At 36.8% G+C, this 57205-nt stretch overlaps 2 protein-coding genes across 2 annotated transcripts; both read right to left on the bottom strand.

Moving 5' to 3' along the window:
• Window positions 1–18300: 18300 nt before the first annotated feature.
• Window positions 18301–27936, bottom strand: LOC115513057 (eukaryotic translation initiation factor 4H-like). Its single transcript, XM_032593078.1, is given in 4 exon segments — window positions 18301–18480; window positions 23609–23703; window positions 27451–27885; window positions 27888–27936. Coding segments are annotated over 4 exon segments (759 nt in total).
• A 3939-nt stretch (window positions 27937–31875) lies between these two features.
• On the bottom strand, window positions 31876–55634 carry SULT1B1 (sulfotransferase family 1B member 1). The gene is made up of 8 exons (XM_030313745.1): window positions 55409–55634; window positions 48427–48629; window positions 47796–47924; window positions 44515–44612; window positions 42216–42342; window positions 41500–41594; window positions 37700–37880; window positions 31876–33600 (listed from the first exon to the last, which is right to left on the bottom strand). The coding sequence occupies exons 2-8, from the start codon at window positions 48572–48574 to the stop codon at window positions 33488–33490; spliced, it is 891 nt and encodes a 296-aa protein (XP_030169605.1). The 5' UTR covers window positions 48575–48629; window positions 55409–55634; the 3' UTR covers window positions 31876–33487.
• Between the last annotated feature and the right edge of the window lie 1571 nt (window positions 55635–57205).

The raw sequence follows: 57205 nt of genomic DNA, 5'->3' as shown, positions 1-57205 counted from the left end.
AATTGAAAGATATAAAAGAGAAAGAAAGAAAATATTTCATTCCAATAGCATGTAAGTCATGAGGGATAAATAGAGCTAAAGAGATGTAGGATAATTTATTACGAGAAAAATGAAAATACTGATTAATGTTATGAATTAATACATTTAATAAGAAAGTTAAATAAAAAATGAAGAAATAGGGGCGCCTGGGTGGCTTGTTGGTTAAGCGTCCGACTTCGGCTCAGGTCATGATCTCACAGTCTGTGGGTTCGAGCCCCGCATCGGGCTCGGTGCTGACAGCTCAGAGCCTGGAGCCTGCTTCCGATTCTGTGTCTCCCTCTCTCTCTGGCCCTCCCCTGCCCATGTTCTGTCTCTCTCTGTTGCAAAAATAAATAAAAACATTTAAAAAAAAAATGAAGAAATAAGTTAACCAAACTGATGCAAGAAGAAGGGGTAAATCTATTTGTCCCAAGAACCATATAAGAAATTCAATCAGTAGTTAAATAAATTCCTACAAAAACACTCCAGGTCCAGACCAGATTTCTGAGCAACTTTTGCGAAGTACTCAAAGAACAGGTAACGTTAAATTTTCCCAACCAAAACTTGATACGTACTGTACAAAAGAGAGAAATTACAGGAAAATCACACTGATAAGTATAGAGGCAAGTAATGACACAAATTTAGCAAACCTTTTCCAATTATGTATAATAAGCTTCAAGTACAAGTCAGGATTATTCCAGGAACTCAAGTTTAACTTTCAAAAATCAATTAACATAATCCACAACATTAAACAGATTAAAGGAAGGGAAATAATATGGTGATTTTTACAAATGTAGAAAAAGCCATCAGTAAAATTCAATATTTATTCATGATTTGAAAAAAAAATAGAATACTAGGATTAAAGGGAACTTCTTTAACATGATAAAGGGAATCTACAAAAACAAACTCTTTTGAATAGCTTCTTAAAATGTAAAAACAAGCAACATTAAACTACATTGTTCAGTAATGAATTCCCATCTGAAAAGATAGCAAAAAGATTTATTATCAAAAAGTGAGGATAGGGGTAACCTTTGAAAGAAAAGAAGGAAGAAACAATAGTGATGAAGGGGTCTTCTAAGTCACCAGACACATTCTAATTCTAAAATGGGGGTGGTTACATTGGTGAACACTTTATAATTACTGTTTAAAATGTTGGAGAAAATTTCAATCTTTATTAGTCTCTTCTCTTCCCTTTACAGAGGAAACTTCCACCAGATTCATTAATTTGACTTCCTGAATTTCTGGCTTTCCTGATTTTCCTGCCCCAAAAATATTTTCAAGAGAACTATAACCACTCCAGTCAAATTCAATGCCTATCTCCCATTCCTCCAAACAAACACACAAACACTGTGCTGCAGACCCATTTCTCTAGCTGTTCAATATGAAAAGAACCTTGCATTTAATTCTGGCTGTACCACAATGTCATAGAAAGAACAATATATGTAGCCAGTCACTAATTTCAACTTTACTATTACTACTACTACACACACACACACACACACACACACACATTCTTGGACAATTTCTCAACACGAGGGCTTTGGTTTCCTTGCATGTGAAATAATATCTTTCTCATAGAATTGTAGAGAATATATAAGATGTATATGAAATCTATTTATTAAAATATCCAAACCAACTTTTCCACAATTTGAATTTCTTTAGACTCCTAATTGAACAGTTCTGAAATAACTAATTCCTAAGGCCTAGAAAATTTTCTCTTTTATCAAATTGCAAATGTGAATAATTTCCAAAAACTATGTTAAAATAGAATAATAGGATAATGACACCTTGTTTTTCATTGTTTTGCTGTTATTATTGTTACTGTCTTTAGATTTCCCATGGAACTAAGGAGTGAACTTCTATTGATGAAAAAAACTATTCTCCAGCTGTATTTTGAAACCCAGTTATATTTTACTTCAATAGTCTTGAGAATTACATTAGACAATCTTACATATTTCTTAAATTGTAAGGAATATATTTTTAGAAATTTTAACATCTAATAATGAGAAATAATTTATATCATTTTAATAATTTTATGTAACATGCCATTGAGTCCTATATGTTGCTAATGAAATCGGCTTAAACTTTTAATACACTTGTTATTTTATAAATAGCAGTGGCCCTAATGTAAAAAGACTTTCCTGGCTAGATATCAAGGGAGTTATTGATTAGAGAATAGCCATGAAATTTCCTATTATAGATGTTGTGTATATTCATGTTGGTTTTGTATATCTATGTACATACACAGACATACACATGTAATTGGTGTGATATCATGTATTCGTTTTATACATAAACATACCTTCATATTACATATTTATATAAACACACAAAAAAGGGGCGCCTGGGTGGCTCAGTTAAGCGTCCGACTTCTGCTCGGGTCATATCTCCCAGTCCGTGAGTTGGAGCCCCGCCTCAGGCTATGTGCTGACAGCTCTGAGTTCAGAGTCTGGAGCCTGCTTCAGAGTCTGTGTCTTCATCTCTCTTTGCTCCTCTCCAATCGCACACTGTCTCTAAAAAATAAACATTTAAAAAATTTAAACACAACAAATATATACACAAATATATACACAACTACATTTCGATAAACCTTATATTTATTCCGTGAACAAAATTAGGAAAATCCTAAGAATTCAGACTCATGATACCTGGTCAGCATTATCCACTACCATCCACGTGGGGGCGGCATATCCCAAAGTTGGACGAACTAGGATCCGGAAAAGAAGTCCTGAGTGAGATCCAGGTCTAACCTAAGGCCCGGTGATACACATTTGTAATATTATAACTTCAAAGGTGCTTTACAAACAGTTTCTTGTTGAATGGTCACAAATGTCTGTGATATTAACTTTATTTTATAGATGAAGAAATCAAGGTCAGAGAAGTTAAGAATTTCCTGACAATTGAAAGCTTTGGAATCAGAACTCATTTCCACCAATTACATACTTCTCATTTAGAGGCTAAATTGTTCTTTTCTTTTGTCTTCAAATTTTATTAGCTTTCCCATTCAGATTGACAACTATCACACATACATGATCATGGCAATCCATCAAGGATTTCAGTTATTTAATGAAAAATTTGATAATTTTTTCTTATCTTCTTCTCAAGCTTTTCTGACTCCCCCATCCTTGTGGCTAATGTTAATCATTTGTTGTATATTTTTCCTGACTATTTACACACTCCTACACATATGTACCCACATATACCCTAATATGTATGTGTATGGGGACATGCATATGCATATATATATATGCACACAGATGTATACAATATGTTTATTTATTTATAAATACTATGTTTTTTTATTTATAAAAGCTGATGTTGTTGCTGCCTATGACATGTTTTTATCAAAATAATATCACATCCTGCGCGTTAATCTTGAGAAAGACAAAAGTAGCCTTGAGAGCTGTCAGCTGGTCTGTCCTACCATGAATATCACCTTGACCATGTTTCCTATTTAACATAAAAGATTTTGCAGAACGCCAAAATCCAACAGGCTCTGTCTGTGACTGGATAAATGAGACAAAAACAGGATCACTCTGTAATCATGACTAAGCCCAGACAAAAACAAGAATAATACCATGGAACAACAAAAATAGTATATATCATTCTCTTTTAGCTAACATGGGTGACTAATAGTTCTCTAACCATGACAGCTTTAGCTTCACTCCATCCCTCCCACTACCTAGATAAAATATAAAGATTTTCATCACAGAGTTGCTCCCATTTTCTGACTGGCCCACCGTAGGACAAACCCCACCGTCATGACCCCTTTCCCAAATCACTTAAAACAAACCCAAAGTTTCTTGATGCAGTATGTAACAAGTCTCACTTTTTAAAAATGTCATCTCTTTCCAATGTGGGCTTGAACTCATGACCTTGAGATCAAGAACTGTATACTCTACCAACTGAACCAGCCAGGCACCCCATACAAATCTCACTTGTATGACAGGTGGCCTTTAGCACTCTACAATTTGCTTCTTAAATTTGCTATAGACCATGAGCCTTCTCAAGGTCAATATAATTGACTTATTTGGTAGTTTAGGTTTACCACAGTTTGTTGTACCAGATCCATACCGGTGTACAAAAAAAAAAATGCAATTTTTGTTACCACTGCAAACAATGCTACAATAAATACATACTGTTGCTTCTGTTTCTTTCGAAGATATTTTCCAATAATGACATGGCATTTAAAAAATATTTTAAATTTTTTTAATGTTTGCTTGTTTTTGAAAGAGAGAGAGACAGAGTTAATGGGGAGGGGGAGAGAGAGAGAGAGAGGGAGACACAGAATCTGAAGCAGGCTCCACGCTCTGAGCTGTCAGCACAGAGCCTGATGCAGGGCTCAAACTCACCAACTGCGAGATCATGACCTGAGCCCAGGTCAGACGCTTAACTGACTGAGCCACCCAGGTGCCTCTATGGTATTTTTAATTATAGTAAACTTCATTTTTTAAAAGCCTCTTACATAGCACCTGGGTGGCTCAGTCATTAAGCATCTGACTTAGGCCATGATCTCAGGGTTCATGAGCTCGAGTTCCACATCTGGTAAGCTTGATCCCTGCTTCAGGTAAAAAAAACACAAGTCCTGCTTCAGGTGAGCCCTGATTTTCTCTCTCTCTCCTCCCCCATTCCCTCTGCCCCTACTGGGATCCTCTCTCTCTCTGCCTTTTGCTCACTTGAGCCCCTGCCCCCCTCTCTCTCTCTGAAACAAAAAACAAAAACAAAAACAAAAACACCCTGTTAAAGGAGCGCCTGGGTGGCTCAGTTGGTTAAGCACATGACTCTTGATGTCTGCTTCTGTCATGATCTCACAGTCAGGGGATGGAACCCTGTATGGTCTCTACCCTGAGCATGAAGTCTGCTTGGGATGCTCTGTCTTCCTCTCTCTTTGCTCCTCCCTGCTTGTGTGTGCTTTCACTCTATCAGTTTTATTCTTATCTGCAGCAGTAGATGTCACAAGAATTTTCTTTGTCATTACAGAAGCTGAAATGATCTTTTACCATCTTTTTTTTTTTTAATTTTTTTTTCAATGTTTTTATTTATTTTTGGGACAGAGAGAGACAGAGCATGAACGGGGGAGGTGCAGAGAGAGAGGGAGACACAGAATTGGAAACAGGCTCCAGGCTCCGAGCCATCAGCCCCGAGCCTGACGCGGGGCTCGAACTCACGGACCGCGTGACCTGGCTGAAGTCGGACGCTTAACCGACTGCGCCACCCAGGCGCCCCAATTACCATCTTAATAAACAGTCTTCTATTAGTGTGCTTGGGAATCTTCTTCTGTGTCCATTCATTCATTTAGTGAATATTATTTAGCACCTGCCACTTATTATTCTGCATGCTGAGCATACAGTAGCATACATGCAGATCAAGTTCCTACACTCTCGGAGTTTGTATTTTTTGAGAAAAGACAAACTCTAAACAAGTAATGAAATTAATATATGTTAGATGATGATAAGTGGTGTGGAGAAAAATTAAAGTTGGTCAAGAGAAAATGGATTGGAGAGTGAGCTATTAGGTTTATAGAGTCTTCAGAGAAGTTCTCTGGTAAAATGACCTTTGAAACAACTGAGGGAGTGAGTCATCTGGATGTTTAAGGAAGCATGTTTCAAATACAGAGAAGAGCTGTAGTCTGAGGCAGGATCATGCCTAAAAAGCTCACAGAGCACTAAGAGGTCAGACAAGACTGGAGAGGGGAAATAAAGAGGTCCAAGAGATAAAAGGAAAGATACATTGAAACTTGAAGGCCATTATAAGAACATCGGTTTCTACTCTGGTGAGAAATGCAGTGTCGTGGTAGGGTCCCCTACCTAAAGAATGAAAAAACAAAACAAAACAAAACAAACCCTCAAGGCAACCCAGCTACACACATATGTAGCAACATCCCTCACGACCTTGTAACATGAGACCACTTAATCAGACTGCATGTTTGTGTGCTACCATATATGGGAGACAAAGAATTAGAAAATGTATTTAAAAAAAAACTATGCCACGTGGCGTTCAGGGCTCAGTTCTGCATGTAGGAACCCAACTGAGCCGTGCTGACAAAATTGCTTCCTGAAAAAAAAAAAGGGCCTCAGTGTCACTGGCGACTCTCCGTGCGAGAATCTTGCCACAGTGTTAACAGGAGGGTTTTAGGCTGAGGAGTGGCATTATTTGATTCCTGCCTTTATGGAAGCTTTCTGTCCTGGGTTGATGGTTGACGGTAAAGGCCAAGGGCTGAACCACAGAGACCAGTTAGGAAGTTGTTGCTATAATCAAAGCTATTAGTACCAGAAGTTTGGGGAAAGGTATTAGTGAGAGATGTGGTGAGAAGAGATCAGATTTGGGATATACTTTGAAGGTAGTGCTGCAAGTCTTAGGAAAAAAGGAGTAGGGAATGATTCTAAGGTTAATTTACTTGCACAATTGAGAGAGTTGACATTTACTGACATGAGGTTGTGCTGGAAGCAGGTTTGGAGTTTGGAATCAAAATTTCAGTTTGGAACACATATATTACACTGGACACACTCATTTAACATTCAGGTAGTCATACTGAGTACACTTTGGGAGGCAGAAGTTTTAAACTCAAAGCAAAAGTCCAGAATGAAATATAAACTTGGAAGTCATCAGCTTGCAGATGATTTTTAAAACAATGACAACAGATGAGCTCATCTATGGAGTAAGTATAGGTAGAGAAGGGATCCAAGAACTGAGTTCTGGATGACTCCAGTATTTGGAGGTTGGCAAGATGAGGGGAAAGCAGGAAAGGAGACTGAGGGAGAGCAGCCAGGGAGGTAAGAGAAGAACCAACTGGGAAAACAGGCATACCTCCTTGTATTACACTTTTCTTTACTGTGCTTTGCAGATACAGCCTTTTTTTTTTTTTTTTTTTTTTTTTTTTTTTTTTTTACAAATTAAAGGTCTGTGTCAACCCTGTCTTGAGCACCATTTTATAGCTGATGGCAGCAAGTCTCTTAACAGCATTTTCCCAATAGTATTTGTTCTGTCACATGATGATCATTCTTGAAATATTCCAAACTTTTCCATTATTGTTGTATTTGTTACAGAGATCTGCGATCGGTGATCTATGATGTTACTATTCTCATTGTTTTGGGGTGCCACAAACCACGCCCATACAAGACAGTGAGCTTAATTGATAAATCCTGTATGAGTTCTGACTACTCCATCAACCGGCCGTCCCCCCATGATTATCCCTCTCCTCCCTCCCCGTTCCCTGAGACACAACAATATCGAAACTAGGCCAGCTAATAATCCTGCAATGGCCTCTAAGTGTTCAAATGAAAAGGGGTCAATCAATAAGGCAAACTTCATTGTCATCTTATTTTAATAAATCACCGCAGCCACCTCAGCCTTCATCAACCACCACCCTGATCAGTCGGCAGTCATCAACATTGAGGCAAGACCCTCCACCAGCAAAAAAAATGACCACTCACTGAAAGGTCAGATGATGGCCAGCATTTTTTTAGCAATAAAGTATTTTTTAAATTAAGATATGTACATTTTTTTAGACATAATGCTCACATTTAACAGACATGATATAATGTATATATAGTGTATATGTAATATGTACTAGGAAACCAAAATATTCATTTGACTAGTTTTTTTTGGGGGGGATATTTGCTTTATTGTAGTGGTCTGAAAATGCACCTGCAATATCTCTGATGTGTAACCGTAGTGTTCCAAAAGCCAAATGGCAGTTTTCAAGAAGAAAATAAGAACTATCTGTGTCCATTGCTGATTGTAAGCCAATTGAGATTTGCCATATAATTTAGCAATATGAAGGCTTTTGGTGAACTTGGCAAGGGCAGTGTGATAAAGTGTTGGGGGTGGGAAAGCCTCACTGGAGTGGATTCAAAGAGATTGTGATGATAGTCAACACCTAAGAGTTTGCTGTAAAGGGAGCAGAGAAATGAAGTGATTGCTGGAGGCCAATGCAGGGTAAAGAGATTTTTGTATATATATTTTTCTAACATAGAAGGAATAACATTCATGGGATGAGGGAATGACTGTGCAAGAAAGAAGGAAATATTGGTGGAGTGAAATTCTTGAAGAGGTAAGAGGGTGAGGAGAACTTATTTTTGCAATCCTTAGTTAAATACCAAGCCCCATGACCTTGAATAAACTCCAGACTACTGAAGAGTACTGAATATAATTAGTTAAAAAAATCATTATAAAGGTGAACATTTACATCATACACCCTGTAACAACGATGGAAGTGCCTAATTCTCCTCACGGCTTTCAATGTCCATAAGGAGAAAGCACTTACTTTTTCAAGTGAACGTTGTTCTGAAAAGTAACTAACCCCAAGATTGACAAACTTCCCCAGCATGAATATACCATCCTTCTTTCTTTATCTTTAATCAAGGGGGCTCCACATATTATCACTAAACTTTTATTTCTCTAATTTAGCTGTAGCATTTTGTAAGAAGTATATGATTTAGGATGAGGCGAAGATAAGTCTTTCAATAATTTCATAAAAACAAATAAGCCATGGAAAGAAAAATTTTGAAAGCCTCAAGTATTCAGCCTTTAGGATTCTGACTCAGATAGAGGACACTCGCTGAGCTCAGAGCCATCTGGAACCAGACCTAAACTGTCTGGCTTAACCTGAATATCACTGTTTCTCCACTTTTGCACTGTAGTCTTCTGAAAAGTTTCTGTACCTAGATGAATTCAAGATAAATGGTACTATTTTCATCAGAAGAATTTTAAGTGGTAAACTTGTTTTGACGTCTGCTTCAGTGTAATCAACCATTACCCTGAATCAACTGTAGTCATGAAATTCATTTGTAAATCACGTGTTTTAGAACACATTTTCTGTTCTGTAGTTCTCAACCGGCCTAAACAAAACTCTTTCCCTAGGACTGATTAACTTCATGAAATATTGCACATAACAAACTATTCTATATGTCTTAATCGCTGTGTAACAATAACTCTCTGGAATGTGTGCTCAGAGCTCCAATTTGGAAGTGTCAGGAGTGGTGGGTGTCCCTATTGGTGACTGTACACCCTGTACCTTTTGTTCAGACAAATAATAACACAGGGTGAAATGTATTACATTCCCATATCTATGGACTCATGTATCAGGAAAATAAATTAATATGCCAGTGTGAAGAGAGATTAGGAAAGAAGAGCAATTTTATAAGTTACTATTTCTTATTTTTTTTTTTTTTTACCAAACAGAAACAGCCCGGAACTGGCCCACTGCTGACATTTGTCAGCACAAATGGAAGCCCTGGACCACAGCCCCAGTTAGCTCCATTTGCCACCCAAAGGGCCTCATATAAATGTATTTGGACCAACTAAGCCACAAGCTTACGCTCTGTCCACACCTCTCCCTCCTGGCTAAAAGCTCCCACTTGACCATGCTGGGCACATGCCTGCTGCAGAGGTCAGCCTGGGGAGGACTGACCTGAGAAGAACTTTTATAGATCTGAGAGCAAGCTAGGGCTATATGTGCAGGGAATTCCAGGGTTCGAGACTCCTAAAACGTGGTCCAGAGGGAGGAGCAGACTCCCTGGCTTCCAGAGAGGTGCAGCCAGAGAAGGGCCAGAGTGTGGCTCTCTAAAGTTTATGAGCAGGTAACGGCCAAGAATATATTTCTTCCAACTAAAGTATGATTGACCAAAAGGACAACAATTCCAGAGGACTAAACATGTGAGAAGAGGAGAGGAAAAGCACTGTAGCTCCATGAAATCCCACTCAGGTAGGGAGGGAGGAGGGCGGGACTGAGCAGTAAGGGTTAGTTTTTACTTTGTGGTATCATCTAGCTGTTAAGTTTTTACCTCTTTTACAAGAGGTTGGTCCTCTTGCTCCTATTTCTACGCTAGGCACCTAATATTTTTAACCAGGACTTTGCTCTCCCTTTACTCAAGCAAAAATCTGCTGTCTTACAGTCTACGTGTAAATTTTTATCCCTAAGGAGAGCCCACAGAACTGCTTAGTATTATTTCAATGCTGGGGAGAAAATCTAGGAGGAGAACGGATTCATTCCCCCTCCTGAAGATTTCACTGCTCTTCTTTTACTTAGAATCAACAGGAAAAACAGTCATAATTAAAATCTAGGGTTATTTATTCCAATGAACGAAATAGTGAGAAATCCAGATTTCAGCTATAATAGGAAATTTTGTTTTAATATTTATCTCCAACACTATTGCAGTGGTTTTTAAAAACATGAATGTAAATTTTTAATACTCCTCTCCGTAAGAGTGGTACTCTTTACCTCCCCTTGAGAAGGGGAGTGACTGCTTTAACCGAAAGAAGACATTGAAAATGCCACCATTTAACTTTTGATGCTGAACCATACAACGCTACGTAATTACTAACGTGTTTACCAGAACACTTGCTCTTGGAGCCTTGCACTGTCATGTAAGAAGTCAAGCTACAGTGAAGCCACCATTCTGGAGGAAGCCCAAGCCACGAGAAACAAACATGTGGCTCTCTGGTCTCCCTTACCAGCTGAGAGTAGTCTTCGAGTCAACACAACCTAGACTCCCTACGTGGGATTAAAAATGCCCCAAGGAAATTTCAGCACCCAGCCACTTGAGATTTGAGTCTTCCCAGTTGAATGTCCTAACATTACAGAGCAGAAACAAGCCACACTGTCTTCGTCTTGTCTAGATCCCTGATCCACAGCAACTTTGAGGATAATGTTTTGCTTTCCACCACTAACGTTTTTTTTTTTTTAATTTTTTTTAACGTTTATTTATTTTTGAGACAGAGAGAGACAGAGCATGAACGGAGGAGGGGCAGAGAGAGAGGGAGACACAGAATCGGAAGCAGGCTCCAGGCTCTGAGCCATCAACCCAGAGCCCGACGTGGGGCTCGAACTCATGGCCCGCGAGATCGTGACTTGAGCTGAAGTCGGACGCTTAACCGACTGAGCCACCCAGGCGCCCCCCACCACTAACGTTTTTGAATAGTTTGTTACATAAAAGTAGACAATCTCAATGCTGACAATGGCCTTTGTGTGTCCGTGTGTTCTGCATATGCATGAATATAGGTCACCTAACGCAATAAGTAATTCAGCTATTTATAACTTGATCGCATAGTCAAATGTACGTGGAGTGGGATGGAAGGGACAAGAACACGTTAACACTAATATTGTGGGAGAAAGGAAATTTGAAAAGAAAGAAGAAAAAAAAGAAACTTTTCCATTTTAGAATCATTACAAGCAGCCCTTATTCGTCTATCAGGACTTCGTAAATCATCTTGTCTTAGAATATCAAGACAAAAAGAGAAAATATGCATGAATCCAGTTTGAAAATCCTGTCTCTATAGTGACATTGTACTGTATATTCACTTCGGAAATTTGTCATATTGGCCTTCAGAACCCAGGGGTTCTTTTGTCTCTAATAAATGAGTCATGAAACATAAAATTCAACACTTGCTTATATTTGGGGTTTCACTGACTCTTCAGAGGACTCATGCAAGAGCATTAAAACTTGGCTGCTATACCAATGCATTTTGGCAATCACATCATAGTATCTCATTATTACTCACATCAGAATGTTCTCACTATCTGGGAAATTTCACTGGAGAAATGGTTTCAACCAAACAGACCTGTGGTGGTTGAATGGGGCCAACTTAACACAGCTCCAAAACAAGCTTTGCCTAAGGCAGTTTATAAATGTCTCCCAGTCCCAGGCATGCCTGTGTTTGTCCTCTTTTTCTTTTCTTTTTCTGATTTCTTCCTCTTCTTTTTTGTTTTTGTTTTTTTAAATTTTTTTTTAATGTTTATTTATTTTTGAGACAGAGAGAGACAGAGCATGAACAGGGGAGGAGCAGAGAGAGAGGGAGACACAGAATCTGAAATGGGCACCAGGCTCTGAGCTGTCAGCACAGAGCCCGACGTGGGGCTTGAACTCACAGACCGTGAGATCATGACCTGAGCCGAAGTCGGATGCTTAACCGACTGAGCCACCCAGGCGCCCCTCTTTTTTGTTTTTGAACGTGTTCTTAAGCATGTGTTTACTCAAGATTAGTCATATTTAATTTTGTTTTCCATGGTACACATGAGACAGATTGCTTTGATAAGACGATTATGAGGCAGTACTCTCTGTGTGTTTCTTTAAGAGTCATTTTTGTTTCCTAACTTTTTTTTCTGAATGAATCATCTGAACACAATTGTCTGTTAAGGATTTTGGAATCCACCCTTATATATTAAATTCAAAAGTTGAAAACACATTATAATCCAGTAAGAATTTACTGATGCAAGACACTATACCAAAGCTTCGATAATATATTGTTTTCAAGTGTGGTTCTTCCTTCACAGTGTAGATTAGTAGCGTGGAGATTAATACTTCTAATCTTTTTTCTCCACAAGAATCTTCTGGCTCTGTGTGTGTAAGTGTGTGTGTGTGTGTGTGTGTGTGTGTGTGTTTCCCATTCTGCCATGTTTGTTTTAGGCATATTATCTTATGTTTGCTTTTAGAAAAGTTACATTGCTTTCAAAAGTAAATGTGTCTTTGCCAGGCCAGTGTCTAAAGATGGCAATACATTCACTCTCTGAAATGAAATTCCTTCTGAGAAGAATATCTAACATTTATTGAGTCCTACTATGTGTGAATCACAGTTCTAAGAGCTTGACATATGTTACAAACTTTACCCTCATTACACCATGAGTAGGAACTATATTTATGCTCATTTTTACAGAGGAGAAAACTGAAGCAGAGGGATTAAGTCACCTGACAAACATCACATTGCCAATAAGCGGCATGGCCAGGATTTGAATACAGGCACTCCAACTCCAAAGCTTACAATCTTAACAACTCTAAGACACTCTGTCATTGAATACTTTCAGTAACAGTACTACTAATATCAGCAATGACCATTTCTGACATGCCTTTTAGGTACTGCGCACACATTATGAAAACATTCTTCTTCCTTTTTTCACTTCATGTACTTTGCAAGAACTTCAGTTGCTCTTAAATTCTTCCAGGATTTTTCTGGAAGTTGTTAGGGGATGTGTCTGGTCTAGTTCCAGGCTCCTGTGGTGGTTTCTGATTTCCTCTCTTTCATCCCAGTTCATGGAGGCATATATCCTTTGATGCCAGTGTCCATATTGCAACCATTTACAGTACCCATCTAAAGACCATGATTTCTGAAATTCTCAATACTTCCCAGTCTCCATATTCAGTGTGCTGATGGGTGAAACCAAGAAGGAGTTTTCTTAGTTGTGTCTGCCCTTGTGTTGTGAAGCTCTGAATGACAGGGATAGAGGGAAATCTGAATGACGGTAGTTCCTGTGCAGCACAAAGAATTACTCTACCCCTCATACTCTGGCCCACTGTCTATGAACCAAAGTTTGGGCTTCGACTCCCTTCTCCTCCTGAGTAAGCTGTATGGATCCACATGTGAAAAAGCGTATTTAGATCTTTAATGCCATCATAGACATAACTAGACAATCTGTAGGTAAGTCCAAACTATCTATAAAACCATCTATTAGAGGTCCCTTATAGTAGAATGATTTTGGAGGGGGGTGCTATTCGTCAGTATCATCTTTTCTTAAAACCTCTACCAATAAAACTCAGGAGATAAAGCTTCCAACCCGTAAGTTATAAGTCAACCTATTTATAACCCTCATCAACTAAAGTTTAAAAACATATTTATCCCAAGATATAGCAAAAGAAGACAATTGTCTTATATTCTAGAAACAACAAAATATCTCAATAATACCCATAATCACTTCTTCAATTTATATTTGTAAACAGATTTACAGTTTATATAAATATATTCAACAACCCTTTAGTGAATGTTTAGCTTGTGACTTTACTATGCTAGGAATTGGGAAAAAAACAGAGGTAGGATACACTGTCATTTATGGACAATTAAAACAAATTATTTATGTATCAATGCATAATCCATAGTGGTAAGAAATACAAAAGGTTAAAAAATGTGCTTTGGTTTTCAACAGAAGAGGACAACATAATGAATACAATAAACACATAAATACATGAACTTTCATGACTTAAGACTGTGACTTTCCTCTATATTTCCTTCTGTCTATCCAGAAATGTGAATATATATATAATATGTGACATAAAAAAGAAGGGGTTGTTAAATCAGTGGGAAAAGGTAATCTGATCTATGAAATGGTATTGAGAGAACTAGTTAGCTAGTTCATTACTCCTTCAAATTATATGCCTTAGAAATGTGGCTGTAAGTTCTACGTAGGAAAAAGGCAGTAGAAGATGTGGGGATGGTTGTTTAATAGTTGTACCTGGAATAACTGGGAAAATAATATATTTATGGAAACCAGATATTAAGCTCTCTAAATAGATCCCAATATAGAGAATCCCTGCTCTCCATTGAAGTTCTGAGAAAGGACATATAAGGAAAAGATAGAAGCTAAAATAACTTTATTATTGATTGAAATTGATTTAATTTTATGTTTGTCAGTCAAATAGGCTTGTTAATACTGGTCTCAAAACTAGGCAGACATAGTTGTGAGTAATTCTGAACTGGGTCTATAGGTCTATATGGTCTACAGGTCCAATAGGGGGGTGGCCTATACCTGGAGAAGCAGAGCAGAATACCTTAGTGGCCAGAATAACAGTCAGAAGGTGAAGAGTGCAGCAGAACAGTGCTTGCTTAGTTATTTTCCCCAAATTTACTAGTTTCATGACTTAACCTCAGCTTTAGAATCAGTAGAAGAGAGAGGCCTTGAGTTAAATATCAGAACTCTTTTCACAGAAAGAAAACACAAAGAGGAGGAGATGCTTCCTACTAATACTCTTTCAATATTTGTTCTCTTTATTCCTTTGGCTTAATCAATCAACTATGATCAACTAGGGATAATGTCATTTCTCTTGAATGATATTAGCAGTTTAAATTTTTTTAAGGTTCATTTATTTATGAGAGAGAGACAGAGTGTGAACGACGTAGGGGCAGAGACAGAGGGAGACACAGAATCTGAAACAGGCTCTAGGCTCTGAGCTGTCAGCACAGAGTCCAACAAGGAGCTTGCACTCATAAACCACGAGATCATGACCTGAGCTGAAGCTGGATGCTTAACCAACTGAGCCACCCAGGCACCCCGAGATTAGCAGTTTAATCAGGACTGTCCTGGTGACACCTTTCCAAAGCCACTCCTCCAATACCAGTCTATCCTTTGGGACTGCTGGTCAGTAGTTAGATTTTGCCCGTAGAAACCTGTGAAATTATCCAAACAGCACATTAAGTCAACAGAAAGGCCATTCTATAATTTACTCCATATTCTATTTCTCAACCCAATTATGTCCAGCCCTATTGATCATCATCAGATTATTAGAGATTCTGCAATGAAATTAAATGATACACTTAGGATAAAGCCCCCCCAAAATTCTAAAAACTGCTAACAGCATAAAAATATCCCAAATTGGACTATATTCTCACTTCTTTTGTCAGATTCCTAAGAGAAGTTAAAGGTTAAACATTAAATCCCATTGCAACTCCAACTCCAAAGAAACAGAATTACCAAAATAAAATTTTCTTTCTTTTCTGAAATAGAAGTACATAATCCAGGGGCAACTGGGTGGCTCAAGACGGTTGAGTGTTAAACTTTGGTTCAGGTCATGATCTCACAGTCTGTGAGTTCGAGCCTCGCATTGGGCTCTGTGCTGACAGCTTGGAGCCTGGAGCCTACTTTGGATTCTGTGTCTCTCTTTCTCTCAGCCTCTCCCCCACTCGTGCTTGTTCTCTCTCTCTCTTTCTCTCTCTCTCTCTCTCAAAAATAAATATTTAAAAAAATTCTTTTAATGTTTTTTTTAAAATTTTTTAATGTTTTTATTTATTTTTGAGACAGAGAGAGACAGAGCATGAGCAGGGGAGGGGCAGAGAGAGAGGGAGACACAGAATCTGAAGCAGGCTCAAGGCTCTGAGCTGTCAGCACAGAGCCCAATGTGGGGCTCGAACTCACAGACCGTGAGATCATAACCTCATGAGCTGAAGTCAGACACTTAGCCTACTGAGCCACCCAGGCACCCCTTAATGTTTATTTTTGAGAGAGAGACAGAGCATGAGTGGGGGAGAGGCAGAGAGAGAAGGAGACACAGAATCTGAAGCAGGCTGCAGGCTCTGAGCTGTCAGCACAGAGCTCCACGTGGGGCTCGAACCCACAAACTATTAAAAAGAATAATAAAAAAAAGAAGTTCATAATCCAAAGCCCAATTTCTCTCAACTTGGAATTCTCCTGAGTCACAGACAGATGGATTCTTAATAATTTAGTAGATTCTGGGGTTCTATTAGCAGTTGCAGCCTAAATTTTGTCATTAGAATGAACCTAATTCCTTCAGGGTCTCAGAAAATCTAAAAAAAGTTTCTGATATGCAGCAGATTAAAAAGTTTGAAGACTTAGTAACATATAAAATAATATCATGACCCTGCCACCATCTATACCACATTTAGAAAAAAAACTATTCAGCTCATCTGGTTAAGTGTCTGACTTCAGGTCAGGTCATGATCTCAGAGTTCGTGGGTTCAAGCCCCCCATCAAGCCCTGTGCTGACAGCTTGGAGCCTGGAGCCTGCTTGAGATTGTGTCTCTCTCTCTCTCTCTCTGCCCCTCCCTCACTCATGCTCTGTCTGTCTCTCTTTAAAAAAAAAAATAAATAAATAAACATTACATAATATTTAAAGTAAAAAAAAAGATAACATTAAAAAAAAGAGGGCACCTGGGTGGCTCAGTCGGTTGGGCGTCCAATTTTGGCTTAGGTCATGACCTCACAGCTTGTGGATTCGAGCCCCACATCAGGCTCTGTGCTGACGGCTCTGTGCTTACAGCTCAGAGCCTGGAGCCTGCTTCATATTCTGTGTCCCTCTCTCCCTCTGCCCCTTACCCGCTCATGCTCTATCTCTCTCTCTTAAGAATAAATAAAACATTAAAAAAAAAAAAAGAAAAAAAAAAACTATTCCCTAAGGCAATTATTCCAGGCAATGTTGAGCTACTGAACCTCAATATTGAGTATTCATCAAGACCACAGCAGGAACTCAATGGTATTCAAGGAAAAGAGAAACTATTCCTCGTTTTAACCTTTCCAGGGTGCCAATTACTTTATGCCTGTTGCCCAGATACCATGTGAGGTTTTCAGGATTCTTCAGAGCAACAAAACCAATATATGTATGTATATATGTCTTTATATTCATACATACACATCCAACCATATATATATATATATATATATATATATATACACATTTATGTGGGAGGAAGTTTGGGTGATTGTAGGTATGTGGGTGTGTAAAGAGATTTTTTTTAAATTTATTATTGTTTTTTAGTAATATCTGCACCCAAAGGGGGCTCAAACCCATGACCTTGCGATCAAGAGTTGCATGCTCTTCCAAATGAGCCAAGCAGGCGCCCCTGAAGAGATTTATTTCAAGAAATATGCTCACATGATTTTGGGGGCTGACTAGTCCAAAATCCATAGAGTGGGTTGGCAGACTGAAACTTAGGCAAGAGTTGATGTTGCAGTCCTGAGTCTGAAATCTGTAGGTGGCCTGTAGGGTAAGGTTTCTATGTATAGTCTTGAGGGCAGAATTTTTATTTTGGGGGGGGGGGTGGGGAATCTAGCTTTTTGTTCTTAATGCTTTCAACTGATTGAATAAGGCCCACCTACATTGTGAAGATAATCTCCTTTACTTCAAGTCAACTGATTAGAAACATTAATCACATTCCAGAATACCTTCACTGTACCATCTAGACTAGTGTTTGATCAAACAACTGGGCAACATAGCCTAGCTATGTTGACACATAAAATTAACTATCACATCATGCCCTGTATACTTAAATTAAGCTGTGAACAAACTCCCAGAAAGATGTTGGTTTTGACACAAGATTTGGTATATTAGAGAGAGTTGAGTACATGAAGGAATCCTAAGCTTCCTCTTATTAAATAAGTCAATAGCCAACATAAAATCATGCCATGGGAGGAGGGCAGCCCTCAGTTTGTGTTCAGTACCAGATGGGTCCAAAGTTAGCTTTTCTACAGCTCCTCTGTGGCCCTAAGCACGGAATAAAATTTGGGTTAGTGATTCTGTTGTCTAGATCCTGCTAGAACCTGAGTTTTAGAATATCTGCTTTCTAGAAGCTGATTTCTATAATAACAAGGAATATAACTTCTTTGCAGTTTAGAAGCAACCAATACTCTTCTGCCAACCATTGACCAAAAAACTTTAAAGGATCTTTTCTCTGTATGGAATGTTTGTCTCAGCTGCTCCAATTGAGGAAAAGCAGGGCCTGCTAAGAGGTCACAGAGCCATACTTTATTAAGGCGCTATTGTTGGTGTTCTTGTGTATTTGTGCCTATAACTGAGTCTTGGAGTCTACTGAGACAAAGCAGAAAGTTCTGCTGTCATCTGCGAACTCTGTCTCGCAGACCTCCATCCATTCTCTGAGGCTATCCATTTGGCTGCCTTTGGCTTGGATCCTCTTCTGGCTCTCACTGAGGCTGCTCTCAAGGAATATACCACCTTTGCCCAAGACCTGCTTGAAGAAAAAACAAAAAAACAAAAAAACACTCCTTTAAGGTGAAATCCTACATAAGCTGCAGTTATCTATAAGGCCACTATACCATATGATTGACACCAAGGTTACAGGGGTCAAAACTGGCCCAGTATAACCCTTATTAAAACACCAACTTCAAAAATCTTTCCCTTTATACCAGAGATTAAGGACAGAAACAAATGCCCTTTTCATTCCAAAAACCTCTCCTCATGAGTGTTTTATCTAATATTTTGTTATTTCATTTTTAATGTTCTCAATCCAAGCACAATTGGGTCCTTTACAGACCATCGAAGGCTACTCTTCTTGGCTCAGCTTCTGTACAATATTAAGAAACAAAATAAATGATTAAAGATGATGCAAGAATATTGCCATTATTATTGACAGAGGACAAGCTGGAAAATATGACATTAGGTCTTAGCCAAAGAGAATTACTAAACCACAGATTTAGGCAGAATTTATCTTTAAAGAAAGAGTACATGCCCACTCCCAGAAGAGAGTAGCAATGAGCAAAACATGCCAGCCCTTCTCTCCAAATTACTAGTTAGATAAGACACTTCACCTCTTCGGGAGCAGAATGAATAAGGGAGTAAATAGCAATTCAAAATTAAAACAACGAATCTCCTTTTGCTTTGAGCAAATCTCAGAAGTACCCTCATTATCATGGAGCAATCAATGATCATCTGTTCACATCCCCCCCTCCCACACCTGCCCCAGTCGTTCATTTTTTATCATTTTGGGATTTTGGCCAGACCGGCCTGAGAAGGGGCTTCCTGGTGCTTAGCTACAAAGCCTGAGAATCATTATTGTTAGTGGGAATCATGCAGTTGGGAGGAGTTCGGCAATTAAGATATATCTTGGTTCCTAGCACTGCTAAATCCTTGGAAGGGTGCTATTTGAACCTAATTCTAACTGCATAGTTAAAGAAAAATGGATTTTGTGAAGAAAATATCTGCAGAAAAGGATATGGTTAATGAGCTCTATTGGAATAAAATAAAGGGTCAAATAGGTCTTCAGGGACCACCTGCCAAAAAGAACTCACAAAGACCTGAGGCATAAACTGTAAGCACTGTATGACATTCCTCAAATTGTTTGTTTTTGTTGTTATTCTTGTGTGCCCATTGTATTATCAATAAAAAAGGGCACAGACAAATTGGGTTTCAGGTATCGATTTGAGAAATTGCAGGTAAGTAGTAACAAAAACAATAAAGTGAGAATGTTTGGTACACTCTGCAGGCAGTTACTAGAGACAGATGACAAGGTATATAACAGATGGTGGCAATTTAAAAAATCTGTTATTAGATTTCTTTGATGAAGAATTACTTTGAAGATGATATTTCTCTATCTTCAGACTAATTCTAAGCCTAAGACTAATTATGAACTATTATTATAAAAGAAAGAAGTAGTGAGAAAGGAGGGTCATGAATTTACTGTGGGTGAGGTAGGTAGAGATTTGTTTAGTAAATAGTTGTTTTCCTCTTCTATATGCAGTCTCCAAATTTTCTTTGGAATAGAAGTCATGTTTTCATTGTGGAAGTGTTAGTTAAGAAAATAACTTCAGGCCTCAAGTGCTTTCAGGACATTTGTTCTATGACAGATTAGTTAAGGAAATAATTATTTCCACATATCTTTGGCAAATAAGAACAAATTCATAAATTGTCATGTGCATGATCATGTGAATCCGAGTTTCCATATCTTAGTTATTTTCTTTCATAGTAGTTCAGAGCTGAAATTTATTCATTTGAACATCTTAATTCTTAGCAGTGGTTGGCCTACCTTCTGTCTGAATGAAATTATTTTACAAATAAGAAAATAGATAAGCCTATGAATTAGAACAAGGCATACTCTTATTATACTAATCATTAGACTTTATTATTACCTGCCAAAACATAATGTGACTATGTATATTTAAAGCTGAAAATATTTTCTTGAATATCTTAGTTTTCTCAGAATTATTTGAATGGGTAGAGGTGGGGGTGTGGTATTATGGAGAGCCAGAAAAAATATTCTCAAACATTCTATTCTGGATATGTCTATGGAGGGAAAACATTTCTTGAGTTCTACCATAAAAGTATTCATTACAGAATGATTAGACTTGTTAAATTAAGCAATAAACCTTTTAGAGGAAGAGTAGAACATCTTAATGACCTGATATTAAGCAAATATTCTTACATAGGACATAACTATAAGGGAAAAAATGACAAATTAGATTATATCAAGATAATAATACCAAAAGATACCACTAAGAGACCAAAAGTTAAGTCACAGAATCAGGGAAGATATTTGAAGTACATATAATAAAGGAAATATAACCAGTATGTGTATATGTATATATATATATATATATATATATATATGTACATATACACACACCTATATACATCTATGTGTAAACATACTCAACACACATACACACACTCATAAATATAATAGACACACAGTATCTTTCAAATCAATTTTATTTATTTATTTAGTTTCAAGTTTTTATTTAAATGGTAGTTAGTTAACATAGAGTGTAATATTAATTTCAGGGGTAGAATTTAGTGATTCATCACTTATATGCAACACTCAAGTGCTCATCACAAGTGCCCTCCTTAATACCTATGGCCAATGAGCACATCCCCTGCCCAACTTCCCTCCAGCAACCCTCAGTTTATTCTCTATATTAAAGGTCTGTTTCTTGGTTTGTCCCTCTCTCTCTCTTCTCTTTTTCCTTCCCCTAGTTTCATCTGTTTTTTTTTTTCTTAAATTCCACCTATGAGTGAAATCATATGATATTTGTCTTTCTCTGATTGACTTATTTTGATTAGCATAATACACTCTGTCTTTAGACAGTCAAGACATTGAAAATAAGTAAAAGATTTGAGCATGCATTTCATAAAAAAAAGTATATTAAAATGACCAGTTAACATAAAAAGTTACTCAACTTCACTAGTCAATAAGGAAGTGTAAATTATAACCACGGTGTGATACAAACTCACCAAAATGACTAAAATGAAAATTACATAAAATAAGTCATGGGGAGAATGTGGGACTGAACACCAGTAATGTAATTGAAAATTAGTATAACTACTTTAGAAAAATCTATGTGGTATTTTTTAAACCTGTGAATATCATATTTAACTCTTAGGTTAAATTCAAGGAAAAAACACCAAAAATATGTCTGCCAAAAATATGAACAAGAATGTTCATAGCAGTAGTATTTGTAAAACCAAACAGGAAACTCTTTCAATGCCATCAAGGGCAAATAAATATTGGTATATTTCCACAATGAAATGTTATATAGTAATGAAAATGAAAAAAAAAACTACTAGTACAAGCAACATGGATAAATCCTCCAATTATAATATTGAATGAAAATAATCAGAAAGCCAAAGAATCTATATGTATCATTCCAGTAGTATAAATTTCAAAAAAAGCAAACCTAACCCGTGGTGTTGGAACTCAGGATTGCAGTGTCATTGTGGGGAATACTGACCGGAAAGGGGTCCAATGGAGGGGAAGGTCGGTATGCTGTTCTTCTGTTTCTTGAGTTGTGGATCTAGTTACCCAGATGTGTTTACTTGGGCATATTTATCTGGATACTTAAGATTTGTACATTCTTCTGAATGCATGTTATGCTTCACAAAATGTAAAACTGTATTGACAGCTGAAAATTCACATATTGCCATAGAACTTCTGTAACACTAAACACTATGCCTTCCCTAGTAGGCTGCATTGAGCTTTATTTTATATCTATTTACTTTATGTCTATTTGTTATGTATTCCTGCCTTTTTCTGATTTACTTTCCTTGGGTATTGGCTTTGTTGTAGAAATCCAGTGTACTTTAAGTATAAGACCTCAAAATATGTCCATAAGGACAATTCAGGCAAAACAATGTAAGAACGGAGTTTTCACACATACCAATCTGTTTAGAAATTTAGCTTTTAACCAATGGAAGGAATAACATTCATGAAATAAGCAAAAATGTTAATGAAATGGAATTTGCACCAATTATTTAAGCTAGTGAATAGGTCACACATTGAGCAAACTGTCCTGGAAAAGTTACTAATTTCTTTTATTTTGAAACAGTGCACATTTGGCTAAAGGTCCAAGGTAGAGCTGTCTAATTCACTAAAATTCCTTCCTCCTTTCCAATTATTTTAAACCACTGGTTTTAAGTTTTATTTGATGAATTTTTTGCATTTCCAAATAGGAATCCAGTCAGTACAAAAGAGTATCTTGATAGCTGTTATCTCTCTCTCTTTCTCTCTCTCTATCATCTATCATCTGTTTATCATCTATCACTACCTGTCTCTATCATCTAATCTATCCATTTATTATCTATTTTTATATTATCTATCTCTATCTATCTATCATCTATCATCTCTCTTCTATCTTTCATTTATCACTATATCTTTATGCATCATCTATCTATATCTCTCTATATCTATTATCTATATATCTATTTATCTATTATCTATCTATCTATCTATCTATCTATCTATCCATCTCCATATATACCTATAATCTTTCCATCTGGTATTTACTTGGAAAACACGAATAGCTCTTCATCACTTGGAAACAGCAATAGGTAATATGGCCATTGGTTTACCTTTGACGTTTACATAAAATGTATAATCTGAAACCACTATCCAGGCTATCTTAGAATCTCTAAGGAGAACCACAAGAATTTTACTTTCTTTACAAATGCTTGAATTTCAGTATGCTCAAGAATTTTGGTACTCCTGCTCAATAGCCTAGAAGAAAAGAAGAGATATAGAGGGTACAAGTTGCAAGGAAATATTTTGTCCTTTCTCCTCCTTCTCCTCCCCTATTCAAATTTGCACGAGAAGTTTCTCCACAAGATTTATGACAGCTTGTTTTCTTCCTCCCTGAATAGGAGAGAACAGGACAGGGTACGGTCAGTTCTCATCTTATGAATAGACTGCATTACAAAAACTATCGTATTAGTTATGTATTTGGACTCTTAGTGAGCTTTTAAATCAACACTCAAAGCACACAGTAATTTAGTTGAACTTGAGCTATGCTGATGCCATCTTTTTAAAAATGATAAACAAATGCCAATTATGCCATAATTTATCAGAGAAAAACATTCACAAATCTAACCTTGCACGGGTTTGCAGGCAGTGTCCCTGCAGCAGTAGGTCTCTGAAAGTGGACAGAGCTTGGAACATTTACATTGTAAGCTCGGACATCTTTACCTGAATACATTTATGTTAGTGCTTTGAGAGGTCATCTCATATCTAATACCTGAAGGAGATTATTTATATATAATTCTATGTAGTGTCACATAATTGTTAAGAATGACATTTTGGAGTAAACCAGACTTAGATCTATTCCTAATTTAAAGTTTCAGGTTTCTCACTTTATTTTCTTCCAGTTTTATTAAGAAATATTTGACATGCATCCTTGTATAAGTTTAAGGTATACAGCATGTTGGTTTGATTTACATACAGTGTGAAATGATTGCAGTGGGTTTAGCTAAGATCCATACTCTCATAAAAAGAAAAGAAGATAAGAAAGGGGAAAAAAAAGGAGGAAACATCTCCTTTGATGAGAATTCTTAGGGTATACTTATACTTTTTTTTTGACAACTTCCCTATTTATCACACAGCAGTTTTCATGCTGCACATTACATCTCTAGCACTTCATTATCTTATAACTAGAAGGTTGCACCTTTGACCACCTTCCTTTAATTCCCTTTTCCACTACTCTTTGTCTCTGGTAGCCACCAGTCTCATCTCTTCTGAGTCCCCCCCCCCCCACTTAGATTCTTTTTTCTTTTTTAATATGAAATTTATTGTCAAATTGGTTTCATACAATACCCAGTGCTCATCCCAACAGGTGCCCTCCTCAATGCCCATCACCCACTTTCCCCTCCTCCCACCCCCCATCAGCCCTCAGTTTATTCTCAGTTTTTAAGAGTCTCTTATGATTTGGCTCCCTCCCTCTCTTTTTTTTTTCCTTCCCTTCCCTCATGGTCTTCTGTTAAATTTCTCATGATCCACATAAGAGTGAAAACATATGGTATCTGTCTTTCTCTGTATGGCTTATTTCCCTTAGATTCTTCATATAAATGAGATCACACAGTATTTGTCTTCTCTGTCTGACTTATTTCACTTAGCACAATGCCTTCAAGGTCCATCCATATTGCTACAAGTGGTAGGATTTCCTTATATTTTCTTGTTGATAATATCCCATTATCTATATATATCTATATATATCTATCTCTATATCCATATCTCTATCTCTATCTATCATCTATCATCTATCTGTTGCATTTTTTAATTTGTTCATCTGTTGATGGACACTTAGCGTTTTTCCATGTATTGCCTATTGTAAATAATTCTCTCCTATGCTTTCTATGTTTTGGCTATTGTAAATATTGTAAAAAAATGTTTATTTTATATACATGTACTATCACCTCTTTATCCGTTCATCTATCAATGGACACTTAGGTCATTCCCACATTTTGGCTATTGTAAATAATGCTGCTTAGAATATGGGGTACAGATATTTTTTCAGGTGAGTTTTTCTTACCTTTGGATATACTCCCAGAAGTGGAATTCCTGGATCATATAGGAGTTCAATTTTAATTAAAAAAATTTTTAACTACTTTAATTTGTGAGAGAGATAAACAGGGAATGAGCAGGGGAGGACTAGAGAGAGAGGGAGAGAGAGAATATCAAACAAAGGCTCTGAATTGTCTATGCAGAGCCTGATGTGGGGTTTGATTTCATGAACCATGAGATCATGATCTGAGTCGAAATCAAGAGTTGAACACGTAACCAACTTAGCCACCCAGGCACCCCTCTATTTTTAAGTTTTTGAGGATTTTCCATACTGTTTTCTGTAATGTTTTTTTACCAATTTGCAATCTCACCAACAGTGCATAAAGTTTCCCTTTTCTCCACATCAACACCAGAGTTTGTTATCTCATGTCTTTTTGATAATAGCCATTCTAACAGATATGAGGTGATCCCTCATTCTTGTTTTAATTTCCATTTCCTTGATGACTAGTGATGTTAAGTAAATTTTCATGTACCTATTGACATTTTGCATATCTTCTTTGGATAAATGTCTATTCAGGTGCTTTACCCATTTGTTATTTGCATTATTTGGTCTTTGTCTTTGCTATTGAATTATATGAGGTCTATATATGTTTTGGATATTCATCCTTTATTAGAAAAGTGGTTTAGCAAATATTTTTCCCATTCTGTAGGTTGTCTGTTCACTTTATTATTTCTTTTGTTGTGCAGAAGTTTCTAGTGTGATGTATATCCATTTATTTATTTTTTTATTTTGTTGCTTGTGGTTTAGGTGTCATGGTCAAAAAATAATTACCAAGACCCAAGTCAAGGAGTTTTGTTCTTTTCTTCTAGGAGTTTCATGGTTTCAGTTCTTTTTTTTTTTTTTTTTTTTTTTTTTTTTTTTTTTTTTTTGGGGACAGAGAGAAACAGAGCATGAACGGGGGAGGGGCAGAGAGAGAGGGAGACACAGCATCGGAAACAGGCTCCAGGCTCCGAGCCATCAGCCCAGAGCCTGACGCGGGGCTCGAACTCACAGACCGCAAGATCGTGACCCGGCTGAAGTCGGACGCTTAACCGACTGCGCCACCCAGGCGCCCCTCATGGTTTCAGTTCTTAATGGAAGATTTAATTTATTTCAAGTTAATTTTGTGAGTGGTGTAAACGTGGGTCCAGTTTTATTCTTTTACATGTGAATATCTAATTATCTCAGCACCATTTATTGAAGAGACTGCCTTTTGTCCATTGACTATATTTGGCTCCTATGTCAAATATTAGTTGACCATATGTGCTTGGGCTTATTTCTGGGCTGACAATTCTGTTCCATTGGTCTCCTTGTCTGCTTCAATGCCAGTATCATATTGTTTTTGTTTGTTTGCTTTAAGTATTTTGTAAGATTTTCTTTTATTTAAAAGATTATTCACAAAATGCCATACCCATAGATTTACTTTCTGACATACAGCTGAACGTGGAATTCCATTCTCACATTTAAAAGTCAGCTGGGGGGCGCCTGGGTGGCGCAGTCGGTTAAGCGTCCGACTTCAGCCAGGTCACGATCTCGCGGTCCGTGAGTTCGAGCCCCGCGTCGGGCTCTGGGCTGATGGCTCAGAGCCTGGAGCCTGTTTCCGATTCTGTGTCTCCCTCTCTCTCTGCCCCTCCCCCGTTCATGCTCTGTCTCTCTCTGTCCCAAAAATAAATAAACGTTGAAAAAAAAATTAAAAAAAAAAAATAATAAAAAAAAAAATAAAAGTCAGCTGGATTGCACAGTTCAGATGAATTTGTTTTGTTCTTAAGCTTTCCACATTGAAGATGTAAGTAGTCATCTGAAAGCATCAGGTTTGATTACAACCACATAATGCATGTCTTTCTTAAGTATTGGTGTTACACAAATGGTTCTTATTTTGGAAGGAGAGGTGGCAGGTAAAGGAGGGAAAGGAGAGAGAGTTCATAGTTGCTGAGACCTCAGGACAGAGACACAGTGAGAGAAGCCAAGGATGCCAGCTAGTGAGGACAACTCCCTAAGCACACTGCTAAGCAGGCTAGGGCAACTTGTAGCACCCCCTTCCCCTCCCACTGGCTGGTCTCTTCCACTGGCTCTAGTTGCTGGCTGGCCCTGAACTACTCTCAATTGGAAGGACCGGGACTCAGTGCAGGACCCAGGTTGTTCACACACAGGCGTTGGAGCTCAGAAGCAACGGCCCAGGCCCTGGCCCTGGGTATGTGCCAAACACAGTGTGTAGGAACAGGCAACCATGTCCTAAGGAGGAGACCTGGTGACTTATAGCCTCTGAAGGCTCTTGACAGCTCTGCAGAGTAAAATCCTCAATTCATCAAGTGAAACAGTAAAGTGCCAGATTTTAGGCCCATTTTCATTATAAAATTCAGGGAGGGTGGTAAGCACAGCATCTCACTGTTACTTACGCCAAGGAACAAACAGATAAATGCAAGGCAGAGACGGGGACACACACATGACAAAGGTCTGAGGAACGCCCGTGTCCTCACTGTGAGCACAGCCTCTGTCATCCGGTCCACCTTTCCTGAATCCAAAGCCACTTTTATCTTGTTTTGTGTCTTCTGCAATGTCCACACAAAGTGACTGATCACCCAACCATGCACCATCATGTGTCAAGCCTTCATTATGGGAATCCACCTCATCAAATTCTACATAGCAGAATTTGTCTGTGTTTTTGTCTCTGACTAGCAGTACACTCCTTATGCTGAGATCCTTAAAGATAGCATCTGTGTCGCCCTGAACTGTATTAAAAGGTAGATTTCCTACATATGCTGTGTAGCGGGGCTCTGTGGGCATCTCCTTCTGGCTATGGCCACAAGCACTGCCGCAGGACCCTCTGCCGTGCCAGAGCTGCTGTAGGACCTATCATGGTAGCTATCACCAGAGTCTGCCATTTGCCTTCTCCTCTGGGAGAGGAACCAGTATCATACTGTTTTGATGACTATAGCTTTATAAGATAGCTTGAATCAAGAGGAATGGTATCTCCTGCCTTGTTCGTTCTCAAGGTTGCTTTGGCTATTTGGAATCTTTTGCAGTTTCACATAAATCTTATGAGTGCTTTTTCTGACATCTGTAAAAAATACCATTGGAATCTTGATAGAGATTGCATTGAATCTATAGGTGGCTTTTGGTAGTATTGACATTTTAACAATATTAATTCTTCTAATCTATGAATATGGGATGCGTTTCCATTTATTTGTATCTTTGATTTTTTTTCATCAATGACTTATAGTTTTCAGCATAGATATCTTTCATTCTTCCTAGAAATTGATACTATTATTGTAATTACTGGAAAGAAAATTCTTTCAATATCAGATGGACTTCAATTCTTGGCTTTCAACAAATATCAAGGAAGGAGACTTAATAAAGTTGTCATCCAATAGATTATTAACATTTTAATTTTTTTGATGATTTTTGATATTTGATTTTTGTCAGATAAATCAGAACAAATGGGATGTATATATATACACACACACTACAAATGTACATGCATATATGTGTGTGTTTGCATATACATATATATGTATATATCATGAGATTTATTGCAAAAAGTTGATTTGTATGATTGTAAGGCCTAGTTAGGCAAGTCTGAAATCTGTAAGGCAGACCTTCAGACTAGAAACTCTAAGGCAGGAATTGATATTGCACTTTTTAAGTGGAACTTCTGAATTACTTCTTCCTCAGGTATATCTGTTTATCAATGAGAAGCTCCTTTACATAAAATCAATTGATGGTAAAGAAGATATCCAGATGCCCAACAGACACATGAAACAATGCTCAATGTCACTGATCATCAGGGAAATACAAATCAAAGCCACACTGAGATACCACCTCACCCTGGTCAGAGTGGCTAAAATGAACAAATCAAGACTATAGATGCTAGCAAAGATGTGGAGAAAAGGGAACCCTCTTGCACTGTTGGAAGGGATGCAAACTGGTGCAGCCGCTCTGGAAAACAGTGTGGATGTTCCTCAAAAAACTAAAAATAGAACTACCCTATGACCCAGCAATAGCACTGCTAAGAATTTATCCAAGGGATACAGGAGTGCTGATGCATAGGGGGCACATGTACTCCAATGTTTATAGTAGTGCTTTCAACAATGGCTACATTGTGGAAAGAACCTAAATGTCCATCAACGGATGAATGGATAAAGAAGATGTGGTTTATATATACAATGGAATACTACTTGGCATTGAGAAAGAATGAAATCCTGCCATTTGCAGCAACATGGATGGAACTGGAGGGTATTATGCTAGGTGAAATAAGTTGGTCAGAGAAAGACATACCATATGTTTTCACTCATATGTGGAACTTGAGAAACTTAACAGAAGACCATGGGGGAAAGGAAGGGGAAAAAATAGTTACAAATAGAGAGGGAGGTAGGCAAACCATGAGAGTCTTAAATACAGAGAACAAACTGAGGGTTGATGGGGGGGGTGGAGGGAGGGGAAAGGGGGTGATGGGCATTGAGGAAGGACACTTGTTGGGATGAGCAATGGGTGTTGTATGGAAGTCAATCTGACAATCAGTTACAAAAAATAAAAATAAAAAAAATAAAAGGAGTCCTTATCCCACATAATGAAGATATTTCATTTTGGGACTTCACATAATCTGTGTTCTTTTTGTTGTTGTTGTTTGTTTATTTTTGAGAGAGAGAGAGGCAGACAGAGTGCAAGTGGGGAGGGGCAGAGAGAGAGAGAGAGGGAGACACAAAATCTGAAGCAGGCTCCAGGCTGTCAGCACAGAGCCCGACAAGGGGCTTGAACCCCTGAACCGTGAGATCATGACCTGAGCTGAAGTCGGACACTCAACTGACTAAGCCACCCAGGCGCTCTGTCACATAATCTATGTTCTTTTGGGAATATTCTTTTGTAATAAAAATGTTATTTTTATTAAAAATTTCAAAAAATAGTTAGGGGCGCCTGGGTGGCGCAGTCGGTTAAGCGTCCGACTTCAGCCAGGTCACGATCTCGCGGTCCGTGAGTTCGAGCCCCGCATCAGGCTCTGGGCTGATGGCTCAGAGCCTGGAGCCTGTTTCCGATTCTGTGTCTCCCTCTCTCTCTGCCCCTCCCCGTTCATGCTCTGTCTCTCTCTGTCCCAAAAATAAATAAAAATGTTGAAAAAAAAATTTTTAAAAATTTCAAAAAATAGTCAATTGATGGTAGATATTAATCACATGTATAAAATACCTATTCAGCGACACCTATATTCATTTGATGAAGTAGCTGGGTAACATAGGCCTATCTAAGTTGACATATAAAACCGATCATCGCACATACCAACCTCAGTAAATTAATATTATCAATATAGTGTTGTGTTAAGAAGGTATCTGAGGCTACAGTTTAATCCAGCAGAGAAAAGTGCCTTAATCTATTAGTGCAATACATATATATGCTATGTTTGTTTAATTTGTGTTATTTAATGTGTATTGAAATAGATTGTGAATTTGCAAAAGAGAGGTTTACAAATAAACTTTATTGGATGAGTTCAAGTGACTCTAATGTCATCATGCAGAACATGGAGCTTGCACTAGGCATTGTGGAAGCACTAAAAGGTGAAAGCCAGTTCTTGTCATCAAAGAACATAGCTTAATTTGTTGATAGGTAGGTAGCTCCAAAGGCATAATGGGGTTTAGGAGAATACCTCTTTAGTTAGTAACTGTCAGATAAATTATCCAGGGGACAAATACTAGAAGACTCAGATGGAAGGAGAAGTTTCTTTGAGAGAGAGCGTGGCAAGAGAAATGTTTATTGAAATGAAATTAAATAAACTTAAAAAAATACACTTAAAAAAAAGAGAAATAAAATTAGAATTGGGCTTTTAATCTAGGGAGGTGGAAATATGGCGTCCTGGATGTTTGTGGGAGTGAGGTTGGGAGGAGAAAGGCATGATGTGAACAAAAGCACTGGTGCAGAAACACAAAGAACATTCAGGCACTGATGAAAACAGTTGGATTATGGAAGCATGAGGCCAGGATAGCCATAGTTTTAGAGTTTTAGAATATGGAGGAAACATGAACTGATTAATTTTACAGAATGAGAAACTAAAATCTATTTCTTTTGTTTTCTAAAATGTAAGCATTTCACTAAAGGGAAATCCATGATTAAAACACAGTTCCCTTGGGAGTTTTTGTGGCTCTTTTTTTTTTTTATCAATAATGGCAGTTTTATAATAGGCACCTACTCTGGACAAGTGCCAGTACTTGCTTTGAATGCCACAGTGAAACAATATTTGTGGACACATTTGGTTTCTTGGAAAACGGTCTTTGATTGATTAGCAAGGGGCCAAGGATATGTAAGTAATCTCATCCTTGCCAGACATCTGCTATCACTATCCTTGAGGTATGTGCTTAGGTAAGAGAAAAATAGAATGAGATTATTCTAATTTTTTTTGTTTGAAAATTATACGGATGACTGTTGAATAGGAAAAATAATGATAAAAGCATTATTTTAGGAAAATTAACTTGGTGGCAGTTTTTAAGTGATTTTAAAAGATATCAGGCACTTCTGAAATTGGAATTCTAGTAGGAGTGTTACTCTGTAGTGTGAAGCTTGAGTTGATGAGAGAGTGAACAGAGTTCTGGCATTTGGATCAGAGGTAACACCTGTAAGAAAAGTAAATGAAAATCTAAATTCGATTTGTTTCTCCACTCTATATCCAGTGCCTAATAAAATACCTGGGACATAGTTAAAGCTTACTTAATTTTTTAAAAATTAAAATCCAGGTACAGAAACTTATTTCCACAAAGGAAAACTAGGGAAAATAGAAACTATCCTATCCTGCTAGTGAAGGCAGTCAGTGTAGCCGATCTATTACCCAGATTAAAGACTAGTTCAGAAAGACACATTTTTTATTCAAAAATAGACCATAAAATCCAAAGCATGTATCACATTAACTGATTAATAAAGATAATAAATCAAATAGATCTGTGATCGGCTTTACTTTTGTGTTGTTAAGCATATTCTAGAAAGCTGAAACTAGTTCACCATATCCCTAGGTATTCAAGATTAACTACTACTAAACATATTTCTAAGGAACATACAAAAATAATTTATAATACATATTATAATAAAACTATCAAAACAACTATTTCCAAAATCATATATATATCACTCCCAGGAGATTTGCAGTTGCCATTAGATAAACAGTTTGCTGGGGCTAGGGAGGAGAGAAGTTACATGCCTGAGGCTCTATTCCCACTTCAGAGGCTGATGGCAGCCATTTGCTTATGAAGGCAAAACACCATCACCCAAATTATTGTAGCTGTCTCAGTCATGGCTCAGCTCCAGAACTCTTCTCCAGAACAAATAAGACCCAGGACATTCTCACCAAGCATGAGTTTGGGAGGTTGGGCCTGGCATGCAATTTGTCACATGCTGATATTATCTGCAGATAAAAGATCTTGCTGCACATGGAGATATAGATAAGTTCATCTAAGGCAAAGCTGGAGTTGAGAAACAAATGTCCCAAGGAAGCATTTTATCAAAGAGCCCAAGCTGATGGGCATAGGTGTTGGATGGTACACAGAAGGGAAATGGGGTAAGAAGGGCATAGTGGAAATTCAGAACAGAGTCTCCCTTTGGTACCAGTTTGATAAATGCCACACACACACACCAAAAAAAAAAAAAAAAAAAAAAAAAAAAATCACAAAATGAAGTAACTGAAATTCCTGAATGCTGCCCAGAGCATGGCAATAGACAATTCTCAGCCTTGCAGTAGAGACTGTTGAGGTTGGGGAGGACTTTGCACAGGAAGCAGGTTGCTGCCTCAGTCCAGGCTCTCAGAGCAGAGCTACAGTTCCCATGGAAGGGTCTTAGGGAGACCAGTATAGGCCTTTCACCTATGGAGACCCAGAAATTGGATCCTCATCAATTAAAAATTTGTATGCTTAGAAATTAGATATAGGAACAACATTTCTGAAATCTGAACCACATCATCTGGGACATGAACTATGTTATCCAAATAGTGGCACTGTGAGAAGATGATCTATGACCCAGGGAACAACTTGAAACCCGGAACACAGCAATGGAACACAGTGTCCTGAGTCAAATTTTCAACAAAGGGAAGCTGGGGCAGAGCTAGAAAATATAGTTTCAGGGTGCAAATAGCACTTCTTGGACCATGTTAATAGGGAGGGGAACGGAATTCTCAGCCACAATATATAGAGATTGAGTAGGATAAGTACTTTGCGGTTCATACTAGTTTAGGAAAAGGCAGGAAGATCCTACAAAAAGGTAACAATTGGCCCTAACTTTAGGGAATTTGGAAGCTCAGAGTCAGGAGTGAAACTGAGACCTGATTAATGACGCTAAAAAAAAAAATCCATCTTAAAAGCACATTTTCTCCTTTATAAGTCCATTTGACTGCCCAAGTAAAGTCATAACTGCCCATTTTAACAAATTACAGCTCAGTTCTTCCTCCTTCAGATTGGCAGTGTAGGCTCTTTAAATCTCTGTGCGGAACTGAAGTGCAGTTCCAGACATTTCCTTCTTGTAAATGGCATCAAATTTCTCATTTTGGGCCACTGTGAAGTAATTCTTCCAGTCACCTGCAGTCCCTAAAAATAAATAAGAAAACATGAAGGAGTAATATATTTCCAGTATGAGGGAAAAACTAATGTATACTAAAAGAAAAGGTTAGAAAAGAAAGACTTTCCTTGTATTTGAATACTTTAAAATGTCAGTTCTCTTTTATCGGTAATTCCTTCCATCTAAAAAGGTGGCTTATAACTAAACAGAGCCTGAATTTTTTTGAAGTATAATTGACATCCAATATTAGACTCGTTTCAGTGTACAATATAGTGGTTCGACATTTCTATCCATTAAGAAATGATCAACATGATAAATGAAGTTATCATGTTATTACAATATAATTCACATTCCCTATGTTGTACTCTGCATCCCTGTCACTTATTTATTTCATAACCAGAAGTTTGTTCCTCTTAATCCCCTTCATTTATTTCGCCTATTCCCCCACTCCCCTCCCCTCTGGCAACCATCAGTTTGTTCTTTTATTTATGAGTCTGTTTCTGCTTTGTTTTGTTTAATATATTTTTTTTAATTTCACAATAAGTGAAATTGTACGGTATTTGTCTTTCTCTGTCTGACGTGTTGCACTTAGCATAATACCTTCTAGGTCCATCCATGTTGTTGCAAATGGCAAGATTTTATTTTATTTTTTATGGCAAGTAGAATTCCATTGTATGTATAAACCACATCTCCTTTATCCCTTCCTCTATTGCTGAACACTTACACTGCTTCTATATCTTAGCTATTGTAAATAATGGTGAAATGAACATAGGGGTGCATATATCTTCTCAAATATATGGTGGTTATATTTTTAATTTTATTTTTAATTTTAACCTCCACACTGTTTTCTGCAGTGGCTACAATTTACATCCCAACAACAGTGTACAAGGTGTTCCCTTTTTTCCACATCCTCGTCACATCCCAACAACAGTGTACAAGGTGTTCCCTTTTTTCCACATCCTCGTCAGCACTTGTTATTTCTTGTCTTTTTGATACTAGCCATTCCAACAGGTGTAAGGTGATATCTCATTGTGGTTTTGATTGACTTTTAAAGATACATTCTGAAAATGATTAATTTTCTTGTCTAAATTTACAGGCTGTACAATAGTTTCCCGAACGAGATTCTTTTAGTGTTTCTGTTTGTCATGGGTCATAAGGTTACTACTGGGCATTGGATCAATGGTCAGGGCAGATTTTATCTCATGAATTAGCTTTGGAAACTATACAAAGGACTGGTCATCAGCAAAAACAATCCATGTACTAGAAAGTTGATAAGTATAATTTCCCATGAATTTATAAATGAAGATGGGATGACACCTGGAAGATCCCTGCTTTCCCTGAGTTCATTAGACTTATACTGTATTTGAAGTTTAGATGAAAAGAATAGCATTTAAAATCAAATATATAACATCTCTGAACCATTTTTACAAAACTTTGGGATACAAATTTACATTTATGTCTTATACTTGGATGCTTATAAATATTTATTTGGAAAATAAATTAATTTTTAAAATTTTTTAAAAGTTTAACGTTTTTGAGAGACAGAGAAAGAGCACGAGCAGGGGAGGGGTAGAGACAGAGGGGGTCACATATTCTGAAGCAGGCTCCAGGCTCCAAGCTGTCAGCACAGAGCCTGACACTGGGCTTGAACTCACAAACTGTGAGATCATGACCTGAGCTGGAGTCAGACGCTTAATCGACTGAGTCACCCAGGCGCCCCCCAAAATAAATAAATTTTTAATGTACTACAAATGTGCTTGGAGATAAACATCTACTTTTGCTATTTTATAAAATATGAAGTATGTCCTATTGAATTGCAAGCTACACTAACTCATGATGACTTGATGAAGATTTCAAATCCTTTTATTGAAAAACATCCCCGTAAACAAGGTTTTTCCCTGGTTATTATACTTTGTGTTCTATGTTCACTCACTATGCTCTCTAGGGTTAAGAGCTCTTTGAAATGCAAGAGTAGTGTATATTTGGAACAGTACATCTGTAAAGATGCCATTAAAAATAAAAAGCACGGATTAAACAATAGTTATATATAAAGTATTCCAATGATCTTGTATTTTGAGTATTAATTATATAATATACATAAACACATTTGCTTCACAAGAGTAAGGGAAGTATAAATTTTTTTGACAACATAAATGCTGGTGGAAGCCCAGATTTTTCTGTTTTATTGCGATTTGGGACATAAGTATGAACATTGTAGATCATCTATCCTCTCCATACTACTTTTACTATTGTGTAACTAAATTATGACCTTGACTTAGACAACATGGCATCCTTCAAGACTGAGTGCACCTGGCCCTTTGTTTATACATCAGTCTGAACCCTGTTTAACATCCATTTACATGCATGCTTCTTGCATTGCATTATAAGCCTCTTAAAGCAGATGCATGTGTCATTCATCCAAGCATGTTCTAGAGAATACATGCTGCATTCAGGTGTTCACGAAGAGTGTTTCCTATATGCAAATGAATGAATAAATAAGGATTCTTTAAGTGTCTCTTGAGTGCATGAATGAATAAGTGGATAAACTATTTAGACTAATAAGACTTGTTACTTTTTAATGTATTATTTATGGTCAGAAAAAACATTCCAAATGTTTACATGTCATTTACCATAATCCATCCCCCAAAATTTATGACACAGAGCTTGTTACTTTCTCCATATTTTCAGTGATGTAGCCAGACCTTTGGCAGATTGATTCAATGTATTCAAAGTCATAGATTCAGGGAGTGGAATAACCTGGATAAACACCAGATCAATCTGCCCTCAAAGAATATGTTTTTTTTTTTACCACTTCCAGAGAAGATGTAAAGACTGACTCTCCCATTAGACCAGCATGCACTCTTTTCTGTTTGAAGTTGGAGAAACATAGAATCCAGTTATGGAACTTATTTCATTTACCTCAATACCCTAACGAGATATCATGAGGTGGTACCAATTTTCATATGGCTGGGAATAAAACTCTCTTGGAAGTTACTTTCAGATAATCCGACAAAATGACAATTTGCCTTATTTAGTAAAGGAGTATTTTTTTCGGATTTTTTTTTCCTTTCTGCCAGCAAAATGTGTGTATGTGTGCACGAGTCTTTGTTTAGACACCATTTACAATGAAAATTTTACTTTCTAGAGGTTAGGTTTGAAAAGTTAAATGTAATGCTTTTGAAAATAAAAAATAATTTGAAAACACCAACACTATTTGCTATTTTAATAACTAATAGAGAAAAATGTTTTAGAAAACAATTTAACCATGTAAGTCTTTGAAAATCAAGGGTTTTCAGCCACGTGTTCATATGCACAGTACATTTTAGGGTTGTGTTTACTTCCTAGCACACTAACTGTGATTTTACCCCTTTTCCTCCCACTTCAATAAAGAATATTGAAAATAGAAGGTGACGTTATTAGGTGGATAACTTCTCAAATTTGTTTGTTAATAATTTGTTAAATGCATTATTTTTATCACTAATAAAACATCTTTTGACACAAATCCTGTACAAGAAGCCACAAGCTAAAAGATTTGCTTCATTGGAATCAATAGAGAATGCCATATTCCTCTCTTGTCATCTTTTTAATTTAAATTTAGATTCCATGTTTCCTATAATTCAGATGGTATTTTTAGGGAACAGAATCTTCCCATAGGGTAAAAAAAAGTCCTTTCTCCTGGTGGATCCTTAACAAAGTGACCTCCGTTTTCTAAGTGATATGGGGTGGATGGTTCTGTATTGAGTGACGTTAACCAATTACTGAGGAAGAGAGGGAGGCCTATGCCTATTTAGGTAAAGATTCAAGATTTAAGAATAAAAATTTTGGAATGACTCACATGAGAACTGACAAAACTAGTCCCATTTAGTAGCAGAGTAAATAGGAGAAGAAATACACATCAAATACCCAAGGTATTCAGATAACAGGTTTATAAGCATTATTTCCTCTGGTAATTTCTAATCTAGTTCAGCAAATTTTTGTGGCAGGTATTTTTAATGTCCTTATATTACAGATAAAGAAATTGGTGCCCAAACTGGCTAAGTAACTTGTTAGAGATCACAAAGTTAATCCTCATTTCAGAGTAATTCATAAGAAAGTGAAAAGGGAAATTCAATTCAGCAAAATACTTACCTTTACGCATAAAAGAGGATTTGCTGTGATCCATCACTGTACTTGGTATATGTGTGTAATTCACCAGAGGGTTGTCTTTCATCATTTCAAATGAGGTGTGATGGATGATCTTATCCAAGACCTCATCATTCAAATTCTTCTCTAGAAATCTCATAATCTTCTTGACTTCCTGCTTTGGATTCTATCAGTGGGTAAAGAGAGACATACCCAAGAAAATGGTAAACAAACAGATCATTAACATAATGTGAAAACTGTAATATTTATAATTTGTTTTCTTAAGTCTTGGTTCTGAATATTCAATCCATATTTTGTTGGGTCATCAATGTTTTTTTAAATTAATCATGAAAATGAAAAAATCAATAATTTATGTTTGGGAAAAATAGGCTAGAAATATTTTGTTTATTCTAAATTTCATATTATATTCGTTTATATCAAAAGTAAAATAAGAACAAAGCTTGGCTAAATAGCAACAATATATGGAGGAAAAAAAGCAGCTATTTTAAGTCAAGTTGTAATCAGATTTGAACAGTGAAAGTTTAGGGACCCAGTAGTATTTTTTATTCTTCCTGGCTTTATTTATTTGTTCTTAATCGAAATTCCTTTCCTGTTTTTATTTTTATTTAAAAAAAATTTTTAATGTTTATTTATTTTTGAGAGAGAGAGTGAGCTGGGGAGGGGCAGAGAGAAAGGGAGACAGAATCTGAAGCAGGCTACAGGCTGTGAGCTGTCAGCGCAGAGCCTGACAGGGGGCTCGAACCCACAAAATGTGAGATCATGACCTTAGCCGAAGTCCAACTCTTGACTGAGCCTCCCAGACACCCCATCCTTTCTTGTTTTTAATAACAATATTTAAAAACAAAAATAATAAATTCATGAACAACTTCAAGTATGTTTGCCTTAGAGTCTTTATACCTTCAACCTTGCTTGGATATAAATTATCAAAAATAAACTCCCATGAAAGCGCAAAGATATCAAAACTTAAGTTATTCATGAATAAGTGAGGATAAAAAGAACAAAATTTGATAAACAGATCACTTTCCGGATTCTAATGACATAAATTTAATATATGTAAATTTAAGGGAGCTAAACTAAACTCTATATGGGTATGTCTAGAAATACTTTGAGAAGGTGATAGCTAAGCTGAGTTGAAAAAGGGAGCCAGAATTTACCATGACGTGTGGTCTGCTGAGATGTTGGAGAGTGCATTTCCAGTAGAGAAAACAGTCAAAACTCTTGGGGGTATAGGGTCTCATAATATGTTGAAGGAAGAAAAAAAAGGAAAGAGGTTGAAGTTTGGTCTGAGTTGTTCATGGGAGTGAGGAGGGTTTTAAAACTGGAAAGATAAATTGGGGTAAAACTGAGAAAGTCCTTGGATGTCCTGCTGAAGGATTTGTACTTTATCTCTTATGCAGGGAAGAAACAGCATTTAATAATATGTCATTAACTATATGTGTGTTCATGTACACACATATGTACATTTTGGCAGGGAGTTCCCTACAAGGGAAGGTCTGGCAATGTTTTATATGTCAGACAATGAGAGCAGAAAGAGATGACTAATTAAGGGATGCTTGGAAGAAGTAAAAGGTCAGAAATGATGATAATGGAAACAGGGCCAAAAGAAAAGTTAATAGTGGTGCTAGGAAAACCACAGATGGACAAATAGAAAACAGTTTCTATTAGGGATTCAAAGTGTTTGGAGAATAATCTAGCCACTGCCTAAATATCAATGAGCATGTTAGTTTATAGCGCAGTACAAGTGAAAGTGGGGTGCTGGCTCCTACAGAATCTCCTTCTGCTGTATTACTCTTTCACCTCATTGGTTAAGAATTTATGCAGATGCTCATAAACCTGATGTAAATTACTGGACCTCTCTCTGAATTTTATTACTGATATGCAATTATAATTTTGTTCTATTGTTGATAGAATAAACTTCTTCATATAACATTGTCTAAAAATGACTGGTATGACAGGAGAAAAAGATCATCTATTAGTACTATGATTGTAGCACGTTTGAGTGGAATTAAAAATATGCTTATATTCATATAAGATATAAGATATGCTTATAAAGCTGATTGGGTCGGACCATAAATCAGTATGAACAAGTGGGTTTGAATAACACATTTTAGCTAAATAAGGAGATACATGGTTAACACAAAAATGTCATGTAGAGGACAACATACTGTCAGACTCAGAATTTGGATACCAGCCCAGCCCAGAAAATGTACTTCCCCATCCCTATGGAGAAAAAGGACTATATTCAGAAGCTAAAATTGATCCTTTCATAAAGTTATTAAGGGCTACGCTGGGTCTAGGAAGTGAAGAAAGATAGAACAGAAGGACAATTTTCTCTCTTATGAATTCATGACTTAACTCTGGCTAATCAAACATTCATGGGATAGTGTCACTTTTTAAAAGTGTTTTCATAAGACCACTTCAGTTTCACAGCTGCATATTACCAGCAAATTGAAATAAATTGCCTCAAGCCCTGTGTAAGTGGACAATAGTAAAGCTTAGACCATGAATTCTCTATGGGCTGCAAACAGATGTGATGGAAGATGGGAGCCTGGGCAGAGCAGAAAAATTCAAAGGACTCTTTTGGTTAAAATGTGAGAAGTACCCTGAGGCATTTTCAGAAATACTTGGATCAAGGGAAATTTTACATGGGGCAGGATTTCTGTTATAACAAGTAAAATTTTTGTCTCTAAAAAGCTTGTTATTACTGCTCATTCATTTATTTATTCATTCAAATAATCAATTATCCATACAAGTTATCCTATGAGTCCCTCTGTATATGTAAGGTGCTATATTATGTACTGTGAATGCAGCCATGAAAATGATAGATATTGTACTTTCCATTATGAATCTGAAAGGCTAAAATGTATCCTCATTTTTATGTCCAGGCTTTTTCAAATAGAGAGACTTGGTTTACACATATTTCTCAGGTGTGTGTGTGTGTGTGTGTTTGCCTAATTTAAGTAAAATACCCTCAGAATAGGGCTGGAACTATGCAGTATTTGAGGTAATAGTAGTTCATACAGGAGACTACATGAATGCTTATGAGTCTCCAAACTAAGAGGGATATAGTAAGAGAGTAAAGGAGAAGGGTACATTTCAGAGTTATAATAGATAGGTCATATGAACCAATGAGATGCTCACAATAGAGTGGAACCATACCCACTATATGGAAGCCAATGAAGACAATGTATTTTCAAACTTGAAAATTAATGGACAAATGACATCATTAACCAAAGAGAGAATAAAAGGAGAAAAGGCTTACGCGTTGGAGAGAGAGAGAAGCAAAATGAGTTTAGTTTTGAATGTGTTAAATTTGAGGGTCATTTTAATTAAAGCATGCATCTGAATTAGGGTGGAAGTTAAAATGGGGTTTTGGGGGGTCATTAGCACATAAATATTTTGGCAACAGTGGGCATGGGTATGATCACCAAAATGTAGCAAGCAGCTTAAAAAACAAAACAAAACAAAACAAAATTAAGTGATAGAGATCCACAGGAAAACCAGAAGAGTATGATAACTTGTTAAATGTAGGAAAGAATTTCAAAAAGAAAAGGTGCTCAAAATAAACACAATGGTGAAAAAGTATGAGAAGATAAAAATGTCATGGATTCACCACTAGAAGTCACTAATGATCTTAGAAAGATTTGAGTAAGCAGGCATGGAGAAGAGGCAAAATAATCATAACAGTTTTTTAGTCCATAGATTAAGTTGAAAATATATATTACCCCTTGGCCCCAACCCTTTGGATGTAGTGGGGGAATTATCCAGAATGAATTTCTATTTACCTCTTTCATATCTTCATAGTGCAAGAAAAGTATTGGGTGTTCTTCCTTTTTCTTCCACCAGCTCTTAACATGATTAAACCAGGAACCATAGGCCACTAATACCAGAAAAAACAGTCTATTACCACAAGCATTCATCAAATTAAAGATTTGTTTCTAAACAATAAGCCAAATTGTACAAATGTTTTGTGGAATTTAGTAATCAAGGGAACTGAATATATAAGGCCAATTAAAAAAATAAATAATTATGAATGTACAATTAGATTTTAAAAATAGAAAGTACAAAGTAAATGTAAATTTCAAATGAAAGTGCTTTGAGCTCCAGTGGGTTTTACTTAGCCTCGGGTGGAAGAAAACTACCCTACTAAGTACTCAAATTAATTATTTGTCTAAGTACTATTTATGTATACCAGATCTAACTAAAGATATGGGCATGTTAAGCAATTTCTATCATAAGCAGGAAATGAGAATGGATTTCTAACAACTGAAAAGACATTGGAGAAAATTTTCATCAAGCCAATGTAAAACACCAAATCTATTTATTGATGTCATAGTGTGATATTAGATATGGTTGATCTAAGTTTTTTAAATGCTATTTAAATATACTTGTTACTGACTTTGAAAAGTGTTTTGATAAGAAAAGCCATACCAGTAATGGTTATTAGTATTATTAAAAATAAAAAAAATTATGTATTAATTTCAAGCCCAAGCCTACCTACCATTTCCAGTCATGAACTTCTCCAGGTATTCTTGCCAGGTGCCAGGAACAGGTTGCAAATTATTCATTAAGTCAAAATGGTAGTACGAAACTGCAACGTCCTTGGCATTTCGAGCCATATAAATCATCTGCAGGAAAAAAAAAAAAAGGAAGGAATCCACATGGATTTGAAATCCATGGAAATTAATAAGAGGAAAACACTAGGGCAAATTAATGAAACAAAAAGCTGGTTCTTTTTAAAAATCACAAAATTAATAAATATCTAGCAAGGCTAATAAAAAAGAGAAGACACAACTAATATTAAGGAAAAAAACAGGCTGTATCACAACAAATCTTACAGCCATTAAAATTATAAGAGTATGAAAAGATGTTACACATCATATGTCATCAGGGAAATGAAAATTAAAGTGACAATGAGATATCACTCCATACTTATTAGAATGACCAATATCCAGAAAGCTGACACCAAATCCCGATGAGGATGTGGAGTCAGTGACAGGAACTCTCATTCATTGCTGGTGGGATTGAAAAATGGTACCGTTACTTTGGAAGACACTTCAGCAGTGTCTTATAAAGCTAAACAATACTCTTACCTGCAAGCCAGCAATTGCACTACATGGTATCTACCCAAAGTTGAAAAATAAGGCCCACACAAAAACCTGCAAATGGATACACATAGCAGCTGTATTCATAATTACCAAAATGTGGAAGGAACCAATATGTCTTTTAATAGGTGAATGAGCGAACTGGAGTATATCCAGACGATGGAATATTATTTGGCACTAAAATGAAATGAGCTATCAAGCCATAAAAAGATATGGAAGAACCTTAAATGCATATTACTAAGTGAAAGAATACAATGTGGAAAAGCTACAAACTGTATGATTCTGACTATATGACATTTTAGAAAAGGTAAAACCATGGAGGCAATAAAAAAGATCAGTTGTTGCCAGGTTGGGAGGAGAAGGGGATGAACAGGTGGTGTATGGAAGGTTTTTAGGGCAGTGAAACTACCCCATATGATACTATAATGGTATATATATGTATGTCATCATACCTTTGTCCCAATCCATAGAATGTACAACACCAAGAGTGAACCCTAATGTAAACTATGAACTTTAGGTGATAATGATGCATCAATGTAGGTTCATCAGTTGTAACAAATGTCCCACTCTGGTGGGAGCTGTTGAAACTAGGTAGCTATGCATGTGTAGGGGCAAGGGATATATGGGAAGTCTCTTTCCCTTCCACTCAATTTTGCTGTGAACCTACAATTGCTCTAAAAATAAAGTAGCTATAAAAACATAGTCTGTTCCAAGAAAGAATAAGAAGAGAATTATAAAACACTTTTCATTACAAAACTCAACAACTTAGAATTCCTCACACATCACAAACCAGTAAAAATCAGTGAGGTTGAAATAGATACTCAGAATAGCCCCACAATTATTGAAGAAATTGAATTTCAAATTTAAAACTTCCCCAGAATCAAATATTCAGGCACAAATGTTTTACTGGAGAATTTTACCAAATAATCAAATAAGAACTGACATCTTTATGTTGAGTTTTGGGAGTAGGCCAGAACATCTAGAGACCGCTGGGGAATAACGGTAGCAATACTGTCCTGAGATGGGGATCCTGTTGCTACCTGCCTTTGGCAAACTTGAATACATAGGTTTAGATTGAAATATATGTATTTTTTATTTAACCACTTTCTTATGTAGCTCAGTTCTCATAGTGACAAGTAAACAAAACATTTGAGCAATCACTATTTGTGTGATTAAAACAATAAGGTCACATTAAAAAATTGACTTGCAGGGGAACCTGGGAGGCTCAGTCAGTTAAGTGACCGACTCTTGGTTTTGACTCAAGCCATGATCTCACAGTTTTGTGAGTTTGAGCCCCACATCAGGCTCTGTGCTGATAGCGTGGAGCCTACATGGGATTCTCTCTCTCCCTCTCTCTCTTTCCCTCCCCCACTCACACCATCTCTGTCTCTCTCAAGAATAAATAAATACATGGGGCGCCTGGGTGGCGCAGTCGGTTAAGTGTCCGACTTCAGCCAGGTCACGATCTCGCGGTCTGTGAGTTCGAGCCCCGCGTCAGGCTCTGGGCTGATGGCTCGGAGCCTGGAGCCTGTTTCCGATTCTGTGTGTCTCTCTCTCTCTGCCCCTCCCCCGTTCATGCTCTGTCTCTCTCTGTCCCAAAAATAAATAAACGTTGAAAAAAAAATTAAAAAAAAAGAATAAATAAATACATTAATTAATTAATTAAAAAATTTTGGCTTGCAATGTGGAATATACCTTGCAGTTGTTCTCCCAGAAAGACTTAGGAAGGAGATCAATTGGTAGATGTGTCTTCACAAGCCGGGGTGAGGGATTCTTCTCTAATTGTTCTATTCCTGGGAAAATTTAGTTTGGTATAGAGATACATTAAAGTCTTCAAGGAGCCTGCATTTCCTGATCTTCTACAACCTGTTAAAATATTTTTGAGCAGTATATAATGCTGCTAGATTTTAAACCAATCACAGATTTTATTTATCTGGATTCTAAGAGGCAATATTGCATCATGGTTAAAGGCATAGTTCTGAGGTGTTGGAATCCTAAGTCTGTCGCTGAACTCATCATGAGACATTTGAAAGTATGTTAGTCTCTATGTTTCATTTTTTCCACCTCCAAAACGAGGGGTAATAGTATTGGATTTAGCAATTTGGAGTTTTATCATACCTTGCATTATTATAAATAATTACAAAAATATTTTCTGTATCTCAAAGAGATATCAATAACTAGTAATTCTCACATCAGCTATTATGGTTTAGACAATGTTATTTCTGTAGAGCATCTGCTGTTGCACCTACGTTTTTATTATTTCCTTTATGTGTCATATGTATATATATATATATATGCAAAATGAAAATGTTGTGTAATTTTTAGGTGTTAGCTGGACTCACTAAAGTCATACAACTAATATGTGGGAAACCTGGCTTCAAGTCTTTGTATAAGGGGTATGTGAATTTCCCTGAGATGGAAAATATCCATTTATTTTGTATATTCAGAGCTAGGAAGATCTCAGCACCCTGTATCTCACTACTTAAGCGACTTTGGTCAGTCTGAAGTCACTTCTGGGGTAAAGGCACACTCAGAGAATTCCTGACATAGACTAGGAAAGGCTGGGCCTATACTTTTAACTTACTATTCTTTTAATGCACTCAGTGGCTTTACCATATCCTAAATATATCTGTTAATGATGCTATTTCCTGTTCAGTCACCAACACTTAAAATCTCAATTATTGTTGTCTCCTCCTTCAGGTTTCATATCCAATAAAAAAGTCCTTTGCATTTTTTCACAGTATTACTTATACCCAGTCTAACCTCTAGATTACCTGTTAATCCTACATTATCTTCCCACCTTTTGCATACAAGGCACACCTGCTCAAAATTGCAGCTGACTTATTCAAAACAATCTTATGCTTCAGTTGTTTACAAAAAGTTATTACATATGCTAAAAAGCCACTGCATCTCTATTAAAACATCCTTTTAAAATGTTCTGTGTAAGGTTTATTTTTGTTTCATAGTTTATTACTTGTCTATTTATTTATTGTCAGTTCCCATGCCTCTTCCTCATTCCCACCCCAAACACACACACTCTAATGGAGATCCCACAAGAGCAGAGATCTAGCTTGCTTTGTTTACCAATGAATGTTCTGTAGAGAAAAATGTATAGCACATAGTTGTATTAGGAAGAATCTCTTAATTTTAATGTGGATAGGGTTGGCCAATTTAGGAAACAAAGATCAAGAATCTTAGTTAAATTTGAATTTCATGTAAACAACAGACATCTTTTAGTGTAAGTATCCTCCATCTAATATTTGGTATATACTTATGCTAAATAAAAGAGCTATTTATCTGAATTTCAGATTAAATTTGGTATCTTGAATTTTATCTGGAAACATTAGTTATATACCTACAAAAGTCACCAAGTATTTCATTATGCTAATACTGACCTGATAGTGACAGTCACCTTACAAAGCATATAGAAATGAGAAATCATAATCTTCCATAACTCATTATTCCTCAATGCCCATGACCTGAACTCTTATGTTTGTTTCTCTTATGAAGTTTTTCCCATAGCTGTTGTTCCTCTTCCCTCCCTAACTTCCTTAAAAGATTTCTCAACCTCTAGGTTGTAATTGTTTTACCACGTAAGGTCCTTCAAATGAACCCTTTATTGCACAAATGTGAATGTGGGGAATACGTAATGACATTACACATATTCTTATTCAGGCTCCAGAGTCCATCTGAGTGTCATTTTACCCTCTATTACCTGCTGAACCTCACCTACTCACTCTCTGGTGATGCTACAAGGCTTCACTCCCTACTCTTAACCCCCATCTGCCATTAGTCATACCTGAGTCTCCCACCCTGATTATTCTGATTCTACTGCTTTTACATTTCATACTTCTTTACGGCTTTGGAGTCTGATCTCACTCTTGAACTCACTTTGTTTGCTTATCCCAGAATAACTCTTTTAGCACCAAGATTCAGCATTTGCTCTGACTTCAGGCAACCACACAGAAGGAATGACACCTTCCCTATTGGTTCTTCTCTGCTTGTGGAAGTAACTAACTCTGGTAGGATAGAGAATTTGGATTCTGCTCTTTAAATTGATATAAACATTCACCACCATACTTCTGTCTTTCTACCCCAGGTTTCCAGCAGCATTGGAGAGCTAGGTCTCACTTCTTAAGCCCTTCTCACTTGCCCACAGGACATCATACTCCTGATCCTCTCTTAGATCACTGAGGATTTCTTGAAAACTGCAAGCGCTTCTTTCCCCCTTTCATTGTTGTTTAATCCCTGGACTGTACCAAGGTCTTTTCTGCATCTAGGACTTCATACCTACTATTTCGTCACCTGAAATGTGTTTTTTCCAACTATGTGCATGACTTTATGTCTCATTTCAAAGTAGAGTTCCCTAAATATCTGAGCTAAAATAAACTCTCTTTTATAGAGCCCTATTCTTTGGATACATGAGCCTAATAATATTCACATATTATTATTTACTTTTTTAATAACAATATTACTATAAACTCCTTGGGAATAGGGCATTGAATTTACTAATCATTTTATAGCCCATAGCACAGTGCATAATTCTTTAGAGCACTCAAAAAATATTTGTGAAATGAGAATGAATTGTATTAATAATAAATTTTGTGTTTGAGAGGCATTGGTACTTTACTTATTTAACTACAGCAATATCCTAAATTATGAGCTTATTAATCCAATCTATAAGATTCTATACAACAAAAGTAAAAAAAAAGATAAGGAACATTTTTTATGTTATCAACCAAATTTTTAGTTGTTTTCTACAACATAATACTTTCATCTTAGGCTATCATACCTGGATATGCAATGTATTAAACTACAGTTTCTCTATATGTATTGGTGATTGTACTGCTTGCAAACTTCCATTTTATGGCACCAAATTGACTCCATTTTCTTTGAATGGAAATTGCAAATATAATATTTAATGTGTTGTATAAATAATACTACCAAAATATAATTCCCAGCTGGTTTAAAATTACCTGAAGTTCTTAGTCCAGGGACGGCCATTTCCAACATTGGAACTTTAACTGTTATAAAATCCCGCTTACATTTTTCAACATCTCCATTATTTACAACCACGTCCACAATTTCACTAACCCAAGTGGTACCTGCGTTGAAAGGCAACATTTTGTATAACTATTATTGAATCTGGAGGGGAAAAGTACCTACAGGGAGTTTGCCATCTTCATGCATTCTATTAGAAACTTAATTCTTCTTTCTGCGCCCCAAATGCTCATCCAAAATATACTCAAAGCCGATGGCCAGACTGACTGACAAGAATAATAATTTTATTTAGGATGATAATGATTTCATTCATTTATTTTTTACAGTTTATTTACTTTGAGAGAGAGAGAGAGAGTACAAGCAGGGGAGGGGCAGAGAGAGAGGGAGAGAGAATCCCAAGCAGTCTCTGCACTGTCAGCATGGAGCCTGATGCAGGGTTCAAACCCACAAACCACAAGATCATGACCTGAGTCAAAACCAAGAGTTGACGCTTAACCAACTGAACCACCCAGGCACCTTTAGGATGATAATGATTTTGTAGAGAAGCTGATTTTCAGGAAACAAAGGCTAAAGTCAGATATGTATTTGTCAGGCTATAAAACTCACCTGATTTGGGGTAAGTGGCTATCACGATGTCATCGGGTCTGCTGTGGAACTGTTCAATCTTTTCCCAGTTGTTTGTAAATGCATAGACCATGGGACAGCCATGAATCACCTTCAGGTTTTTTCTCATGATGTCGTTCGGGGAAGTCATTTTTATACCAGGTTGTACAAATTCTTAAGATATTGCTATTTTCTGACAATCCAGTCTTGGGAAAATAAAGGAGATAAAAATTAGAAGTTGAGTAACTAATGTTATTCTTAAGACACTGTTAGTTGATACAGAGTGAAATTGGCCTTTAACACACTCAGTGTTCAGAGATCTAAATACAAAGGGCATTTTTGTGGGTGTAAAGCTGTAGATTGCAAGAGCAGCAACTGGCTCAGTGACAAGCAGGACAAAGGTCTTTACTGGAAGCCTTGGAAAGAAATGAAACAGCACATCTTAGAACTGGAAATCAGATTTTACAGAAATATGCTAAGAATTATCTGGACTTAGGGCAAGATAAATCTAACACTCATCATTACACTTCAGTTGTACCTCATTTTTCCTTGTAGGAAATCCATCATCTTTCTTACCTTTGTTCTTCTGTACATAACACCTCTGCTTTTTTGGTCTGCTTCTAAGATTTTCTTTTTTAATTTTTTTTTTTTTGAGTATAGTTGACACACAATGTTACATTATTTGCAGGTATACAACATAATGATTCAACTTCTCTGTACTTATCTATGCTCCCCACAAATGTAGCTACAGCCATCACTGTACAATGCTATTAAAATATCATGGACTATATTCTCTATGCTGGGCCTTATATCCTTGTGACTATGATTTTCTTTTTTTCTATCACTGGTTTTGAGCAATTGAATGATGATATGCCTTGGTATGGTTATTTTCACAGGGAGTATGTGTGCATGTGTGTGTGTGTGTGTGTGTGTGTGTGCGTGCATGTTTTAGATTTATTGATCTTCTTGGAATTATGGGTTTATAGTCATTATTTCTCGTTCTTCCTTCTGAAACCTCAGGCCACGTAAAGTTATTCATAGCTCACTGATGCTTTATTCATTTTAAAAAAATTCTTTTCTCTCCTCGTGTTTCATTTTATTTATTTATTTTGAGAAACAGAAAGCATGAGCAGGGGAGGGGCAGAGAGAGAGGGAGAGAAAGACTCCCAAGAAGGCTCCATGCCTTCATCACAGAGTCCCATCCAAGGCTCTGTCTCACAAACCATGAGATCATGACTTGAGCTGAAATCAACAGTCCGATGTTTAACTGACCGAGCCACCCAAGCACCCCTGTGTTTCATTTTAAATAACATCTATTGCTACGCCTTCATAGTCATTGACCTTTTCTTCTGCAATGTGGAGTCGATGTTAATGCCACTTATTGCTTTTTTATCTCAGACATAGTTTTCATCTCCAGAATATCATTTTGGAAATGATTATACTTTTGTTATCTCAATTTCTTGAGCATATTGAATACAGTTAAAATGATTGTTTTAAGGCCATCATTTGCTAATTCTAACATCATGTTAGTTCTAGGTAGTTTTCAACTGAATAAATTTTTTATTATGGTTTCTTTTGTCTGCTTCTTCGCATGCCTTGTTTTTGTTTTGTTTTGTTTTGTTTCATTTTGTTTTGTTTTTGGATGTCTGCTCTTATCTCCTTGTGGCCTGGGGATTCCTTCAAGGCAGTCATCTGGAAATCACAGGGCTCAATTTTTTTCCTGTTACTCCATCTTGCTTAGGAGCTATGATGGTTAACTTTATTGATCAACTTGAGTGTAGCATGAGATGACCAGATATTTGCTGAAATATCATTCTGAGTATTTCTGTGAGGGTGTTTTTGGATGACATTAATATTTAAATTGGTATATTGAATAAAGCAAATTGCCCTTCTTAAAGTTGAAAGCCTGAATAAAACAAAAAGACTGACCCTCCCCCAACTAAGAGAGAATGCTTCTTGCCTGACAATCTTTGAACTGTGACATCAGCCTTTTTCCTGTCCTCACACTGGAACTAAAACATTTACTTTTCCTGAGTCTGGTAACTGACAGCTTTCAAGCTAAAACACTATCAGCTCTCCTGGTTCTTAGGCCTTCTCCAGTCTCAGACTGGAATTAAATTATCAGCTATGCTGGATCTCCAATTTGCCAATTTATCCTGCAGATCTTGGGACTTGTCTGACTGTAAAACCTCATAAACCAATAGGTATAATAAATCTCTCTATATGTATATATGTGTGTGTGTGTGTGTGTGTGTGTGTACATAATGTACATATAAAAAATTCCTTAGTAAACTGTTTGATGTAACTATCCTAATCATAATCATACTAACAATACTAAATCCAAATTAGAATCTCATTGCTCTGTTAAGTCTTCAAAAAAATTTGAATCCTAGGAGCAGATTATATTATTATTCTCTCTTCTCCAGAGAAACAGAACCAATATTTTATATATATAACATATATCTTAATATATATTAAATTATATATAAAATATGAATTAGATATATTGTAAAAATTAATGTTATATATATAAATTTATTTATATATAATAAAAATATATTTATATATATTTGGAGAGAGAGAGAATTCATTATGAAGAATTGGCTCATGCAATTATAAAGACTGACAAGTTCCAGGACATGTAGATGTCAAACTGAGACTCAGGATAACCAATGGTTTAGTTTTAATCTGAAGGCCAGCAAGCTTGAGACCCAAGAACAACCAACGCTTCAGTTTGAGTGTGAGGGCAGAAAAAAAACAACTGATGCCTCAGCTCCAAGGCATTCAGGTTGTATGAATTGTCCCTGACTCCCTGGAAGAGGAAGCCTTTTTGTTCTATTTAGGCTTTCAACTAATTGGATAAGGCACATTCACATTAGAAAGGGCAATCTGCTTTATTCAGTCTACCAGTTTAAATGTTAGCCTCATACAGAAATACCCTCACAGACCTAGTATAATGTTGCCCAAATATCTGGGCTCCCTGTGGCCCCATTAAGTTGACACATAAAATTGATCATCGCAGAGAGCTACTCACTAAACTTTGTTGAAGGTTTTTTTTTTTTTTAAAGTATATTTATTTATTTTGAGAGAGTGCAAGTACGTGCATGCAGGTATGGGTAAAGAGAGGGAGACAGAAAGAATCCCAAGCAGGCTCCACACTGTCAGTGCAGAACCTGATACAGGGCCAGAATTCAGGAACCATGAGATCATGACCCGTGCCAAAGTTGGACGCTTAACTGATTGAGCCACCCAGATGCCCCTTTGCACTGAACTTTGTAAATAAAACTCTAGCTTTGCTTTTACTACTGTTTCTCATTTTACAACCCTCTCACCCCCCATCCCCACAGAATGTAAAAATCCTAGAAATGGAAGGAAATGTAAAACATAGAAGTTATAGGACCCTTGGAACCTATTGTTCCATTTATTTTTGAGACTTGTAATAAAAAAATAATACATAGTATATATTACACATGAATACAGTTTGAATTAACAATCTGAATTATATAGTATCTTAGAAGAACTCTTATTGTCACTAGCAAAATAACTATAACTAGACTTCAAAGATTGCCAACTAGAGGTTCTTAAATGGATATATATATATATAATTTTTATCATGTAAATATTTTGTAAATAATTTAGTGATTCCAAAATTCCTTGAAGGAACTTTAGACAGTGATGAAGCTTTCAATATTTACTTGTATAATAGGAGCTACACACAAAATCACTAATTTAAAAGCTACCTGCTGCTTAAACTGTTATGCCTAAAATTAATTTGTATAGCAAGAAGTATGTTTTTGATTAGGAAAAACTTGTTAATACAATAGCCTGGTGTTTTTAGAGGTAATTCTTCCACACATCCCTGAAAAATAGTCTAGAAGAGAGAAATCTGGACAAAGATTTCTTCATTTTACATTATAAGACATGTATTATATATCGTAATTTTATATCTTATAATTAATAGGTATGCACACAAAATTAGTGTGTCTTTTTGTCTCCCCATAAAGGTTGTTACTAAATCATGGGCTTGTCTTTAAATATATGGTATCTTGGAGTGCCTGGGTGGCTCAGTCGGTTGAGCGACCAACTTCAGCTCAGGTCATGATCTCATGGTTTGTGAGTTCCAGCCCTGCGTTGGGCTCTGTACTGACAGCTCAGAGCCTGGAGTCTGCTTCTGATTCTGTGTTTCCCTCTCTCTCTGCCCCTCCCCCACTCATGCTCTGTCTCTCTGTGTCTCAGAAATAAATAAACATTAAAAAAATTTTAAACATATGGCATCTTATGCTAGGAAAACAGTAAAAATAATCAGGATTTTTCATCTTTATTACTGCTCATAAAGGAGCTGGGTCCTTTGGAGGCCTGAAGAACAGTATAATGATGGAAAAGCAGAGGTTTAGTATAAGTAGACACATGAATTTAAGGCAGATGAGATCCTAAGATGAGATGCCGATAAAAGCTGAGTGACCAGGGCATTTTAAGAAAACTATATTAAATATTCCATATTAATTTGTTGCCTTCTCTATGCTTCTCAATCATCTTCTATTTTGTGGTAAATATCTGGTTGCCTTAGCAGTCCCTTGTTAGTGCAGGAACAGAGTCTAGTAGAAGAAATTCTCCAGCATGAATTACTGTGGAATACGTCAGCAGCCCCAAGAAGGGAACAAATAATGTTGTTGGTCAAGAACCCAGCAGAAGCAGGAAGTAGAAAGGAGTGAAATAGATTCTATAAGCTCTGTACTTGGAGTGAAGTAGATATTGAGTGAACTGAATGAGTGAATGATTAAAGCTGCATGTCCCACTTAGAATCTTCTAAGATCTTGGGGGTAGTGATACTTCCTAATTTGGATATACAGGAATGAGTGACAGCAGAAGGCAACATAATATATTTGGATATTAGACCTGAGTTTCACAAAATAAATGAAACAGTTTTCCCTAAAACGTTTTGTTCCACTAATTTATTAGCCAATTATTTCTGCCCAGATTATATAAAGGTAACTATTGATCCCAAATATCATTTGAATGCTTATATATTTTGAATTAATTGAGGAAAGTAAGTAAGGCTCTCTTTTTCTTCTTTGGTTACACAATAGAAAATTCAGTAGCACTATATCCCCGCTACCAGCTCTTATTATGCATATAGATTATTATGGGAAAGCAAATAAATACTGAGGACACAGCACCCCCAATTTTGTACTGTCTGCTACAAATCATGTGGACAAATTCGTTCCCCACTTGGTGGGTGGTTAATGTTATTTCATACGTTTATAATATCATTCCTGGGTCCATTCATGTCTTCACTCATTCTTTTTCATTAAATCATTCATTTTGATTCATTTGTTCTATTTTTTAAAATATTTATGTAATCAATTCACAATTGCTATTCAAATACAGTTCATGTACAAGCACCATGTACTATAGGCATCACCTAAGAGCTTGTTAGAACTGTAGCATCTCAGGCCTTAACATAGAATCAAATTTATATTTCAACAAAGTTAAATTGTAATTTGTATGCGCAAGGTAATTTGTATGCACAGTAAAATGTGTAAAGCATGACTTTAAACCACTTTTAATCTACTCTCTAACAATATAGGGTAGATATAAATGATATATCAAACTGAATTCACGTCTTCTAGAAAACAAATTGTATCGACTGTGCTACCCACCCCAATGGTGAGTCTCACTTTCATTCTGTGGAAGAGATTAAGTATCAAGTGCAGAGAGTCTGCTCAAAGACATACCACAAGTGAGTGGCAACCAGAAACAGACTTTGATTTATCTCATCCAAATGAGGGTGTTCATAATTTGTAAGGAAATTTTTCTCTGACAAAGCAGACTTGCCTCTGACCAGAACCTTAAGCTATTAATGCTGCAAAAATGTTGTCAGAGAAGCATGTATATGAGTAACAAGATGAAAATAAAGCAGCTGATTCTGAATACATGCTAGTCACATCTGGAAAGTGGGTGTAACCAATTCAGGAATCTAGGAGTAGTAGTCCTGAATTGCACTGCCTTTGTGTGACCCACAGATAATGATGAATTCAGAATTACAGGGGGAGATGGATGCAGTGGGGTCAGGTTGGAAGACATAACGTAACTAATGTCACTGAGCCTGGTACCCTGGAAGGTGGTTTATGAATGATATTTAAAATTATAAAAATTAGTTTATAAACATCTTTTAAATCCTATCAGAAAGTGACATACAATTTTATGTGGTTATATATGATAGTCTACATGACATGACAGGTCTTCCTACTTGAGCAATAGGGAGAAAATTACAATATCTAGATTAGTTTTTAAAAAGATCAATGGTAGGGGCTCCCAGATGGCTCAGTTGGTTGAACATCTGACTCTTGATTTCAGCTCAGGTCATGATCTCAGGGTCATGGGATTGAGTCCTGCCTCGGCTCTGAGCTGGGCATGAGCCTGATAAAGATTCTCCCCTCACCCCCTTCTGTCTCTCTCTCTCTCTCTCTCTCTCTCTCTCTTCCTCTTGCCCTTCTCCTCTCCTCACCCATGTGCTATCTCTCTATCTCTCTCTGTCTCTCAAGAAAAAAAAAAAGAGACCAATGGTAAAAAAGAGAAAAATGAAAAACAACTCCCCTCTTAGGAGAAACTAACTGAGATAATTGACATTAAAACTGAACGGTTCTTTTAATGAGAAAAGAATATTTGTTTCCATTTGTTTCACCCTAATGAAATCCAACTTTATTCCCCTATGAGGCATGCAGTTTCATAAGAAGACCCCCAATCCTGGCATGCTTCAGAAAAGTCCAACTGACCCTAGAAAAAGAAATGTGATCACGGAAACCCCGAGAGACTGTGCACAGCATCAACAACAATACTGAGTTTCCTGTGGGAAAACTGGAATTAGGCAACAGCATTTAAATTGCAAACATGTGTTCAAAACGGAAATCACTAAAGAAGCCCAATGCTTTATGGCTGCAGGACAAAAACTTCAAGACAAGAAATTTTAAAAAGCAAATTTTACCTCACAATTTGATCTCCTTTTTCAGTGTTTATTTTCAGTCAGTGGTGCTGGCACCGAAAAGAACCCTGGGAGCTGATGGTAGTCCCAGGATGGCAGGGCGAGGGAAGCCTGGGGAGGCTCACTTCTGAAGCCAGGACAAAAGCAAGTTCAGGATTGGCTCTGCATATAGTAGCCAGTGACTTTACAGGCAGTTAAGATACAAAAAGTTTGAGCTACACACACATTCACACACACAGAGGCGGGCACTGCTGTTTCAACAGCTGACAGAACCAGGAAGTGCGGAGAAGGAAATGGATCAGGGTGGTGACCAGAAGTAAGCACAGTCAGATTGCCTGGATTTGAAGGTTTCCACAGGGTTTCACAGGGTCTGAGAGAAATGCCTAGGGGAAAATCTGAAGCATCAGTGTACGTAAGCCTGTTGCTCCTCTTACAAGAATGTCTTCTAACAATTTTTTAAAATGCTTATTTATTCTTGAGAGACAGAGACAGAGCATGAGCAGGGGAGGGGCAGAGAGAGACACAGAATCCAAAGCAGGCTCCAGGCTCTGAGCTGTCAGCACAGAGCCCGACGTGGGGCTTGAACCCGTGGACTGCGAGATCATGACCGAGCTGAAGTTGGACACGTAACCGGCTGAGCCACCCAGGCGCCCCATAATAATTTTGATTATGATGAAAAGGCGTGTGTTTGTGTGTGTGCTTCATCTAAAAGCAACGTAAGTTTACAATATCGCAGAAAGGGCAAACATATACAAACATTTACTGACAATGAAATAACTTCGGGAAGCAGAAACAGGGTAGAACTGATGGTTTCTGTCACTCTAATTTCTACAACTTCTCAGCATTTTATTTTTATATGCTGAGTCACTATACACAAAGAAGGATTAAACAAGAAGCTACGTGTGGAGGGGAAGAAACTTTGCCCCAGAAATAGGCTCCTGTTCTCTACCCTTGTTATCTCAACCACTCTGTAAGATTTGCTTATAGTCTGCTTGCTGTAATCAATCCTTTAGTTAAGGCCACTTAACAAGATAGATCCAGCTATAACTGCCAAGCCTTTGTCCTGGAGATTATACCTATGTAGTTCTGGGAAATCAAACAGCCTAGAAGGAAATTAGCACATTCCTTAAGACCCTCCATTTTACTTACAGATTATTAAGGACATTGTATAATTTTTTTCTTTTTTTCTTTTAGAAAGCGAGACAGAGAGAGAGAGAAGGTGGGGAGGGGCAGAGGGAGAGAGGGGCATTTATATTTGGCCCTAGTCATGATCGCCAAACTAGTACAAATGATATTTTAATTTTTTACAGATATTTTGATAAACACCTGGATTCTCAAAATATTATAATGCCAAATATGGAAGTTAAATTGGTTGGAAGTTTTAATCTGATATGTATTATTTTCCAGTTTGATTCAGCCAAATTTCTGAAAAACATTCAACTTGCTGAGTCATATCCCAATACAATGGTATTTCAACCGATTGAAATAGATTGTAGACAATTTTGTCCTTATATTTGTTACTTTAAAGACATTTCTTTTCATTTTAAAATACATATTATGTAGCAATAAAATTTTACATAGGTTTTAAAATGAAATATAATATTTTAAGGAAATTTTATTTTTGATTTGGGTTCTACTTCTGAACCTGTCTGCTTTCCCCTCCCCACACTAAGGATCACATTTACCTTTGTCTTTTGTTAAAGATCTTCAACATTAGCTTTGAGAAGGGATGACAAGTCTGGAGTAGCAAAAGCAAATGTCTATGAATAGGGTGACCTATAATTTATCATCCAAACCAAG

This window comes from Lynx canadensis, chromosome B1 (assembly GCF_007474595.2).
Source record: "Lynx canadensis isolate LIC74 chromosome B1, mLynCan4.pri.v2, whole genome shotgun sequence".
Taxonomy (NCBI): Eukaryota; Metazoa; Chordata; class Mammalia; order Carnivora; family Felidae; genus Lynx; species Lynx canadensis.
Note: the sequence above shows the minus strand (reverse complement) of the source record. Positions and strands in the feature narration are given on the sequence as shown.

Coding starts and splice junctions, on each gene's coding strand:
- SULT1B1 (XM_030313745.1), bottom strand. CDS start 48,574: ATGACTTCCCCGAACGACATCATGAGAAAAAACCTGAAGGTGATTCAT. Junction 44,613..47,795: donor CCCTGGACTAAGAACTTCAG/GTAATTTTAAAC, acceptor AAATTTTCCCAG/GAATAGAACAATTAGAGAAG. Junction 41,595..42,215: donor GAAGTTCATGACTGGAAATG/GTAGGTAGGCTT, acceptor TTCTGGTATTAG/TGGCCTATGGTTCCTGGTTT.